At 39.2% G+C, this 72,089-nt stretch overlaps 4 protein-coding genes across 5 annotated transcripts; 3 read left to right on the top strand and 1 right to left on the bottom strand.

Moving 5' to 3' along the window:
- The first annotated feature begins 7,641 nt into the window (after positions 1-7,641).
- Positions 7,642-9,578, top strand: LOC129782505 (uncharacterized protein K02A2.6-like). Its single transcript, XM_055789654.1, has 3 exons — positions 7,642-7,986; positions 8,314-9,487; positions 9,550-9,578. The coding sequence occupies exons 1-3, from the start codon at positions 7,642-7,644 to the stop codon at positions 9,576-9,578; spliced, it is 1,548 nt and encodes a 515-aa protein (XP_055645629.1).
- A 12,226-nt stretch (positions 9,579-21,804) lies between these two features.
- Positions 21,805-57,821, top strand: LOC129775969 (uncharacterized). Of its 2 annotated transcripts, none has more exons than XM_055781284.1 (7): positions 21,805-22,334; positions 50,881-51,125; positions 51,197-51,395; positions 51,458-55,220; positions 55,281-55,398; positions 55,994-56,139; positions 56,377-57,821. In XM_055781284.1, exons 2-7 carry the CDS (start codon positions 51,043-51,045, stop codon positions 56,550-56,552), a joined length of 4,485 nt encoding a protein of 1,494 aa, XP_055637259.1. In that variant the 5' UTR covers positions 21,805-22,334; positions 50,881-51,042; the 3' UTR covers positions 56,553-57,821. The 2 variants fall into 2 exon arrangements, with proteins under 2 accessions (XP_055637259.1, XP_055637250.1); XM_055781275.1 differs by having other exon boundaries at positions 51,185-51,395.
- A 4,889-nt stretch (positions 57,822-62,710) lies between these two features.
- Positions 62,711-63,670, top strand: LOC129761944 (coiled-coil domain-containing protein 124). Its single transcript, XM_055759802.1, has 2 exons — positions 62,711-63,003; positions 63,065-63,670. The coding sequence occupies exons 1-2, from the start codon at positions 62,848-62,850 to the stop codon at positions 63,536-63,538; spliced, it is 630 nt and encodes a 209-aa protein (XP_055615777.1). The 5' UTR covers positions 62,711-62,847; the 3' UTR covers positions 63,539-63,670.
- A 5,172-nt stretch (positions 63,671-68,842) lies between these two features.
- LOC129782482 (uncharacterized) lies at positions 68,843-71,887 on the bottom strand. The gene has a single exon (XM_055789641.1). The coding sequence runs from the start codon at positions 71,885-71,887 to the stop codon at positions 68,843-68,845; it is 3,045 nt and encodes a 1,014-aa protein (XP_055645616.1).
- Positions 71,888-72,089: the final 202 nt, after the last annotated feature.

The raw sequence follows: 72,089 nt of genomic DNA, 5'->3' as shown, positions 1-72,089 counted from the left end.
TCAAGAATTGGCCTTTTTGCCTATTATAGGAGAGATTACGGAGGTCATCGTTCAAAACCGCTTAATGGTTGAATTTTCTTTTGAGAGCTTTTCTATTAGTCACCAATGACCTGGTGCTTTCCATTGAATCCCTGCAGTTCTGCTTATCACTTTAAGGACCGGGAAGAAATCTGTTAGACATACGCCTGAGACCGCACGTTTTGACTTGTGTGAAGTTGCTTGCTTTGCTTGCAAGTTTTGAAGAGGCTTTAAACTTTGCAGTTCATTCGCCTTTATGTGTGAAGTTAGCGGATGAAAGTTCATCGCATAAAATTTTTTTGTTGCGTGCAAGTTTCTGTTCAACGTCTTGCTGGATTTAAAGAATAATGAATTATTTCAGTTGAAATAAATTGATTGTTTATTAAGTAACAACCTTCAAAATCATGCTCATTAGATAGAGAATTGAATCATTCATCTTTCCACATAATTCATTTTTTTCTTGATCGAGACAGAGAAAAATTATAAACTAAAACGTGAGCATGGGTCAATATAGGAAAATAAACAGAACTTGAAAATCAAAAAAAGTCGTTCGAATAGAGTTATCGAAGCTATTCGATAGAGAAATATTTTACCTATCTTCCAGCCAAAATTTTATTAATCGGAAAAGGGTCTGAGAAAAGTTATAGGTCAAGTTGTATGGGAGAAATTGATTATTTTAAAGAAAATTCAAAAAAGTTATTTGAAAGGACCGAAAACACATTCTCGAGATACTACTCATTTGATAAAGAATATTTTTATTTATCTTTAACAAAATTTTCATTAATCGGAAAACGGTATAAGAAAAATTATAGGCCAAAAAAATGTGTTTTGGGTCCTTTCAAAAAACTTTTTTAAACTTTCTTTAAATTAATTAATTTCCCCCATACAAGTAGTATAGGTCTTGGGCTATAACTTTTCTAAGACCCTATTCCGACCAATGGAAATATTGCTAAAGATATACAAAAATATTCTATATCGAATGAGTACTATCCCGAGAATGTGTTTTGGGGCCTTTCAAATAACTTTTTTTCAATTTTCTTTAAAATAATTAATTTCTTCCATACAACTTGGCTTATAACTTTTCTCATACCCTTTTTCGATTAATAAAATTGTGGCTGGAAGACAGATAAAATATTTCTCTATAGAATAACTACGATAACTCTATTCGAACAAATTTTTTTTTTGTTTTCAAAATTTTGTATATTTTCCTATATTGATCCATGATCACGTTTCAGTGTATAACTTTTCTCTGTCACGATCAAGAAAAAAAATGAATTATGTGGAAATATGAATGATTCAATTCTCTATCTAATGAGCGTGAATTTGAAGGTTGTTACTTGATAAACAATCGATTTATTTCAATTGAAGTAATTCATTATTCATTAAACCCAGCAGTACGTTGAACAGAAACTTGCACGCAACAAAAACTTTTATCCGCTAACTTCACGCAAGCCCTAAAGAAGGAACACGAAATCGGGAAACCTCGTCAGCGGTCCGCGACGGATGGGACGCAAAACACGAGAAATCCCATGAGCGGTCCGTAAAGTGTTAACATAACAGATGTATCCGAATCCACAAAGCAGCTCATAAAGGGTGATTTTCTAAGTGTTTGATTTTCAACATTCCTGTACTCGCGCGATAGTAACTTGTGTACTCACAGACTGTGCGCGTCTCTGTAATATGACAACTGTGTATTTTTAGACGTTGTTGGTATTTATTTAGAGAAAAAGATATACTTGAATGAAAAAACTCCACAAAAGATTTTTGTTTGACTTCATTCAGTTTTAATAGTCATTTGATTCAGCCACCTAATTGAATCTCGGTCTGTCAGACCTATGCGCGAGTATAGGAATGTTATCCCTTTGCGGTCGTATTAATTTTCGGCATGGGTATCGTATTGGTCGAAATTATTTTCCCTTGAAAAAGCAGTGATATATGCAAGATTATGGAAAATTTACCTTTTTTTTATTTTTCGTGATGTCATTTTAATGTGATATTTTTTTTTAAACTATATTTTATAATTCGTCTTCGTGTGAAATCTTTCTAAACAGTCTCCAAGAGTAATTCATATGAAGCATAATCGATACATAACTTTATTTTTATTATCCGTTGAATATGAGACACTTATGCAAACATTTATTCTGCTATTTAAAAACAACTTCTTCAGTGGTGACTCAAATAATGATTCCTGCGAAATCATAAATTGATACTTGGTTGAGTAAAATATAAGATTAGCATGGTTTCTTGCTGTGGTGGCTGAGAGCAGACAAACTACCAGAACGGTAAAAAAGATATGGTGGCTGAGAGCAGACAAACGACCACAAAGAGTTAAATTCTACTGTATATGCCAGTTATATGTAGCATATAACATCCAAATGTGTCTTGGTTGTATGTACATCGCCTCCAATTATAGCTATTCATACGATTTAAGGTGAAGGTGGAAGAAAGTCACAAATGGCTGACACAATGGCGCTCATTTCTTTCATTTTCCTCCCTCACCCCTCGCCCAATATGCAAAAAAAATCAATAATTTTGGGAAACAGTGTGTAGAAAATGATCGGTTCCGCACACTTCCCATCAAGTAATATCAACCAAACTCTAATCGATTACTAACAAGATATTAATTTCTCATCTGCCGTCACAATGTATAATGAAACACGTCGGAAAATTCGGACAAGTGCTCTGAAAGTTAAATTTTCGTTTTTCAATTTTCCGCAATGGTTTTTGTTTGTATTGGTGAAAAAATCGTAATTTTTTCGACACTGATGCCAGACAACATAATCTAAACAGCTATAAAAACCACTCAATAAAATGTTATTCCTGAGTCATAGCGTTTTCTGTCATGAAAATCAATAAAATAAAATTGTGTTGATATCATTACAATCATTATTTTTACGTTTAACGGGTCTATAATGTTAGTTTTAGCAACTTTAACATTGATTTAGAAAATTGTATTGCAGAGCTCGGAACACTGCAACGGCTGGCTGTGCTGTCAAAAATAGTAAACGGTAAAGTATTACATTCAATCAAAATGCCTCGGCCAACAGTTAAAGCTCTTTAACGTTAATATGTGAAAAAATACGATCAACGAAGGAAAATATTAAGGAATTATCAACTATAATCAACCATTAGATGGTCTGCTTTGGTCTCCTCAAACACTTTGGCTTTATGAATTTACTGATTAAAATAAGTTTAAATTTGTGACTTCCCGTGGCGTTGCTACAAGGTAAGATCGCAATTCTTTCCTTGCTATTTTTATGCCCTGGAACACTCTTTTAGTCTTAATGGCTAAAGTATAAGTGGAAATACATTTCCAAATTCCATTTCCCCAATTCGCATTTGTTAAAAATTTGTTCATGTTACGCTCGCGTATAAGGCGTCGTGCACAAATTACGTAACGCGATAAGTGGGTGGGGGGAACAGCCATTATAAAACTGCGTATTTCATGATCTCGAAAATCCAAGATGGCGGACGCTACAAAATGGCGGATTACATATTCTCTCAAAGCCCCATCAATATGGGTATCAAATGAAGGGCTTGACTAGTAGAACACAGATATTCATGAGGGATGCAAAACCGAATTATGTCACGATCTCAGACGGTAAATTCCTATTACGATATGCTTGCCATCGAGTGTGTGTGCGTTGCCGGCTGAACAATAACCCCTACAACATTTGCACCGCGTTTGAATGTTTAGATGCAAATACAAAACAATTAAAAATTGTCGTGTGCTGAGGTTTTATTGTATCCTTTCAATTTTTTCTTTAATTTTGTGCATGAAAAGTTGGTGATTCTTGGATCTGTGCTCCATGATTTTCGAATAATGGACACCCCTTGGTGTAGTCCTACGTCTCTCCGGCTATGTCTCGGGCATAACCCACCCGTTTTTTTCAACAATTCATTACTTTTGAACCACTGAACTGATTTAGATGCCGATTGGCATATCGAATTATAGCCAATGAGCTAGCCTTTTATGAAAAAATATTGAACATTTCAGGTCGAATTAACCCAGATTCAGGACAGGTAACATTCTTGAAAATCAAATCAATTTATTTTAATCAATATTGGTACACATTGGACAGCCAAGCAATCCGTGCTCGTCTGCTGCTGGAGAATGTGAAAACATTTTTTCAATAATGAGGAATCTGGGTACTTCGAGACACAAAAGCGAGCCCCGCCAAGTCCTAATTCCACCGCTATGCTGTCGGATTTGATCGAGGACAACTTCATAAACGATTTACAGGCGATTGTGATCGGTGGTTCGATCAATTGGATGTTTTCCGGATTCGTCACAACTGCTCCAACTGACGAATTTACGCAAAGCTGCATCAGCTCATGTGACACCTTCATTAGAGCTCAGAACCACAAAAGTGATGATGGTTGTATTTCTACCCGCTTAAAAACGCAATTCGGTCGTGATTATTTTCATTAATTTCTATTTAAATTCATTTTAAACATAGATAATCTTCAATTTTTTTTAACTTTGATAATGCATATAGGATATGATTACTAACATTTTTCGGAAGCTCATTTTGTGGATAATGGTGATGAGAACGATATCACATTAAGTTGGCTGATATCATCGATTACGTAGGGGATTCCGTTTGGCTGATGCGAGAAAAATCTGCAGCATTAGGGGCACATGCTATCCATTTGTAAGTTAAGTGAAGTGCTCTCGTAGGATCCTTGGCAGGATCGATGGCACGAGTCGCCATGTAGGTTAGGTGATGTGATAACGCCAGCGAGAATGTAAAAACATGTGATCCAGAAAGACTATTCATAGCTCTTCGTATATTTTTCAACCATTCGCTTAAGTAATAGTTTACATCACTTTTCTTAACTCTACACAAAATAACTAATGTTTATTACTGGGCGGAGCATCGTATAAGGAAATGTTGATATTGGAAATTGAACAGAGGAAATATTTGTGATTAAGGGTGTTAAAAAGTGCTATGAGAAAGGACCTATGTGGAGGACGTAATGCGCGAACTGTTGCCAAAAACAACGTGCCACAACCCGCACCTGCATCAAGCGAGCAGAATTCATCGACATCCGTCACAAGTCAACGATAAGAAATCAGTCTGGTCATCAACGCAGTGCTCGTCCTCCTCCAGCTAACACCTGAATCACAATATCCAGCGCTTCAACCCCGTCGAGTGGTTCTGAACCTGAAGCCGCTTACTTTAGATAATCATCGAGCTTCTGCTCCGATCTCTTCAAACAAGCAAGCGGTTAATCTTGGTCACTCAGCTCAAAGTCGCCTCAGCATAGCAGCAACTCAGCCAAAACAAGGTTCGTCCCGTAACCAAGATTGTCGTACGCTGGTGCCGCTGCCAGTACGCTTAATGACGATTCACCGTTTACAGCAGAGGAACTGGTCGAATCATGTCTGAGGTAATGATTATCATGCGCACCTGTCGTACCAGAACACAACAGCTTCAAGCCGTTACATCCTTCATCACAAAAATCGATCACGATCCACGTGAAATTTATCAAAGTCACCAACTGGAACGCTTGTTCGATTAAGAACAAACAGATCGGGCTTCTCGATTTTCTCAACTCCAAAGAAATCGACATCGCTTTTATTACTGAGACCCACCTTAAGCCGGAGATCAACGTTTACTTTTCCGATTTTCGACTTCTGAGTCTAGATAGAACCAGTTCCGGAAAAGTGGCTATTGCTGTGAGGCGCAACGTCACCTGTCGTCTGCTGCCAAGCTTCCGAACGAAAATTATCGAATCCATTGGAGTAGAAGTAGAGTCATCTGTCGGTCCTAGCAACATAATCGCTGTCTACTGTCCTAAGTACGTCAATCAACGGGATGGTTCAGCAAATGACTATTGAAACGACATTATCAAGCTGACACGGCGGCAGACGAGGTACATTATCGGCTGTGACCTTAATGCTAAAGACGAACTTGGAGCAACAGCAGACGTAACCGGAACGGAATCATCTTGGGAAATGATCTTCAGGAGTGTCACTACAATATCTTGAGCCCTGACTCCCCAACTCGCCTGTCGCGATCCGGGGCCCATGCGACCATCGATTATTTCATCATCAACCTGGGAAGCAACGTCACTCAACCGGAGGTTTCCCAAGAGTTGAGCTCTGACTATTTTCCTGTGGTCCTAGAGATCGGTTCCGGCGTGTTCAGACATCAAAACATTCGAAGGGATTATCACCGAGTAAACTGGGATAGATTTTAACGGTGTGTGGATGAGAACATTGACTTCGATCGAGTCCCTGAGACGACTGAAAACATCGACCGATCGCTGGAAGAGGTTGAATCGGCGATTACACAGGCTCGTGAACAGCACGTACGGATCATTCCCCAGGTGAGCAACCCCTTAATCGTTGATTCTACTACCAAATATTATGTTAAAATTCGTAACATATACCGGAGGCAGTATCAGAGGACTAGCCTTCGGTTCTTCAGAACAATTTCAAACAATCTTTCCAAAATTATTTAAGCCAGACTCGTGGAGCTCTGTAATAGTAACTTCTTGAGCTTGCTTCAGTCTCTTCCAAATAGTGCTCGTCCATTTTGGAAACTAGCCAATGTTTTGAAAAGCAAACCTAGACCTGTTTCTCCGCTTACCCCTCTTATTTCGGTTAACAGCACAACAGATCGTTTGGTGACTCCTGTAGAGAAGGCTAATGAGATAGGACAGCACTTCGTCAACTCCCACAATCTTGGGTTGAACATCATTAGTCCCTTTGAGAGTTCCGTTTCAGATACAAATCTCCCCATTGATCAAATTCAAATTAATGTTTCAATCAATCAAGATATCACAACTGACGAACTGTTGGCCTCTCTGAAAACTTCGAAGAATATGAAGGCCCTAGGTTTCGACATTACTTTCCACCTGGAACTCAAAAAACTGAGTGACAAATTCTACCATCATTTGACATTGATATTGAAACAATGTCTCTGACTTGGTTACTGTTATGATATGTGCATATCTTAATTATATTACCTTGCTCTTACCACCTTCATATTACCTTCATTGTAACAACACCTTACTTTATTATACATGTCAAGAGAAATATATTAAACGTCATTCCTAGTTGTAAATTGTATAGAGAAACACGCGTTTCATTACTGCGTCCAATCCTACGATTACAATAGTTGGCGACGAGCGGATAAGTAACCCGCATTGAAGCAAATGAGGAGGAAGATTCGTTCGAATGGCGTTCCGCATTGGGGCTCATCGATAAACGCACATACTGACGAACATCGCTGCTGCTGCTGCTGGAATTTTCCAGAAGGAAATTTGACGAGTACGCTATTGTTACAGTGTACGGTTTGCTGCTTACTGCTATCGTGTGCAATTCAAACGAAAAATGGCAAATCAAGATGCTGCTGCTGCTCCGCCCACGTTTACTTTCGAGTCGTTCGATAGAACCAAATCGATGTGGTCTCGATGGGTGAAAAGGTTTGAAGGAGCGCTACTAATTTTCGGAATTCCGGAAATCAACCGGAAGAATATGCTGCTTCACTACATGGGGCCGAGACATACAACGTGCTGTGTGATCATTTGTCTCCGACCGAGCCCGAAAATAAAACCTACGCTGAAATAGTCACTCTACTTGGAGAGTACTTTGATCCGGAACCTCTAGAGATGGTGGAGCTTTGGAAGTTCCGTCAGCGGATGCAACGAGAAGGCGAATCCATTACGGAGTATATTACGGCTCTCCAGAGGGATGCGAAGTATTGTGGCTTTGGCGAATACCTGCAAAAAGGATTGCGTAACCAGCTGGTGTTCGGCCTGAGGAATCAGCGAATTCGAACTCGCCTGATCGAAGAGAGGGAGTTGACCTTTGACAAAGCAAAACAGATCGCACTTTCCATGGAGGCCTCTGGTGAGGGGGCAGAAGTGCTCAATCGGCGGTATGAGGTTAACCTGGCAGAACGGAAGAAGAGTCAACCGAGGCGAGATGCCACTGCGGCAACAACTACTAAAAGGGTAACTAATTCAACTAACAAATTTTTATGTTTCCGTTGTGGAAGTGAAAGCCATTTAGCAGACAGGTGTGAACATAAAAATAAAGTCTGCAGCCTATGTAAAAAGAAAGGTCATCTAAAGCGAGTGTGTCTCAGTTCGAATGTCGAAAGTAAGCAAAATTTCGGTAGTAAAAATAGAAACAAGAACTATTCAAAGAAACATTTGACAAACCTTGTAGAAAATAGTGATATTTCTGAATCGGAATGTTCAGACGAGGAACAGGTTTATGTTATTGATGTTTGTAAACTTGAAAATAACTGCGGAGATCTTTCAAAGATTTTTCTAAAGCTCAGAGTAAGCGGATCACTGGTCAAGTTTGAAGTAGACAGTGGATCCCCAGTATCTCTAATTAACAGTAGTGACAAGACTAAATACTTCACTGACTTACCATTAAAACCGACTAGCATTGAGCTGCGAAGTTATTGCGGAAGCAAAATTAAAGTGTTTGGTGTCGTTGAGACAGAAGTCATGTATAAGGGACAGAAAAACAAGCTGCATTTGCTTGTGGTTGATGCTAAGCGACATCCATTGTTGGGACGAGAATGGATACGAGCGTTACAATTGGATTGGAACGCCATCATGGATAGTTCTGTAACTTCCGTTGACAGAATTAATTTGCGAACTACCCTTCCTATAGCAATTAAAGAGCTGGTGGAAGAGTTTACGACCGTGTTCGATGATTCAATTGGTAAAATTGAAGGAGTTCAGGCTACTTTGCATCTCAAACCGGGTTCCAAGCCAGTTTTTCTCAAATCGCGTTCTATACCGTTTTCAATTCGTGATACAGTTGAACGTGAGATCCACAAGATGGTCGAAAGTGGAATCCTTGTAAAGGTGAATCGCAGCGAGTGGGCGACGCCGATCGTACCAGTGATGAAATCTGCCAACAAAATCCGATTGTGCGGAGATTTTAAGTTAACAGTCAACAAAAGTTTGCTGGTAGATGAACATCCATTACCTACTATTAACGAGATGTTTTCAAACATGGCTGGAGGAGAGAAGTTCACCAAGCTGGATCTTGCTCAAGCCTACCTACAAATGATGGTACGACCACAGGATCAGACGATGCTGACGTTGAATACACACCTAGGACTGTATCAACCAACGAGGCTAATGTACGGGGTGGCCTCAGCACCTGCGATCTTTCAGAGAGAGATTTCACAAATTCTGCACGGTATACCAGGAGTGTCAGTCTTCTTAGATGATGTGAAGATTACCGGCCCAAATGACGAAGTGCACTTAAATAGATTACGCGAGGTATTGAGGCGATTTCATGAGCACAACATGCGTGTAAATGTGGCGAAGTGTGAATTCCTTACTGACAGCATCGAATACTGCGGCTACATCATTGATCGTCGAGGAATACACAAGATGCCAAAGAAGGTGGACGCTATCCAAAAGATGCCGCGTCCAGAGAACCGTGAGCAGGTTCGTGCCTTTTTAGGACTCGTGAACTACTATGGTAGGTTTATGAAGAATCTTAGTACTAAACTTTACCCGATAAATAATCTTCTGAAAGACAAGACACCATTCGTCTGGACCAATGCTTGTGAGCAAGCGTTCTTATGGGTAAAAGAAGAGATGCAATCAGATCGAGTACTAGTGCATTACGACATCAGCTTACCAGTGATGTTAGCTACCGACGCCTCACCGTATGGAGTTGGAGCTGTTTTGAGTCATCTGTACCCGGATGGCAGCGAGAGACCTATACAGTACGCTTCGCAGACATTGAATAAAACTCAACAGAACTACACTCAGGTAGATAAGGAGGCGTACGCGATTATCTTCGGTGTGTAGAAATTCTACCAATTCCTGTATGGACGGAAGTTTATCCTAGTGACGGACAATAAGCCTGTGGTGCAGATCTTTTCGCCAAATAAGGGGCTACCTACTCTTGCTGCGCTACGTATGCAACATTATGCTGTGTTCCTTGAATCCTTCGACTTCGAAATCCGTTATCGTGCGTCAAAGGACCATGCCAATGCCGACGGGATGTCACGTTTGCCAGTTATAGATCGTAGTATTCGAGGTCAGATGGAAGAAGTTGATGTTGTGCAGATTAACCAAATCGAAACTCTTCCAGTCGATGTGAAAGAGCTCGAAGAATTTACTGCTAAAGATAGGGCTGTCAAGGAACTAATTCAAGGACTCAGAACAGGACGAGCAGTTGAAGGTCGTTTCAGATTCGGAATTGACCAGAATGAGTTCGGTATGCAAGGTACGTGCTTGATGCGAGGCATACGAGTGTACGTACCACCTCTACTGCGCAGCCGTGTTCTGAATGAGCTGCATTCTGGCCATTTTGGGGTCTCCCGGATGAAATCACTTGCAAGATCATACTGTTGGTGGGAGAATATCGATCGGGACATAGAAGAACTCGCACGCGGATGTTCTGATTGCGCTCGAACCAGAGCAAATCCTGCTAAGGTTCCAATACACTGTTGCGAACGGCCTTCCGAACCATTCCAAAGAATTCATGCAGACTTTGCTGGGCCTTTCATGGGGTTATACTTCTTAATCTTAGTCGACGCTCACAGTAAATGGCCTGAGGTGAAAATTATTCCAGATTTAACTACGGAGACAACTATTGAACGAATGAGGGAGTTTTTCGCCACATTCGGATTGCCGTCGGTACTAGTGACTGATCGAGGTACTCAGTTCACGTCGGAACAGTTCCAGAAGTTTCTTCGGAAGAATGGAATTACGCACAAGATGGGTGCACCATATCATCCTGCCACAAATGGCCAGGCAGAACGATATGTTCAAACGTTCAAGAACAAAATCAAGGCTTTGAAGTGTTCACGTTCCGAAATTCATAAAGAACTGCAAAATATACTCATGGCGTATCGAAGAACAGTACACCCTGTTACAGGGAAAAGTCCGTCAATGCTAGTTTTCGGACGGCAGATCAAGTCAAAGATCGATTTAATGATTCCTAAGACAAATAACGATAATTCTCTCCAACGGGAGGAGAAACCAATACGTTCGTTCATGGTAAACGACAGAGTTGCTGCTCGTGAATTCTTGTCTAGTTCGGAGAAATGGAGGTTTGGAGTGGTCGTAGAAAAGGTAGGAAAACTGCATTACATGATTGAGCTGGATGACGGTAGGATGTGGAAACGGCATATCGATCAGCTGAAGCCAGGGCCAGTAATTCAGCAGGACTATCCAGAGGTGCAGACTGCAAACGATACATTTAGAAGACGTGAAGTTATGGAACCCTCTCATAGGAACCAGTTCAAAGCCCAATCGAAAACTAATCTCGGCGATACTGACACGACATTAGACATTGCCCACGACCTTGACACGAGTATCACACTCCCTACTAGAAACGGCATACCTTTAAATACTGCGATTAGAGATGCTGAAACAGCTACAGGTTCAATCAGAGAACAACAAAATATAACCAATGACCAGTCAGAAACAGATCATGATACGATTCGTAGGTCTATGAGAAACAGAAGACCTCCACGTAAACTGAATCTCTAATAAGTTGTCACTAATCTACTAATCTTAAATTTGTGTGTTAGGTCGTAATGGAGTAGGAATGCTCTCACGAGGGAAGAGATGTTATGATATTTGCATATCTTAATTATATTACCTTGCTCTTACCACCTTCATATTACCTTCATTGTAACAACACCTTACTTTATTATACATGTCAAGAGAAATATATTAAACGTCATTCCTAGTTGTAAATTGTATAGAGAAACACGCGTTTCATTACTGCGTCCAATCCTACGATTACAATAGTTACTCTCCCTCGAGCTGGAAGATAGCTAAAAGCATACCAATCCTTAAAACTGGGAAGGATCCTTCTAGGCCTTCTAGCTATCGTCCCATAAGTATACTAAAGCTTTTTGAAAAAGCTATTTTTTCTAGACTGCCACTGGTCTCGACGAGTGCTTGGTTTAAGGGATTGAATGTAGGTCGTGATTCCATTCACGTGATATCTCGGCTTATGTCCAATCACTACAACCTAAACGCGCATCTCTATCGCATTGGGCTCGCAACAAACAATCTTTGTAATTGTGGCGATGGCTACCACGACATCGAGCATATTGTCGGGTCGTGTATCCGGTTCCATGCTGCTCGCTCTCAGCTTTCTAGAGCACTGAGAGCCAAAGACAGACAATCGGATATCCCCGTTCGGGATATCTTAGGTAGCCGTGATCCTGATCTTCTGCTTCATCTATAACTGTTCCTAAGAAACGCCGATGGCAACGTTTAATGATGTTTCCTTCGTTGTGTCCCTGTTTCATATCCCTCCTATCCGATCTATAAACTTTTACTTAGTCGCGGCAATGCATACATACACGGGCCGAAGGTTGTGCAGTCCACTGATCATTCAACAAAAGCCAAAGGTTGTACCGCTCATGACAACTCTACACGAGCTGATGATTGCGCCGGCTAGTGACCATTCTATCCTGGAATCGAGAAGACGCACCAAGCTAGGTATGGGGTACAGACTAGGGGGCGTTGCTGATTAATGGTCAGCTGCATCCCAATAGGAAGTATCCCGTGTCAGGCACACGTTCAGAGCATTGGAGACAGCAATATCACAATTACGAAAACACTTGTAATACTAACCTCGAGCCAACCGCGAGTAATCGGTTACATATTACTAACATAGTTGTAAGGCAAACATTGTCGAAATATTGAACTCAACCTTAACACCTGCTTCACCATAGCGTTAGTTCAATGCACTGATGCAATTTTAAAGACATCAACGAAGCCTTTATGATGACAGAAAACAAATAATGTCAACTGATTGGAAACATACTTTATATTTACGTTAAGAAACATGTGGCTAAACCCCCTAGCCAAAGGTTTTCAATTCGTGTACGAAGATATTGCAAGTGCTCTCATATGAAAACTTACCCTGAGTTTTTTTTTATTTGATTTTCACTGGGCTTATAATGATACCAAATATACCTTGTTCACTCCAAGTCAGATGTCGTGTAATTGGGATGCAAATCCGAAATAAAGCTGTTCCCAGTTGGCTTACGTCAATACAAACAGGACTCGCACAATTCTTTATGCGATTTCGCTAGTTCAGGTTAATGAGAATTAAGATATGAACCCGAACACCCGGCATGATAATGTGAGACGCAAACCACTCGGCCACGGGTGCAGCAATGGAGGTGCTGCATCAAATGAACAAATTCGTGGACGTATCAATAAAGTGAATACAGTAGAACCCCGATTAGCCGCGAAAGCGAGTGGTAATTCTATAGAGCTTCTCGAAATTTTTAATGAGAGACACATCTGACCACTGGTGTGTAAGACCTTACATATAGATAGTTGACTTACGGTGATTATGTAGAAAAATAGAAATTAAACGTAGATTACAAAAATCACCCTGTTTTTTGTCCTAACTTTATTTTTCTGCGATTTCTGAGGCACTCAAACTTATTTCTTGAACGACCCTCGTATGTCAGGTCCGGGCGGTTTTTTTTTTTTTTTTTTTTTTGATAGTCATAGTTATGTTTATTTCATGTTTTTTTTCATACAATAATTATTTCAGCTTTTTAAAAATAAAAGCTTATTCATTTATGATTAAATAGAAGTTTAACGCATTCACATCAACGTTATTGTCAGCCTTATTCACGAAATTAACATAATTTATTGTTGTTTTTAGGAACATTTTCCGTCTATTGTGTTCAATATTTTTTATTGTTGGACGCATCACTTCATCGAATGATGGTCTCTGCCAACCACCAAGTGCGGTAGATAACTTTCGTTGAATGAAGGTCCACGCGGTTTGCATTTGTTCTCCACAGTCGTAAACAAAAGAGCTTCCCCACAATGGATCCCGCGCCCGCACCGCATCGCGTTTACTATGTTCTCGGCCTCACCTTTTGACCCGGATACGTTCAACGGTGTTTAAACGTTATTTAAAAGCAAAAAGACGGGTGGGTAATGTCGGGGACATAACCGGAGTGACGTAGCACTATACAAAGGGGACAGCTTTTGCTAAATATATATTTTAAATATATTGTTTTATTTTCTTCTGCTACGTGAATACCTACCTATCTACCTGAAAAATGGATTAGTTTACTGTTTACTCTTCATGAACATGTTGGGGGTTCTGAAAAGAACCTTTGGTGTTGTGTTTTTGCGTTTTTTTTTACAAACTTTCTCAATTTTTTCTCGCTGTCTTATAGTTAATTCTTGATTTTTTTCCGAAGGCTTTGTACTTTTAACATTTAATTTAAACGCAGGGCATCTTTCGACGTATGCACATATCGTACAATCGAAATGATGGCTGTGATAGGGGATGCATAGGTGGTCATCAGCTCATTCACTATCATATATTTCACTATTGAGCACATTACCGTACCTTAAACTGTTTCCGTGTTTCGGAGACGAATGAATTGTAAGATTTGTAGTTTCCGCAAACAAAGTAAATAAAAATGAAAAAGAACTGAGGTTTTGGAGACGAACTCTACGATCTGTCGAGAAATAAACGAGCTATAAGCGTTCTGAAAAACCAACAGTAAATACATGGACGAATGACCTTCGGATTAAAGCCCTTTAAAATAAGAACAGAGCAGCAGGAAATACATAGAGGCGAATGAACTGCAAAGTTCCAAGCCTCTTAAAAACAAAGAAAGAAGAATAAGGAAATACATAGCACATCATGTTGCTCCTTAGTTATTTTTCTATACAATGCAGATGTAACGTCATTCATTTTTCAACATCAGTTATCAACCAAAGAAAACAGTTCTTGCTACCGAGAAAATTTGTTAATGCCATCCTGCATACAATGTGTTGTAATTTGAAGCCATTTTTAATTCGGAAACCATGCATGGGTTTGTGAAAACTGAATGATCAATTTAAAAGACCCCAACCACCAATAAGTTCAAGAACAAGATAAACAAAATAAATCAGTTTATATTATATGTCATATTATGTCTCTTTAGAATGCATTGGTATTGTGAAAAACTTTCAATAACTCTTCTTTGAAAGGTTTAATGGCCCTGAAAAGCGCCGTGTTTTACGGTGGCTGGTTTTGCCACCAAAGCAGTCTGTATAAACAAACTTTTTCCTTCTTCTATCTGCTTCCGTTTTGCGATTGCGTTTGCCACTCGCTGAAACTAGTTGTTGCCACCGAACCGAATGTGCTCTGTTCTGTTCGGTTTTGCGGGTTTTTTTATTGTTGTGAGCAGCCTTGCAAGCCAACTCGAGCACTCCGGCGGCCGAAATTCTATAACCGCTATTAGGTATACTGGTGCTCCGGCACCAATCCGTTGATGCGATGTGATGTGAAATGATGCCATAACCACACTGATTTACGGTTTGAAAGAGAATGATATATTTTTCAGTGGATCCGCGCGTTTTGTACTTTAGCGGTACACGCTCACAGGATAGAGACAAATCGGCAGACTCAGCCAAAGGGGCGAGTCCAACGAGACGAACGAAAGAGCGTTAAAAGGCAGCGATGGCAAAAAAATACATTCGATTGATTCTCCGTCTGCCACTCGTGTGAGCCAGACGTGTTTAAACTTGTTCGATTTTCAATCGCGTTTCGTTTGTTTTATAAGTTGTGCAAATTGCACTGTGTTTTTCCCCCGCGATTTCGGTTCCGTCTCATATTTCTCCGGCGCTAGGCCACCTACTTAAGGTGGCTAGCATCAAAACTGAGTTGAAGAGGCTAGCAGTAAAGCCACCATCAGTGACAACTGTTGCGATGACTCGTAACAAAAAGGCGAATGCATCTGCTGCAGACCGGCATGCAGAGACTAGTGCATCAAAACAACGGGCCAGCGGCTCAAAAAGACCGCGAAGTGATGATGCCGATTCACAGGATCCCAATTCTAGACTTCTAGCGAGTAACCATTTTGCTGAACTGTCGGTTCCAATTGCCAGCGAGTCGTCGATACCGAGAAAAGTGAAAGTTCCACCGCTCTTTACTACCACGAAGGAAATTGCAACGCTCCGGAATGAGCTTGCTGAGAAGCAAATTCATCCATTATTCAAACTGTGCAGTATAGGCACGAAAATCATTTGTTCTACTGTTCCAGACTTCGATACAACGGCAAAATATCTTCAAACTAAAAAGTATGAATATTTCACCTATGATGCTCCAGGGAACAAGCCACTGAAGGTGGTAATTCGTGGCCTTCCGGAATGTTCTTCAGAGGAAATCATCAGCGAGCTGAAAAAAGTTAAGCTCAATCCGTTAAAAGTTTTTCCCATGAAACGTGCTGAAGGCAAAAATTATAGAGATTTGCTCTACTTGGCACACTTAGAGAAAAGTTCTATTAACATGACTGGTCTCCGAAAAATTAAATCGCTTTTCAACGTTATTGTTGATTGGGAGCATTACCGTCCGAAAAAACGCGATGTGACACAATGTGAAAATTGTTTATCCTTCGGCCATGGCTCTAGGAACTGTCACATGAAATCACGTTGTGGAAAATGTGCTGGTTCTCACGAAACATCAAAATGTGATCGGATGGAAGCAAATGCTGAGCCAAAATGCGCTAATTGCGGTGCCGAACATGAAGGAAACAACCGTGCCTGCCCTAAGAGAGAAGAATTCATCAATATTCGCAAACAAGCGTCCACAAAAAACCATCACAGGCGTGCGAAACGACAGCCTCCCTCGATGACAATCGAGAATTATCCTCCTCTCCGACACAATGTACCAAATCTGATGCCACTCCCTCTGAATCATGGACAGGATATTCCTCAACGATCCACATCCGTTCAATCACGACTCGCAGCTGCTGTCCAGCCAGTGCAGTTAAATCCAACTTCATCCTGGGGTTCCCCAAGTACCAACGCCACCTCAGTCCTTCCGTCGAATGATGACTCCCTATTTACACCTGACCAAATGATGGTGTTCGTCCGGGATATGTACAGAGAGCTGCGCATTTGCCGTTCCAAGGAAGATCAAATTGATGCTGCAACTAGAGTGCTGCTAAATTTCATGAACAAATATGGACCCTGAAGACACTCTCAAGATCCTAAATTGGAATGCTTGTTCTGTAAGGAACAAAAATATTGAACTTACTGATTTCCTTAATGAGAAGAAAATTGACATTGCCATCATCACGGAGACGCATCTCAAGCCAGACCTGAATATTTACATCCCCGATTTTCGCCTCGTACGACTTGATCGGATCCATTCTGGAGGTGGTGGAGTGGCTATCGCCCTGCGAGGCAATATTGGATGTCGCCTGCTACCAAGCTTTCAGCTCAAGATGATCGAGGCCATCGGTGTCGAAGTGGATTCTACCGCCGGCCCAATCACCATCATAGCAGCCTACTGCTCCAAACATTCCACTCTTAGCGACGGGTCGGCTGAAGCTTTTCATCAAGACATCATCAAACTGACTAGGCGACGAGGTCAGTACATCGTTGCTGGCGATCTCAACGCAAAGCACCAGGCCTGGGGCAACTTCCGGCGTAACGTCAACGGTTCCATTATCCAGAAAGGACTTGAGGAAGGTCTCTATACGATCCTGAGCCCAGATACACCCACCAGGTTAAATACTAGGTCTGGTGTTCACGCTATCATCGATATTTTCATTACCAACATGATAAACATCTCTGATCCTGTCGTTTATCAGGAGCTCAGTTCTGACCACTATCCTGTGGTGGTCGAAGTGGGTTCTTCTGTTAATAGAACCCAGTTTTACCGACGCAACTACCACCGTGTCGACTGGGCAAGGTTTCAACAGTGTGTCGACTCCTTCGTTAATTATGCTGCCATGCCGGAGACAATAGATGACATCGATCAGTGTCTGCAACGGATTGATGATGCGATAACCCGGTCTCGTGACCAATATGTACCAACACCTCAACTGGTGAGTAATTCTCTGAACCTAGACAGTACAACCAAAGAGCTTATCAGGCTCCGTAATACAATTACGGTACCAGCGTACGGGCCACCCTCATTTGAAGACAAGTTGTAATCGTCTCAAAAAGATTATCCATGCCAGAATGATGGATCTCAGAAATAGAAGATTTTCAAATCATCTCCGCTCGCTTCCAGACTATGCAAAGCCTTTCTGGAAACTAGCAAAAATTTTAAAAAATAAGCCGAGACCCATCCCTCCACTTTCCTCTCCTAATCAGAATTCGAATTCTTTCCTACTCATTACTCCAGTTGAAAAGGCTAATGCCATAGGTCAGCACTCCGTGAACTCTCACAATCTTGGTCGCACCATGATCAGTCCACACGAGCCTGTAGTAGTAGAGGACATAGCTAGGATTGCAGAACAACCAATAGTTTTATCAGAGGATTCAAAAATATCAGCTGATGAGGTGATAGCGGCCATAAAATCCACCGAAAACATGAAGGCTGCTGGAATCGATGGAGTGGTCAATCTGGAGTTGAAAAACTTGAGTGTTGACTTCTTTAATCACCTGACAACAGTCTTCAATAAGTGCTTGGAGCTTGGCTACTTCCCTTCTCAATGGAAGTCAGCTAAAGTTATTCCAATTCTCAAGCATGGCAAAGATCCCACCAATGCCAAAAGCTATCGCCCAATCAGTCTGTTATCCTCCATCTCGAAAATATTCGAAAAGATGATTGTCAGTCGTTTACTGGAGTTCTCAAACCAAAATGATGTCATCCTTCAGGAACAATTTGGATTCAGAAAAGGTCACTCATCTGTACATCAGCTTGCACGGGTAACTAACATCATTAGGCGGAACAAGAGCATTTCAAAAACATCCGCGATGGCATTGTTGGACGTCGAGAAGGCGTTCGACAATGTCTGGCATGATGGCCTTGTGTCCAAGCTTCATAGATACAACTTTCCGATCTTCCTTGTGAAGATCGTCAGTAGCTATTTAGCGGGCAGATCTTTCAGGGTCTTTCTGGGGACTTCTTATTCTGATACGTTCAGAGTAGATGCGGGGGTTCCTCAGGGTAGCGTTCTAGGACCTATCCTGTATAACATCTTCACATCAGATGTTCCTCCCCTTCCAAGTGGTGGTATTCTGTCTTTATTCGCCGATGACACTGCCATCATCTATAAGGGTCGAGTGATCCGTGCTCTAACGAGAAGACTGCAGGAGGGCCTCGATGTTTTGTCCGGCTATTTCAGTAGCTGGAAAATTTGTATCAATGCGGCTAAGACACAGGCCATTCTGTTCCCACACTCTAGATCACATAAGCTTGTTCCGCCTAATGATGTGTATGTCAGCCTCAATAACACTCCCATTGAATGGTCGAGGGAAGTGGTTTACCTGGGTCTCACAATCGATGCCAATTTACTATTCCGTCCCCATGTGGACAAAATAATTAATAAATGTAATATCCTCAAGAAAGTTTTATATCCACTGATCAATAGGAGATCGTCATTGTCCATCAAAAACAAGCTTGCTATACACAAGCAAATAATACTTCCGTTGATAGAATACGCTTTGCCGGTTTGGGAGTCATGCGCAAAAATACATCATACTAAATTGCAAATTGTCCAGAATAAACTACTTAGGATGATACTTGACAGTCCTCCAAGAACTAGAAACACTGAGATCCATCGTCTGGCTGGTCTTCAAATGTTGGTTGAGAGAAAAATAATAATTCTGGCTAGGTTCAGAGAATCTTGCCAAAGATCTGATCATCGCATCATCAATGATCTGGCAACTTAGTTCAGTATAGTTTAGTTTAAGTTAGGATTAGTTAGGTAGGATATCAAATTTTCTTTTCATTAAATTAGCTCTATATCTCCTATTGAGAAGAGATGTATATATGGTTAGAATACCTTCCAAATGAAAAATCTATGTTGGTCATAGGAAAATAATTTATATATTAAAGCTGACGGGCCCTTCAGGCTTAACACTTAAACTGTAAATAATATGTAACCATAAACCAGTGTAAATAAAACATCATTTTTACTTTTACTTAAAAATACATTCATTACGATTTGTTCGCTCGTTGGATTCACATGCAGGCTAAAAAGGGTCCTTTTCAGGATCACAAAATTATCTTTAATCTAAAGAGTTTATTATTTTGTTATCACTCGATATCCCCATCTTGTTCGGCTAAACCTTCCTGTTTAGCGATTGCGTTTGCCACTCGCCACAGCTTTCACAGTTGGAAAATTTCTTCCCATCCAGCTTGTGACATGTTGTACAGTAAATTACATTTAATGCGACGTGCCGAAACACCACTCAGTGTCGCATTGGAGGCGATTTTAACCTGTAATTGAACATTTGCGATGACAGTGGTACAGTGTCGACTTTCGATGTGGGGTCATAATTTGGATCTCGAACTTTATGTTTACAAAAATGTCCAACTAAATATGTCGCATTACAGGTCCGTTCAATTAGCTGAATGTCGAGCTAAATGTAAATTACTGTACTTTCAATCTAGAAGCAATTTAAAAATTAATGAATATTGAATAATCGGGAAAGTCTCCAACCATAAATAAGCTCAGAACAACTGCCAAATTCACATACTCATCATATACTGGCAAACAAATTATGAAAAAATCAATTTGTGTTTTATTATTATTTTGGATATTATTTTAGAAAGCATTGAACTGTATTTCGTAAACTCTTTTTTGAAAGGTTTAATGGCCCTGATAAGCGCCGTGTTTTATGGAATTTTAGAAAACTTTGTACTCGTGGTTTTGAAAAAAAAAACCATTTCGAACGCCCTCGATGCCGCCTTATTCTGGATTTGCCACCAAAGAACAAACTTTTTTCTTCTGCTACCAGCTGCCGTTTTGCGATTGCGTTTGCCACTCGCTGCAACTGCCTGTTGTTTACTTGATGTCCACCGAACCGAATGTGTTCTGTTCTGAATGCGGGTTTTCTTATCGTCGCGAGCAGCTTTACCAGTCAACTCGATCACTTTGACGGCCGAAACTATATAACGCCGGCTAGGTGGACTGGTGCACTGGTACTAACGCGCTCGGCCTAGCTACCCTTGCGGGGAACTCCAGATCAACACGGTTCGAGCGGGATTTTGCCTTTCCCTTCACTTTTCCTCCTTTGCCATGTCCAGACATGGCTGCTTGGGTTGGTTTGTTGAAGTGTTTTGATGCGAACCGATGTGGTGTACGGTTTGAATGAGAATGATCGTTACGGCAGCGGAGCGGGGATTTTTAAGCTGACTGGCTAGCTCGAGAATTACGCATGTGTGAGACTGCGACCAATGTTTCGTTCATTTTTTTCTTTTTCCTTTCCAATGGTGCTTCATTCTATTTCGCTGCTGCTCTGGTTGCCCGTTTTGGTCGGTACGATTTGAGGAGCACAAAATGGACCAATCAAAAATAGGCACATAGTGCATTTGGACAATGCTTGATATTTCACAATTATTCAATTATTTATCTCAAGAAAAATGAAATGTTATTCATTATGATAGATGCGTAGATATATTTCCTATCAATTGATGCCAAAACCATTGCGATCTATTGAGAAATGCTCGAGTTATAAGCGTTCCAAATCTTGCATTTTTTCCTTGTTCAGTGCCTAGATTTCCATTTCACCCCCTATATCTTCCGGTTAGACGTAGTCCTACGTCAAAAAGAAATGTCATCCTTTCATTCAGAAACACACATTGAAAATTTCTATCAAACACGCAGAAGACACTCCGTTGGCACGGTGGAACGCAAGTGAATTAAAATATCGTGGCGAGAAGTAAACACGCCCCGCTCAAGCCTCGCTGATGCCCCGCTGCAATGAGAACATAGCCTAAAGGTAACCCATGCAGCAGAATTTCCCAAATGTCATTGCACTGTGTCAACCAGTTCTTAGTTCGACTCTGTTTTGCAACGACTCGAGCCGTAGCAGCAGCAAGCGATTCGGCAGTGTGCTTGCTGTCTCGCGCTGTCATTAGATAACTTTTCCATGTGATTATCGCGAATCGGTTTGCGGTGTTCAAACTCCGGCATGTGAGATTCTGGATTACTTCCATAATAACGCAACCAATTGCAAATATTTATCCCGGATTTTGCAATGAAACAGCGGTGATATGATTGGTGAAAAGTAAATTAATACCAGTGGACGTCTCACAGTGCTATGTTCGAAGTCGAAAATATTGAATTCAGACGTCTTGTTGGATTTTGCCTCACTGTTGATGTGTGTGAAATAGAAAGAATATCAAAAAGCGGAACGATCAGCTGCAGTTTGCATTGAATTTAGTGGAAATAACAAAGGCAATGTGGAAACAAAAATTTTCATGGTGATATAGAATAAATGCATTCGGTGGACAACCCGAAGCAAGCTGTGTTGTGAAGAAGCACTAAATAAACGGTTCAGAGAATGGTGTGTAGTGTCCGCATGATACATTCTCTTTTGCCAAAACGTGGCGTGGTGTTTTGAAGGAAAAGCATTTCCATGTGAGTTTGGTTTAGCGTGGTAAAATGTTATTTGTAATATAAATGCTAGTAGCTAGTGTATATATTTTTGCTGTAGTGTGGTTGGACAGGACTGACTGTAATGTAATGTTGGACAACGTGGGTGAGCTGCCAAATAAAGGGCAATAAACAAAACGATTTCTTTTTCCGTGTGTGTTATTTATAAAGATATTTAAATCAACATTGATGAATTTGTAGGTGATCAGTAGAGTGTTCTATAGGGATTCTGTTATGGACACTTCAGATGTCCATAACACCTCAAAACAATAATAGAAGATAGTATTCAACATAACCTCAATAACATCTTCTCATGTTTCTTATGTGCGGAAAAGGTGTAGACATAAAATCATTCTCAAAAGCATGTGTGCGACGCAATGACCTCGGATGCTAACCATTTTAATCTTTTCGTGAATGACAATACGACATGTAATGTTTATCCAGAATACAGTAGAGCTTGTGTTGCACAACAATTGATAATACTCGCATTGATGCAATCTGTTGTCCCTCAAGCCTCAGGGTAAATATGTTCCTGACCATATTTTGCCTATCACTATCTGCCCGCCTACCCGCCTTGCATGAAACTAGGATTAATATCAATTCGCGTTGACGACGGAATGGTGTCGACATCTGGATACGATATAGTTTGTATGAGTTTTAAACTGCTAACATTTGTATGATTTTTTTTTTCTTGGCGTTATTTACCTACTAGAAGTACGTTGTTCTGACCCTAATTTAAACTATTTTCTATGAATTTCCAGATATTCTCACCAAAACTTACCGTTATAATATTAAATTATCTTTAGACACAATTTTTTTCATATTTTTTCACTACTTTCAAGCAAAAATAATTTTAATTTACATGGAGTACTAATTTGATTTGGGAAAAATAACGCGAAATCGTCGCCACCATGCAGGTCTCCTCTCCCTTCTTGTAAAAGACGAAAACAAGGTTTCGAAAAATTCTATTCAGATAAAGTCATAGTGTCATATGAGAGTTAAAAAGCTTGCCATCTGTTTTCAGAATAATGGTTTTTATTCCTCTAAGAATGGCGAATGTATGAAAATTGACTCGAACTCATATTCGTACGCTTGTTGAATTCTCAACTCGATGTCTAAGGCGTTGATCAATTTCTGAATTTCGTCATGAGTATGGTATCCAACTATCTTTAGCTGTCTTTAGCCGTTATCTACAAGTTTTTTGGTATATTAGGAAGGAATATTCATCCACTTTTGATATAGGACAATGTCTTTGATTTGTATATAGGAGAGTCACTCTACGAAAAATGAAACGATTCATTAAGAGTTTTCAAGCGCATATTACTCAAAATCGTTATTGCGACATATGTTGGGTTACATACTATTAGACAAGAAAATTTATCTAGAATTTTTTTTGCTTAAGACAGGAACGTGAAAATATTTAAAAAAATGTAGGAGGTTGTGTTCAAGACACGTCCACATTGTTCACGTAGAACTACGCTGTAGTTTAATTCAAGTCGCTTATTTATAACTGCGGATATTATTTTATAATGCTACGAAAATTTTGAAATAACCATTCTACCAGTTTGGTCGCCCTCAAATGGTTCTTTTTATTGTAGAATCATTTCACGATAATTGTTTGATGATTCATTCTTGTGCTCGCAGAACAATACATGCTCGAGATAAGCGCAACTGTCATCCCTAGTGGAGACATTTTTGTCACTGGCAAGCGAAACCCAATCACATACAAAATTCCAGAACGACATTTACTTGGTGACTAAATAAGCGAAATAAAATTTATCTGTACGCGAACCCAAATAAATTAATGACTTATTATAACTCATTGGATAACTTGGTATTCCCCAAATAATGTTTTGGTGCATAACTTTCACACCTGCTTCACCATAGCGTTAGTTCAATGCATTGATGCAATGTCAAAGGCACCTACGAAGCCTTTATGATGGTTGGAAACAAACCATTTTAATTGCTTGGAAAAAGGCTGAACATTTGCCTCAGCAGAGATTCATTACTAATAAGATAAATGATTTTGTCCAGTCGAAAGTATGATCATGGTTTGCCCACTTTTTTGAATGCTCTAATTCAGCGCTCCTGTGTCGAATAAGGTATTCGAATGTTTTTTAAAACATATAAATAAAATTGTCTTTTTCATAATTTACAGTAGTTTTATACTATATTTTTACGGAATCACATATTTTAAAGGATCATAAAATACACCTTCTATTGGTGTCAATGCGCCCCTCATACGAGCTAACTTTTAATCGTTGACCAGATGATTATTTGGCACGTATTCAGACCTTTTCTGGATTATAACACTTACAAATATTGTAAACATCATACTTGCACACCATTTGTATCAGATTTACATGGCTAAACCATTAAATTAACGCATTTAGATTAACTCAATTCGAATCATGAGTTGTCCAATTCAATAATGTTATTTTGTCCACATGATTTGTATGGTAACCGCTTGGCGCGCTGCAGTTTGTTTATTGTGTCCTTCGCGCATAGCAGAAATAAAGTTTCTCTGTGTTGAGTGTGTTTGAGGGTAACACTTTTAACCCATTAACGACCAAGCTGTAAAAATTATTTTTTTAACGAGATCCATTGGTGGGATTTTGATTATTGACGTTACAGAAATCCCAATCTTCAAGAATTATTTTTTTCCGTTCTTCCGTTTCCCGGAAAATGACAAAAAATCAAAAAAGCGCCAAACAAAAACATTGGCCAAAACTCACGTTTTTGTTCCTGTATGAGGTTCAATCCAATGCTTTTATTCCTACATCACAATGTGTGATCTTTTATCAAAGTAATATTCTAGAAAAGTTTACATATTTTCATATTTGGTAAGGCTTTGTTTTTTGTTAGGTTATGTGAGGTTATGTACTTTCCGCACATAGTTGCTTTGAATCGATTTTTATGCCCAATAAAGTGATACAAATTTGAATGAAATTGGTAGTAAGTGGTAGCTAATAGATTAAGCTATCATTTGATGCCAAAGCCTTACCATAGAGTTGCTTTCCAAAGCCATGAAAAATTATCGAAGTAACTGTTCGTTTTTTCGAACACTTGGCATAAAACGGGTTAAAATGCCCAAGAAACGCAATTTTCTGAAGAAAGCCTAAATTATGAATGAATCAATATGATGACAGTAAACTCAAGCAATGATAAATGCAACATGTATTTGAGAATTCGAATGTTTTCATTCAAAAATGGTGATTTCTAAAAGCGGACAAACCATGATAATTTTTTGGACATGATCAGAGGTGGTCAAACCATGATCCTAATTCCTCTTTAAGAAAAATCGTTAAGAAACATAAAAATTTGATAATTTGGACACCAAGTAGAGACTTGGAATTTTTCAACAAACCCAAACTCGTATCGATTATGTGTGATTTTCATGAAGAAAAATCGATTTGCATTTACTAGTTGCGTAAAAACACCCCAAATCGAACAAACCAAGATCATTTAGCCTACCCTAGCGTAAAGAATTCCCTCCCGCTATCTTCCCTCCTTGTTTATATTTCTCATTACAAATGGGGTTTCAGCGTAGCGAAGATGCACTATTTTTACGTACGGGTTATGAAGCACGCACGTACGCACACAAATATCCATATATCGATGGCTTGAAGCAACTAAATATACACACTCTTATCTCTGTTTTGCGCTCTTCTCAACATAAGCCCGCTCTGTTAATATTGCCAGTCTAGATTAGCTTGTAATCTAATTTACATTTGAACCCGGAAGGAGGGAAATATAAAAATTTTAATTGGGCAAAAATTTATAGCCTACCTAACTACAAAAATAAATAAAACTATGGGACTAGCTTCCGGATGAATGCGTGCGGAGACCGCTGGCAAGACTCCTTGAATCTAGTCAGGATTTGATTTTTTCGCTCTTCTAGCACCTGAAGACCAGACAACCGGCGGATCTCGGAATTTCGTGTCCTAGGTGGACTGTCCAGGATTATTCGAAGGATCTTGTTTTGGATGACCTGAAGTTTACGGCGGTGGCTATTGGCACAACCCTCCCAGATTGGCAGAACATATTCAATCAACGGTGAAATGATCTGTTTGTATATCGCAAGTTTATTTTTCTGCGTTAAAGTAGACTTTCGATTGATGAGCGGGTATAGCGACTTAATAAGCTTGGAACACTTCGTGGATGTTTTGTTCACATGGGAAGCGAAGTTGAGATTCCTGTCCAGGGTGAGACCCAGGTAGACTACATCATTTGACCAATTTATGGAAGTACTGTTGATGTGGACTTTCACGTCATTAGGCGGAACAAGTAGTGGTGATTTGGAGTGTGGAATTATCATGGTTTGTGTTTTCGCCGCGTTGATGCATATCTTCCATGATTTTAAATAGTCAGAAAAAACATCCAGGCCTGTCCGCGAATTGTTAGTTAGCGGGCGTATCACTCGACACTCGTTGAACATATCGGAAAGCATGTTGTTTAGAGAGACCGGGAAGTCCTGTCCGAGAGATAGTTTCCGATGAACTTGATAAGGAAGATCGAGAAGTTGAAACGTCGTAGCTTGAATACAAGACCATTGTGCCAGACATTGTCGAACGCCTTTTCGACGTCCAACAATGCTATGGCAGATGTTTTGGACACGGACTTGTTCCGCCTGATGATGTTCGTGACACGCGCAAGCTGGCTGATAGTGGAGTGAGCTTTCCTGAACCCAAACTGCTGACGGAGGAAGATGTTATTGGACTCTCCATTGAGCGACCAAGATTGTGAGAATCCACGAAGTGTTGACCAAGCGCATTTGCTTTTTCGACAGATGTAATTAGCAGAGACGGGAACGAATCCGGTGATTTGAGTGGAGGAATGAGTCGCGGTTTATTTTTAAGGATCTTAGCAGTTTTCCAAAACGCTTTTGCGCAATCTGGGAGTGAGTGAAGATGATCTAAGAATTGTTTATTCCTGAGATCCACAATCCTGGCATTTATGATTTTCTTTAGACGATTGCAATTAGCCTTCAGGTGGAGAAGATCAGTACGTTGATACTGGCGACGGATAGTGTTGCGGAGTCTAATTAAATTTTTAGTTACCCTGTCTAGATTCAGGGAGTTACTAACCACTCTTGAAGCCGGAACGTGTCGGTTTCTGGCCCGGGAGATCGCCCCATCGATGGCCTGCAAGAAACGGTTGATGTCGGTGGTTGAATCGGGTACAATGTCATAGTCTATATCGGTGTTGACGCACTGCTGGAACTATGACCAGTCGTCGCGGTGGTAGTTGCGTCTCGAAGCATGGAATCTGTTGACGGAGGAGCTTACTTCAATCGCCACCTGATAGTGATCAGAGCTGAGCTCTTGGTCGACGACAAGCTCTGAGATATTTGTTGTGTTTGTGATAAATTTGTCGATGGTCGCGTGGATACCGGATCGGCTCAACCGGGTGGGACCATCTGGGCTTAGAATGGTGTACTCTGCTTCTTGGAATTCATCGTGCAGGATCATACCGTTTCGGTTACAGCGGGTGTTGCCCCACGCTTGATGCTTCGCATTTAGGTCGCCACCGATGAAGAAATGCTGCTGAGTCGTCCCATATATTTGTTTGTTTGGGGCAGTAAGCTGCGACTATAGTAATGGGACCGACTGACGTTGAAACTTCCACCCCACCGGCCTCGATGATCTTCAGCTCGAAGCTTGGAAGCAGCTGACAGCAAATATTTCTTCTGAGTGCGATGGCCACGCTACCATCCACAAAGCTGGTTCTATCGAGCCTCACGAGGCGGAAATCAGGAAGGAAGACATTTATATCGGGTTTGAAGTGAGTTTTCGTGATAATAACTACGTCTAATTCGTGCTCGTTGAGAAAGTCAACGAGCTCAACGGCTTTACTCTTGAGCGAGAGAGCGTTCCAGTTTTCTATGCGTAAGATGTTACGGTCCATAGTTGGTGACGAGGGCGAGAACAGCCTCAAGCTGTTCATTCAATGTCTTGCATGTGCGTTGAATCCTGATGACCTCGGAGACTAGCAGAGCGAGCTCCTTATCATTCAAAGGTACGCCCTCGGCGGTCGTGCCGGATGTTACACGTGAGTACGACAGACCCGGGAGGGGGGTTTGATTCTGCTGCGACGCTGCGTCCATGAGCCGATGTTGTTCTGAAGAACCGCTAAGGACCACTTGGTTGCTTGCGGTGAGGGCGGTGGGCTCACCACGGTTTCGTACATTGTTGAGTGGAAGAGGGGGCAGATTTGGAGCTGCACGGCGTTGTTGAAGCACTGAACATTGCACATCGTTGACTGCTGGTGGACGTGGGTTGCGCTTTCGTCCTGGTTGGTTATTGACGGAAGCACGCTTTCGGATCTCAATGTACTCTGCCCTCCTCGAACACGCACTGCTGGTAGGTTTGTGACCAGCTCCGCAGTTGGCGCAGACAGGGACACCGTCCTCCATATGTTCACATGCATCAGCGTCGTGTGTTTTGCCGCAATTAACGCAGCGGGATGCGATGTGGCAGTTTCGTGTGCCATGTCCAAACATGAAAACAATTCGAGCATTGAGTAACGTCTCTGTGGACCCGTCTGTAGCGATCCCACACAACCACGATATGGAACAGCTCCCGAATATTCTGGAGGTCCTTCAGGCATGTCGAGTTCTTGGCGAAATGGACGAGATAAAGTTGGTCACGGTACGTCCGGGTTTGGTCGTGCCGCTTCATTCTATAAATTTGAACTGGCTTGTTTCCGTTTTTCTCGAGTTCAGCCGATAATTCTTTAGAGTCCATATCGTGGAGACCGCGGAGCACCACCTTGAACGGTTGCTCGGCCTGGATATCGTGAGAGAAATACTCACAGTTCCGCTGTTTCAGTATCTCCAACACGGCCTTGTAGTGACTCATGGCAGAAACCATAAACTTGAAGCCCTCCGCACTACGGCGGATGGTGTACCTCAACACCTCGATGAAAAAGGCAATTCGAGCATGAAGCCTTTCACATAGATCGGCGGCAGTCTCTTCTTTTTTTCTAATTTTGGTTCGTCACTATTCTCAAGAACAGCATATCAATTGTTCGCCAGCCGCTTCTTGGCCGACGGATCAGGGGAGTATGTTTTACTTTTACTTAATTTTTTTTTGTGGCCGTCATGCTGAGGAACTAAACAAAATGCTTTTGATGTTTGTATAGAACTATTCGAAATATGTAATTCGTATTCCCTGTTTAAAGAATAGACGACATTTCTTCAGAATAAGCAGATAAATTGGAAAAAAGCTTTTGATTTTTAAAAGATCGATTCTTTGGTACCGATTCAATCCGTGGATTTAATGGATTCTGATGATTTGCATACCAATCGAATTGGAAATCCTCTAAGATTTGTTTGATATGTCATAAATTACGATTCCCTAATCCCTAAGCTTTTTTAATTAATGAAAACTAGAAGCATTTTCATTTTCCCATACATTTGATCTGCCGATTTGTGTGCTTCCCTCACCCGTACCGTCAATAACGAACAACTAATACATTCGTTTCTGCCCGTTTCCAACTTATTTGGTATAAATAAGCCATCCACGATTTGAACCCAAACCACTTCTCGTTTGGTGATCATCGGAGTAACATCGTTGCTAGGGATTGCATTACCGTGCCAAAATTTCAATAACCGGTTATTCGGTAATGAAAATTTCATTACCGGTAAAACCGGTAAATTATCGGTAAAAAACATACTTCAAAATAAACCATTTACTTGAAGAAACGGCTTTTATTTATAATGATTAGTTTACAAATAAACATTTTGCAAGTTTTTGCTGATTAACACTAGGTTTACGAACGTTCATTATATACCTATCTCTACGAACACGTGTCAATTTGAAGGAAGAAAAAAGAAAATGGACATTAATATATATTTACCTCGATTAATGCATAAAAGTAGAATATGTGGAGATGGAATATAAATGCAGCCGATTTTTGTTATTTTCCATATAAAATTAGAAATGCGTCAAAATGACGTGTAAACCTAGTGTTAAAGTGATACTTAAGGACGCAGAGAATGTTAATTTGGTTGTATTCTAATCTAGATCGGAACTCATTAACAAAATTTCCAAAAGAGGAAAATGCCCGTTCAGAGTCCAATTATGGTGGGCGTACAGTACGAAGAGTATCGAATACCATTGTCTTTCGTGTTGCCACATATACAGAATATTCTGTATTTTACAGATTTCGCGCCAAATTCCAGAATATATACAGAATTACAGATTTTCAGCAAGAATACAGAATTTGCAAAAAAAATTAAATTTAATTTTAAATATTGAATTTATTACAGCGCATACATTGATGCCTTGATTTACAAAAAAGTAGAACACAACGCAGAAATATGGCTTTCGTTGGAGGCAGTTGTTAAGCAAAATCTTGAACGATTCGAAGAGCATAAACTATTCTTTTCGTTCCAAGTTAAGTATGATCATAATCAATCCACCATATATTGATTCATTTAAACGACCCTATGACTAAATCGATTATGCTGTTGCTAAACATTGTTCTATCGCTCATCAATGAAGTCAATTGCCCTTTTCAATCAGAAAGCTCTCAATTTTGCGAGCTTTATAATGAGACAAATATGTTATTGTTGATCATGTCGGGTATCTTATGTTTTGAGAGCTACGTGCAACGATTCGCTAAAGCTGAACATGATGTGAAAGATTTTGAACACTTTCTGAAGAAGCCTGAGGATGTTTACGTTGGTATCGTGAAGAAGCTGAAAAAGTATTGGATGCAGCTAGGAAGCTGAACTTTAATTCGATTTGTTGTAATTTCTGTATTGAACTCGTGAAACAGATTTCAAAGAAATTTCAAATTTGATTTCAGCGATCCGGTTATCAAAACTGCGGCCTTGATAAACCCCTCCAATATTCGTCAAACTACCAAAACTTAATGATTTGATACGCCAAATTCCTCAATTTGTTGAAGTAATAGACAACGCTTGGGTAATGAACGAATTGGTCCCAGCTGTTGGATGTCAAAAGGCGCCTTTTTGATAACATTCATTAGCGTCTGTAGAGCGAGTATTTTCGCTTTACAATGCCAACGAAACAAAGACCGGAAATCGGTTTGCCCCCACAATTACAGACTCTATTTTGAAAGCGAAAAACTATGTATCGGCTCAAGGAGGAGCTTCAAGGATGAAATTGGCGAAAAGTTTTAAAGCAAAGTTCAACAGAACCATGTATAAACAACATAAAATTCAGAGGATTAGAAGGATAGAACCTTTTTATGATTTTTTTATGATGATATTGTTGCATTGATACGACTTCAACAACCCATAAAATAATAAAAATAAATTCAAAATGAAAATAAACCTCAATGTTATTTTTTTTCCTCAATTTTTCGATAAAGATTTTTTATACAGATTTCTTTTGCTAAGAATACAGGTATACAGAATTTTACAAAAAAAAAAAAAAAATACAGAATGAAATGTGGCAACCCTGATTGTCATGTATTTGCCTCTGATGCCCTCTACACCATAACTCTTGTCCGAGGGTTTTCATCAATCCGTTTATTGAGTTTGAACTTGGACTGGACGTTGAATCTTTTGATTGTTGCAATCGTCGTTCAAGTTGATGCTCAACTGTTCTGCAGGTTTCGCAGATTTTTTTCCTCCTGTTGTCCAGCTACTGAATCAATATCATCATCGTCAAATTTGATTTAGTCAGGAACAATTTCAAATGCCTGTTTGATCAATGCAGTCCGTGACATTTGTTAGAAGACGCAAAAATCATCATGAATTGTGTTACGACCACGAGCAGAATGATTATTCACATACGGGAACAAATCTGCATATACGAAACGTTTTTCTGCACTCCTTCCAATCAGGACTTCAAGCAGCTGCTTCGAAATTTCTGATGGTTGCTCCGATAGCTGCTCTAGTATAAATTGCAATCTGACATCAGTTTCATTAAGGGTTCAACAGCGACCAGAACTGGTTCGAGGGCATCAACCAATTCCTCCATCGCTGTCAGTTCTTCATCACTGAAGCTAATCTTGTGTTTCGTTTTCAGATCGAGTAGCGATTTTTGAACTGAAGTCCAGAGGACTTAGAATCGGTGTTTTTTTTTCGATTTTATTTGATTCCCGAGTAATATTTCAAAGCGACATAAAGGCAAATATTATTTATAGTGTAAAAATAAAAATTACCGAAATTATCGGTTATTGATTGTAAAATTACCGGTAATTCGATAATGGAAAATGGCCCGGTATTGTCGGTAAAACCGGTAACGGTAAAACCGGTTAACAATCCCTAATCGTTGCTGTCGAACATCGAGCGAGAATGGATCTTTCCCTGTCGGGAAAGACAAGGGAAGAAGAAGATGGAGTAGAGTTTCTTTCCACTTATGGAATGAAATGAAATCACAGTTGCGAGCGAGGAGTAAGTAAGTACAACACAACGAGCGGAAATCACTCATACCTAATGTTGATTTCACACACATAGTTGTCAGCAGCACACGAAAAATTTTGTGCTAGTGCGGATATGGAAGAGTATCCAGAATTTTGGAATACGGACATACACTGCATTCATTTAAATACAACGTATCTTTCATGGAAGTATGCTTTCAAATCTCGGTAGAGAAACCTTACACTTTTTCCACTCGAAAATTTGAAATAGACCCCTATATTGGAAGGTTAGACATAGTCCCACGTCGATACAAGCGAATTGAATAATATAATTCCGAGGTTCTACGTCGAAAATGCGGTCGTGTCCTAGATACAACCCCTTACAATTTTTCATCAAAGAAATTTTATCAGACTTGCACTGCGCTCACGGGTATTCTAGAGCTTGCCACTCAGTATGCATTCAAAACATGTTATTTGGCATACAAATCTCATCTAAGTACAGTAAAACTTGTTTTTGTGTGGTTTTCTTAATGCGATTTTTTTTGTGCGATCGCACAAAAAATGCATCAAAAATCTCGTGCGTTTTTTTTTGTACAGTATTTGGAGAAAAAAAAGTGAAATCATCGGTAATTTTTTTTTTCTATCTTTGATATGTATTTCATCGCTCAACACTGCGTTTCACAACAATAGAACCACTAATTTTTCCTGCACACTCATTTGAAGTATATAGTGAAGGATATAATAATTATCTTCATTTATAAGACTGGTCATTTGAACTTTATTGTTGTGTTCAGGCGCAAAATATTCAAAAAACTAAAATTTCATTGTTTCATAACAATAGAACCAGATGGAAAAACTCTCACTCCTTTACAACATTAATGACAATTTCACATGAATCACAATAAGTTTCTAATTCGTAGATCATCTTCAGTTTTCAATCAGTTCAAATAACCCGTTCGGGGTTGTTTTGACCAAGCTGTGCTATGTTATAGTATGTATCTCGTTCTACGCAGAGGATACTGCTCGTTTAAGCTCTTAAAATCACTCATACTGCTTGTAAACTGCATCTACTATTCGTACGAAAACTCCTCATAAGTTTTTGGTAGGTTTTTGATCTGGTAAACAAGCTGACCGGAATCTGAAGCCCCTATTCATTAAACTATGCCATGACCTACCGGATTTTATAAATTGATGCCAAATTACCAAATTATCACATTGTTTTAATGCAAAAACAACAGTAAATAATTCTGAAGTACTTCGTTGCACTTCTGACTGTTCATTCGTTTTGACGGTGAGTTATCTAAGCCATGCCTTTTTGAGAAAATTCTCCCCAAACGATAAAAATCCTATCTCCAAAGCCGCGAGTCCAAAAACTAATGTGGAAGCTTATCCCATGGGCTTTACTATTTCAGGCGAACTTCTCAGATGAAAAGAAATTCAACTTGAATAGAATTTTTTCATACTGGAAGGATTTCGTGTCATGTCATTTTTCAACTCGTAACTTTGCAGGCGGCAATTTGATGGTTTGAGGAGACTATTTCCAAAAAGGCCTGGTTCAGATAGCTTTTATTAACCAGAATGAACAGTCAGAAGTGCAACAAAGTACTTCAGAATCATTTACTGCTATTTTTGCATCAAAAACACCGTGGTAATTTGGCATCAATTCTTAAAATCCGGAAAGTCATGGCATGATTTCATGAATAGGGCTTAGTCAGTAGGAGCTTATTGGAAGGATCGAAGAGTTGATTTTATGATCTGCGCAAGTGAATAGGCCGCTTATTAAAGTGATAAAAGGATATCGAATGTTGATCACGAATGGAATCATTATGATTTGGGTTATACTCTTAAGGAAACTTTTTTTATGCGGTCCGTATCCACAGCCTGCTCCCTTGGCCGAGTGGTTAGCGTCATAACTAACATGCCGGGTGTTCGGGTTCGATTCCCGTTCTGGTCGGGGGAATTTTTCGTCAAAGAAATTTCCTCCGACTTGCACTGTGATCACGCGTATTCTAGAGCTTGCCACTCAGAATGCATTCAAGGCGTGTTATTTGGCATAGAAATCTCAACTAAGTACTAATAAAAATGAAGTAATACTACGTTGAGACGGCGAAGTTCCTCTAGGAACGTTAGTGCCATTGAAGAAGAAGAAGATCCACAGCATAAAAAAAGTTTTTTTTTCAAATTGTGTAGCTGTTCGGACGTTGCTTGGAACTAGATTTTTGAAGCAGCCTTTTCCTATTAGTAGCTCAAAACTACAATGAATTCTATCCAAAAAATATATGCTTCTAAGTAACAAATCTTTTACTCACATAAGTAGTTCACTGCTACTGGTGATGTTTAGTGCGATTTTTGCGATTTTTTTTTGTGCGGTCCCTTTCACCCACATGAGGGCAAGTTTGTCTGTACTAATAAAAGTGACGTAAGTAATACAACGTTGAGACGTCGAAGTTTCTCTATGAACGTTGGTGCCATTTAAAAAGAAGAAGTCGCTACTGAAGAGCATCTCACATGCTCCAAGTTCACCAGAAAAAATTGAGAACAGAGGAATCGAGGAATGTTTGAGGGCGAATGCGACGAGAGAAGCTTGATATCCCTCCAGGAACCAGCATCACGGCAGGAGACATCGTCGACGGAAGAATTAAGAATTTTCAAAAGGTTATCATTTCCATCGCACTTCTAGGCGGATTGATACTATTTTCGTAACTCAAATAATTATTCAAGACACTTACATGTTGTCAAATTATCTGGAACGTTGACCCATCGTCACCCCTTCTAAGGGGCGAGATTGGGTCAACCGCATTTCAGTGAAAAATTAATACTTTCCAACAATTTTCTGGGGGGCCTTCGTAGCCACATTGGTTGCGCGTTCGCATTGTAGGCGATCGATCGTTAGTTCAAAACTCAGGGCTCTCAATTGACCATCTTTGTGTTGTTACAGAGTAATAACGTCCACGCAACAATCATCAGCGATGAAGGCCGAGATAAGATCGATTCATCCATAAAACTGCTCTGCTCTGCAAGAAATATCAGCTTGTTCTATTAATAACACAACAATGATCATATCAACTGTCTCCGTTGTCCGGTGGTCTAAATAAACAATGGAAGAACAGAAGGAATACTCTTACGCCTAAGATGGCAACTTTGTAATGTACTATTTATAGATACGACAAAAACATGTGACATGCACACAATTAAAATTCGGCTCTGTTACAACTAAAATGCTAATGAGCATAAATAAATAAACAAATGGGATTAAAAAAACAATTTTCTGAACACTCAGAAGTTCATTATTAGATAACGTGTCTACATAATCAGACGTGCATTCCACTCTAATTTATAATTATTATTCAACAACAAAATTCGAAAACTTCATTGCGTAATATGCGTTTGGAATCGCGTGATGAATCGTTACATTCCTCATTTTCAATTTCGTAGAGTGACTACCCCCATATAAAAATCAAAGACGTAGTCAGTATAGCGCCCTCTAGTCCAAAGCCGATACAATAAAAAACAAATGCAACCAAAAATTACGAAAACGAAATCATAATTTTTTGCAGATAAAATAAAGAAAATGCTAGTTAATTGGCTTTAATTTGTTTTTGTGTCGATCATCTGAGTCGGTCCAGTAGTTCAAAAGTTATGAATTTTCGAAAAAAGTCATTTTTGGAAAAGAGGGTAAAAGTTGATTTCGGACCGCCCTAAAATGAAAATGGACACCCTAATGAAAAAATGAAAAAATACGGCTCTAATATTTTGCGAAAAGGAACAAAACTACCACTTTTCACGAAAATCTGAGAACCACTGTATCGGTTTGGCATGGAATGGCTGTATATTTCTCTTCCTCTATAAATATCGTGCGGTGATCAGGCAAAATGAGATCCAATTGAATTATTAGTAACTATCCGACATAATGTATCAGTTTTCAGAACAATGGAACAGTTATAGTTAAAGTACCCCTCAGTTGTTTCTGTTATTGCCAAAGAACAAATCAAATGTGTTTCCTTCAATACCCGCGACCTTTCTCTCGCAACATACGTAACTTACACACAGCGAATCTTTTTTTTATATCAACAGTTCATCAACAGCTGATACACATTTCACGAGGTTGGTGACGTCAAACCGGCTGCTTCTTCTGTTCCGAGTACAAACGAGTCGACATCTTCGAGATCGAAAAGATGTGAAAAAACAGTAGTATAAATATAATTTGCTTCTGTGTATAGACTACCGTAAACACTTGGATAGTCGTCTGGGGCGCTATCTTTAACCCTTTCGCGGCTACAACGTCGAGTTTCACTCGTGGTGCATACATGGGTGCAAGGACGCTCAGCAGAATACATAGTGAAATTACTCGATGCGTGGCCCATCGAAGCGTTTGCATTTGGACTGCTCCTTTAAAAATTGAACCGTAGACTAAGGGATTAATGAGTGAAGGGAGAATCCACCACGAAATTTAGCATAATTGAAAACTATATTTCAACATTTTGAAGCTACACATGAAAGTTTATTACGATGAATGATTTCGCTTTTTATTGTAAACTTTATGTCAGATTTTCAATACATTGAGTAGATTGAAAAATGCTTGGTATCCAACCCACATACGTTATGTCGAGTATATATAACTATATGTGACTTGTTTGATTATCTATTCTCGATAATGTGATATCATTATCGTATCGGATAAACGACGCAGTATATATACATAATATACAGTGAATTGTTCTAATTATGTTCACTACTTACATGTTGACACATTGTATGTCGAGCCATTTACAATCACAGAAGATTCGTCTATTTTCTGTTCTAGCATTCAGCAGCATTTATTTTAGAATTGTTATCTCACATAGTATTATGCAAATCTACCAGCGCGCAGTCTTCGGTATTTATATATCTGATGACAACTGTGCTGCAATGTGGATAGTATCAATAGAGGATTCGATATTGACCTTTCTTCGGTATTCGAATTGTCGATTTAGAGCAAGTTTTCTTAAACTGTTCCTTAGTCGAACTAACGTTCCCCGAGAAAATTCGTACTCTCAAAAGCTTTCAATAATACCTCCGTTATTTTTAATATCAGTACTTAACGCTTTGACGTCCGCAAGTTTCATAAAAAAATATTCGCTTGGCACCGGCAGCGCTTATTTGAATTACTTGGCTTGTCGGCGCCCGTTCTTAACACTATCGGGAAATTATAAATTGTTAACTTTTACAAATCTCATCGTAAATTTTCATAATTTCTCAACCCTGTTCCTCTACTTTCGTGAAATTTCGAAGATATACATACGTAAATATGACAAACCGGTTCATATACACCCCCCCTCCCCTACATGTCCATGCGGGTAATCGTCGAAAAAGTGCTTTTTAATTTTAATTTTAGTAAAAACATTGAAAAACATTTGGCCGATCAATTCGAAAAAAAAAGTATATTGAAATGCAAGAAACTGCATTTAAGTTTGGAGAAAAATGGGTTTCGGAAGATAGAATTGAAGTTCTTCTTAATATGTCCGTATTTCCCCACCTTCCCTGATTCTAAAAACATGAAACATGTTGGCGTTTGTTATTTTTTGTTACCTAAACAAAACCCCAACAGAATGCGCTAAACGATACTAAAGTGCTGTCGCCGGCCACTGAGATAACGTAATGGGAACGATGTCCTTATCTTACGAGGATAAGGAACCGATTCGCCCCAAGCCGCCGAGATGACGCAATCCGAGTCGGTCGTCGACCCGCCGTCGAACGCGGCGTCCTCTCGCAAGCAAACTTATGTTCCACCCGATTGCCCGGTTATTTTGAAACATAGGAGACGATCCATCAGTTATGACCGACCAAGCATTAGCGAACGTCGGCCGGCATTCGTTTACCTGGTGCATTATGTTTGCCAGGATAATTTTTGATCTGAAATATATCACTCGTATTGCGTTCATACGTAAATATAACAAATCCCAAATATAAATTTTCGTTGCATAAAAAAATGACGAAACACTGCAAATAACAATACAAAACATCACATAACAATACAAAAGATTACTGAGTGCCCAAGCGAACAATAAAATGGCTATTTATTGTATTTCGGCTTCGGTGGCGTTAAAACGTAAGTACCGTTTGCTTTGTAGAAATTAATTTGTAGGGTAATACATATAATAAATGTTCTGATATTGTTGAATTTTGTAATTAAGCAAAGAAAATCAACAAGAAAAAAATACTTTTGGCGAACAGAATGTCTTTCCAAAAAAAAAATTATAGGAGGTTGTGTCCAAGACACGACCGTATTATTGACGTAGAACTACGCTGTTATTTTATATAAGTCGCTTGTTTATACCTTCGGATATTATTCTATAATGCTGTGAAATTTTAGAAACAACTGCTTAGTAGAATAATCTCTGAAATGATTTTTTCATTGTAGAATCAGTTGACGATAATTGATTGATGATTCATTCTTGCCCTCGCAAAACAATCGTATGTCGCAATTTATTTCATGTCAATGAATTGAAAATTTACCTCGAAGGCTATTCCGGTGGCCTTTTTCGAAATTGACATAGACTCGGCTACAGTCGATTATATATACATGTTGCACCAGCACCATTATTCCATATCTCAAAACTACATCAATATATCTTTGGCACCGCATGTAAACAACAATGACAACACTTGCAAGCATCAAATATCATGCTACATGTTATTTAGTATTGCCTCAAAGGAATCGCACCTCTAGATATCGTCTAAGCGTAAACCAAGCGCCAAACAAGCGTTCACCATAGCATGCATACAGAGCCATACATTGGTGGCTTGAAACTACTAGCAATATAAACATTTCTCATCATTTTGCGCTATTCTCAAAAGAAACGCTTCTGTTAATATTACTGGCCTCGAAAAGAGTTGCATTACTTTCTCATGCTCGAGAGAAGCGCAGCTGTCACCCTTAGTGGAGGAAGTTTTGCTACTGGCAAGCAAAACCTAATGACATACAACATTCCAGAACATTTACTTTCTTGATGACTAAACAAGAGAAATAAACTCTTTTTGTTAATAACAACCTCAAAATAGTAGCAATTCTTCATTATGATCAATATTAGCGCAAATGCAATCCTAGTTGAAGGCAGTTTTGCGACTGGCACGCGAACCCAAATAACTTATAACATTCCAGTAAGACATTCAAGATTCCCAAATAATTTTTTGGTGCACAACCTTAAAGTCTGCTTCGCCATAACGTCAGTTTAATGCATTGATGCATTCTCAAGGGCACCAACGAAGCCCTTATGAAGACGGAAAATAAACAATGTTAACTGCTTGGAAAAAGACTGAATTATGCCACACAGCTTGTACTCTGCTGTAACACCCATCGATGCGAATTCGCTGATGAGTTTTTCAAGAGCGACCGCCTTCACCACCAGCGGGGGGAGCTTGATTTTGGTTGCTGCCTGGGCGTTTACATTTTCGACCGACGCGCCGAAATCGCCTACTTCGCTGTTGTTCGGTGCGGTGTCACATTTGCGAAGGCTTGGTTCAGTGCGAGCGCTTTTCACTGCACCAACACCGCGTGCATCATTAGATGACGCTTAAAGCCGTTTTATATTATCCAGCACGTAGCGTAAACGGCACGTACCGACACCGGCAGACAAATACATGATGTATTCATATCATCAGGCATAGCAACTTCTCTGTACGGACCGGCAGCGCAGACGGAGCGGAGAAATGCTACTGGTGATTGAACCGATGTCGTACCGAAGAGCGACGAACGCACCCATACCACGAACTTCGACGTTTGATTTGTATGTATGGTGCTACTCGCCCGTGTAGTTCGTGCCCGGCACCGGCAAAATATTCTTTTCGAGAATTCCTTCATGCATTTGTCTGAAACGTGCTGTGTATGTCCGGAGCCGTTCCGCTATATATACGCATACACATTTGAAACACACGTAATAATATTTGTCTTGCATGAAACGTGCCGTGCCGGTTACGCTACGTGCCTGATAATATAATATTACCTTTACCTCGAAATTTTATTGCCCCTGGCAATGCGTTCGTTTTTTGCAAGGCTCGAGTCTGCCTTCCTCTTCTTGCTCAACGCACACTACGCGAAGCGTCCAATTTATGATGCGGAAAGAAGAACATACGATACAAATAACGCGAAAAACGAACAGCAAAAACCAAACGACGATTTCCAAGTTGGATTACCAGTGGTGGGGTCCAATCTTAGATCGAGGCGCAGCGAAAGCAAAGTGAACTGGATTACTCAACAGTCCGATGCCGAATGAAAGTTTGCATCAGCGAGATCCACTGTTTATACTCTAGGCAAGTATTCCCCTTCATTCTTCTTCTTTTCCTTTGTTCACGGAGACTTTAAATCCTACGATTTCCCCTCCGTTGGTCGTCGATAAGTTGCTCGTTGTTGATATCTCTGTTCGGGAAAGCACTCAAATGGACAGAACAAATGTATGGGAAAATAGAAACACTTAAAGTTTTCATGAATTTTAACCATTTACTAACCAGGGGATTTCTTTTGTATGGCATATTAAACAAATCTTACGCAATTTCCGATTCGTTTAGTATGTAAATCGCCAAAATCCGTTCGCGGCGAAAATAGTTATTAACGTTAACTTTATTTCATAAAAACGTGACCTGTTTTCTGATTTGACACCCTTAATGAAAGACGTAGTTTTACGTCAAAAAAATATACCCCCACTACATTGGAATCGGAGAAGTCATAGACGCAAGGTAGCCAAAATCATCTGTGATATACGTATTTTTGCTCCTTTAATTTGAATTTGCCTGTGTATAAATGATACCACTTTCTCTACATGCAATGCAATGACCGCGCGAAAAAAGTATCTCGCCGCGCTTTTTCCCTTTGTTTTCAAATCGGCGCAAAATGACTATGCAGATCATCACAAAAATAGTCTTTGTTTTCGGCGTTCGTGTGTCTCATAGGAAAACGTATTCAAGGTGGGGAATGCTCGAGAAGAGAGAAAAACGTGACTATGAACAAGCTATTTTGTAGGTTCAAATTCAATGTGTTCTACAGGTCATAAGCTGGTAACAAAATATAAAATATGCAGGAAGAAAACAAGCAATGTCATTTCAAAAGATTCCTAAAAATTACGATGATGTGTCTCATTTGGACGATCGGTTAGTTCTGTTAGTGTTTTTAGTATGTGCGAGTTATCTTGCGGTTCTCTATCGGGTAGGGTTTTTTATCTAAATTAGTAGGGGAAATGCGGTTTAAATGAACAGGCTTGGTAAAATGAGTCGGTGCTAAAATTTGGATAATTTAACTAAAAATCAATTGATACTTCTCGAGTAACCTGTTCTTAGAACATATGAAGCTATATAAGACAACCTATTATGCATGAAACTGTCAAATGTAGAAAATAATAAATAAAACAGAATTTGGGATGCAATTTTGCGCGCATCGTATTTAAGGAATTTCTCGTGAAATTTAAATTATTCTACCTGATATCTTCGACAATTCACCAGTTTGGATGAGAGGTAAACAGATATTTTGTTTGACCGTATATCAGATATTTTGTTTAACCTAGCTTACACTGCCGGTTTGATATTTGTTTACCTTTTTCATTGCGTAATATGTACGAATATTTTGTCCGGCAGAAAATGACTAATAATTGGTCGTATTTACCGAAAAATTCGTCACATTTTTTCTCTCAGAGTGTATACACAAACTATCGACATTTCCCTGATGAAGTTGTATATTATTGTTCATTATGTTCACTAAAATTATGACGTTTCGTCACGTATGTCACGATTTTATGAAATAATTTGAACACTAATAACCCTTTTGACCGTGAACGGATTTCGATTATTTGTATATCAATCAAATATCCGGTACACTGTGATTGCCCAGTCCGTAAATATTTGAATTGTGGTGAAAAAATAATGAGTTTTCGCTCTCAGTAATCATCCCTGAAAACAGTTCTAAGTTTTTTAATCTTGAATGAAAGAAAAAAGTTTGATATTGCTAATTTAAATTCGTAGTACTTACTTTTACTCGACCAATATGAAAATTATTTAAATATATTCATGAAAATCTCATCATTGTAATAGAAAATTCTTATCGGAAAAAAATCTGTTCAAGATTACTTGCAGAATGCTTGATACTCTATATAAAGATATTCATTCTAAACCTAAAATTTTATCATCGTTTATTATTTTTACATATAAACATTTGGAAAAAACTAGAAGTGGGTTATATCTGTGATATAACCGCAAGGTAGACGTAGGACTACCACTGACTCAGTGATCATTTATTTGAAATCGCATCTGAATCAATTCTCAATTAATTAATGAATTGAATATTTTGAAAGACTGCTGAGTTTTTCTTGTTAGTGTGTGAGTGGATGAGTATAAGTATGGAATTGTTATGAACATAAAATTCAACCCTTTCGAGCGTATGGTCCTGAACAGAACCGATGGGTTTGAGTGGCTTTGTAAAAGCAACTGCAGATATTTGATACATGATTCATTTTCGTGAGAATGATACACGAGATTGTTCATGACCATTCCATGCGAAAGCAGGATAGAAGCTAATGCTTATGGATTGCATCACGGAACACCTAGTCGAATGCGCAAAGGTGTGCGAATATTCCTCCGCTCGGGCGCAATCTCAAGCAAATAATTTTTCATTACTTTTCCAGGCGAAAGAAGAATAGAAACTGATGCTCTTGGATTGCACCACGGAACACCTAGTCGAATGTGCAGATTTGTACGAATATTCCTCAGCTCGAGTGCATACACTGGCAATCAATTTTCTAAGACCACTTCATGTGAAAGCAAAATAGAAACTAAAAGAGTAGTCGAAATCATGCATTATGCCTCAACCGCAGTTCAATCGCAACTCAAATGACATTTCAAGTGATTGCTTCATTTATAGTGATTTCGATAGTATGTTTCAAAGCAGTTTTGCAGCTATTGAAACAATTTGTGGATCAATAAGTAACAATCATATAAATCTTGCACATTTTATATTTCGAATGAAGTGATTTTCATGCCACATTGTTCAGCCGCTCATCGTTCTTTTATTAACGTTCAAAATCATGCACTCCAAGCGTCACTCTCTCATTTCCGAAACTTTGAACTTTCATCCCGGTACAAACATGAAAGACTTAGTCTTACGTCAAAAGGATTTTTGGTACATGTGAGATATGTGGGAGTAGTATACACGCAAAATGGACGCTACGTACTAGGAAGTAATATGCGAGACAATAACATCAAACATACTATTTTAGATGCCTTCATATCAGAGTAGAGCCACTCAAAACGGCCACTAATGAGGTTGATGGGATCATTCAAGTATTTAACCCTTTAACGGGTACCGGCATCTATATTGCCACCAACGATTTAATTTTTTTCTCTTCTTTAACAATGAATTATCACTTCTAACCTTATGTGGTAACTTGTTCTAATGTCTAGCAACATGCCTGACTTTTTTGAGCGCGAAAAAATCAAAAACTATTCATTTTGGAGCCATTTTTGTGTTAACAACTCCCAATTTAGAGCAACAAGAGAAAATTTTCCGTAAAGTTATTGAAAAACAGTCATTTTGTTGAAGTTTTCAATACATATGAACTTTTTAGGATCTGTTGAGTCTGATCATGATTTTTTTCAGTTGTTTTTGTTGAAACTAATATCAAAATTTCAAATACAAAAACAACATTTTTACCATCAAGTGTTTTCCGCTAGCCGGGCAGGTGGCAGCTATATTGCCACCAACATTTTGCGCTAACCGGGCAGTGGCAACTATATTGCCACCAATTTTTTTTTAATATTTTTGATTGTTTTGTGTTTTGAAAAAAAAATATTTTGTTTATTTTAGCATCTAAACATGTCGTTGTATTGGAGTTTGCGTTGATTACATGCCTAGTTCCCACGGCCCGTTAAAGGGTTAAATATCACGGCACTCAGAAAGGGAGAAGGGAATGCCTTTTGGAAACTTGTTAAGAATTAAACCCAAATAAAGTCTAAACATGTTTATGCAAATAACCATTCGTTACATGTTTTGTAGGGAAGATAGAGAGTCTAGAACAGTAGAACAATTGCGTTGCATAATAATTGAACGACCCCTAGTTGCAAAAAAAAATGGGTGGGTTATATCTATGACATAACCGCAAGGTTGACGTGGGACTACCTTAGCTTAGTAATCATTTGTTTGTATTGATTTAATTTTTGATTGAATGAAACAATTTCCGAATTCAATTGAATTCAATATATTTTCTTTGTGAGTAAAAAGTTTGTATAATGCCATATGAGGTCAATTCATGCATTTGAATAGATTATGTTCTTCATTACAAGTAAATTCAATGACAGTCCTTTTACGTTTGGTATGATGACATCTTGGTTTTGAAGTCTGTGTTAGACAAGCACATTTCAGTCGGAACAAAAATGCCTCGATCTTCATGTATTTGCAATTCCGAATTCCCCAGACACCTTCGTTTAGAAGTCTGTAATAGGTAAACACATTTCAGCCAGAATAAAAATGCCCCCGAATTGCATGTATTTGTGATGCCAATTTCCCCACGCTCCTTGGATTAGGAGGCTGTGTTAGAGAAACACATTTCAGTCGGAAGAAAAATATACTCGACCTGCATGAATTTTCAATGGAAATTTCCCCAGAAACCTTGGTTCTTAAGTTTGTGTTAGGGAAACACATTTCAGGCCGGAACAAAAATGCGCCCGACTTGCATGTATTTGCAATATCAATTTCCCCACGCTCCATGGATTCGAAGTCTGTGTTAGGGAAATACATTTCAGTCGGAATAAAAATGCCCCCGACTTGCATGTATTTGCAAAGTGGATTCCAGGCACATTGATTTCGAAGACCGTGTTAGGGAAACACAGCTCGGTTGGAACAAAAATACCACCAACTTGCATGTATATTTGCTATGCGGATTCCCACAGGTACATTGATTTGGAAGTCTGTGTTCGGGAAACCGTAAATCGGGCCAATCAAAACTAGGCAGTTAGGGCGTTTAGATAACGCTTGACATTTCACAGTTATTCAATTGTTTATCTAATAAAAAATAACATTTTATTAATTGTCTTTCATTTTTTCCTGCATGTTCTGTGTTTAGGTTTTCATTTTACCCCCCATATACTCCGGTTAGACGTAGTCCCACGTCAAAATTAACAAATTTGACTTGTCTCATGTCTGCATATTCAAAAATTAGAACATACTGAGGAACACAATACAGGGCGGACTCGATTATATACAGTCTAGAATTTATTTTCACTGTATATAATCGAGTCAATTTTTTTTTTCCTTCAATCGTTTTTATGCATATATTTTTCATATGTTGAAAATAAAATAAGATTCTAATTTTTTATTCATCCCCTTAAAGTTATCACATACCTTTCTAATATGAAAAAACAAATTCATTCGGGAGGTGATAGAGGATCATATTTGACGAAAAAATCCTTCTACGCATATGTTCGAATTTCAACAATGGCCGAATTTTCTAACTCTTTCAACTTACCCCAGGGTTGAAAAAAACACGGGGTGAGTTGCAATACTCAGAGCTAATACGGGAAAAGATTTTTCAGTTTAGTTTTCAAAACCATTACACTTGATTATCACTATTTGATTACCTGACGTGCAATTCGGGTGATTGAAAAAAAACAGTATTTTCGGACCGATTGAGTCAGCGCGCAAAAATGTTTGATTTGATTTAGGTTTGAACGAAGAAATGTAAACAATGGCACGATGCGTTAAGGTATTACAATATTCTGGTAATGGCTGTAATAAGGTGGGTTGAAAGGTTTTGTTTACTGAAAAAAATATCACGTCATTCCGTCATTCTTAGTAAAAGTTATGTCTTCCGTTTTAACTTACCCCGTGATTCAGCTTGCCCCGGTGTACCTTACCCCAGATTTAAAAATGATAAAAAAAAGATTTACCTTCATGTTTTGGTGCTATCCGCAAAGTTATCAATACCGTGTACTAATCGTTGGAAGGGATGTGTATTGCAAGACGCTTAGAAGTATGTCCTAAGGTGGGCCAATATGTCAAAACCACTCTGTAGCCATCTCAGAAGTATATTATGTTTTGCTTGTCAACAAAACACAATACGCTTGTGCACAACCTCGCTTGTGGTCCGTCTGTCTCGCTAACGCTTCAAGCCAGGTGTATGGCACGATTATCGCTATCTCACTCTACCTACCGTCATCGCATATCTCACTATCCCTCTGCTGTAAAAGTTCATCATCGACATCACGATATGTCAGATGGTGGTAAATTGGTAATTCGCGATGGCCACAATTTGTGTCCCAAACTCGTTAGTGTGATCTCTTTCAGATTAGAAGACACGAAGTCGGTTTTTCAATTTTAAAATTTGAATGAAAATTTTCACATCATGTTATTTAATTACTTGAAACGCGTATATCTAACTTTCATTCAATTATATGGCTATACAATTCCAAAATTGTTGCTGAATTTTTTCATTATAATATAAATTTGTCTTCATAAACAATTTTCGTATGAGATTTTTTCAACACCTGCGAACAAAAATTTTCTTAATTCAAATAGAACACTAATTTGATATGGATAAGCTAATTCTCATTCATAATTTTAATTTTGAAAACGTTCATTCCGACTGAAAATCAGCTATTCGTTGACGCTCCCCTAAACTAGTAAACAAAGCACAATGCCGCCAACGCGGATCGCTCTTTTGAAGAAAACAAATACTTTTAACGTTTGAGATGTTGGCATCAAAAACATGGCGGGTGTCATACAGCTGCTTCAAGCAAATCATTCCTCTTCTGCTTTCTTCCATTATCTTTTCATATACCGCTCCCCTAACCAACTTAGTGAAGAAACGGCCTCACCTAGTACCATAGACCCGTCTTAGTGTATTGCATTCATTTTTCATACGGTTGATAATACTAGTAAACTTCGATATAACGTACATTTCACTTTCAAAATTGTACGTTGTATCGAATTGTACGTTATATCGAAGCATAATAAAGTACTCACAAACGTAGTCTATAATACATTATTGTGTTGCTGTTTTAGTAAAGTTAATGAACAACTTCAATCAGAAGACGAAGCCAGCCTTTCTCATGATGTTTCCCTTCGTACTGTTGATTGAAGCTTGATTCATTTAGAATCCAGATTCACAAAACCAGCTGTATTTCGGGATTGATTGAAGGTACAAAACTTGTTTTAGCATCACAATACAGATAATTCATTGTTCTATCAGGAAAAAAATATTGAAATGTTTTTTCCTTTACACTTTGGAAATGTGTACGTTATATCGAGGTAAAATGTACGTTATATCGAGTGACGTTATATCGAGGGTACGTTATATCGAAGTTTCCCTGTATGTGCAGAAAATATGTACATTCTAGTAATGTTTGCATTACCAAATGTATTGGAGTTTTTCACCAAGTATTTTTCTGGGTGTAGTAGACAGGTATGAATGAGTTTGACTCAAGTCAGATAAAATTGTTGAGAGTGAGGCAAGATAAAAAAATAAATTTATTTCGCTCACTTGCTGTCCATACAAAATTCATACAATAGATTCAGGTAACACTCCACAATCTAAAATAAGAGTTGAAATGAACGATTTCCAGCGTACTTTTAATCATTGAGAAAATTGTTGCGTTTTACCTGTACATTTACTTGTGTAAAAACCAGGTAACTATCTGTAGGTAGAATTGGCCATATTAAAGAAAAAGCAACTTTCGTTTGGCTGTATAGTTGTTAAAATTAGCCGAATGCACCTGGGTTGATGTTTGTAATCTAGTTTGCTAGAATTATGTTAAGTTTATTTTTGTTCGAATATAAGCACTATACGTTTGTAAATGCGTAGGGGTCCTATAGTACAGGAATGCTCAAACTAAAAAAGGTGTCCAGGTGAGTCATATTTAACCCGTTTTATGCCAAGCGTTCGAAAAATCGAACAGCAACTTCGATAATTTTTCATGGCTTTGGAAAGCAACCATATGGTAAGGTTTTAGCATCAAACGATAGCTTAGTCTATTAGTTACCACCTACTATCAATTTCATTCAAATTTGTATTACTTTATTGAGCATAAAAATTGGTTTAAAGCAACTATGTGCGAAAAGTACATAACCTCACATAACCTAACAAAAAACAAAACCTTACAAAATTTCAAAATGTGTAAACTTTTCTACAATATTACTTTGATATAAAATCACACATTGTGATGTAGGAAGAAAACCATTGGATTGAACCTCCTACAGGAACAAATATGTTGATTCCGGCCAATGTTTTTGTTTGGCGCCTTTTTGATTTTTTGTCATTTTCCGGAATACGGAATAACGGAAAAAAATAATTCTTGAAGATTGGGGTTTCTGAAACGCCAATAATCAACATAACACCAATGGCTATTGTTAGAAAAATATTTTTAACAGCTTGGTCGTTAATGGGTTAACAAAGACATATGTATATGGTTGTAAAGAAGTATGACGATTAAAAGAAAAATTCGAAATTTTTATTAACATATTCAAGTCGTCGTGTACTACTGATGGTTACCACTCAAATGTTCTATCGTCATCCTGGGTTCATATACAGTAATCGTTCGCTAACTGGTCTACTTTTTAACAGGGCGAACGTTTAACTGGTTCCTGGGCCAGTTAAAAAGCAGAATTTCGTAAACAATTGACGCATGTTCAAATAGAAGATTTGCTGTGAGTGGCATTCGAATATAATTTGAAATGTTATGAAAATTGACATTATTTTCGCATGACAAATTATTTAAATTAAATATTTATTTTAAATTGAACTAAAAATAATTTTAAATTAAATTACAGAAAAATAATTTCCTCAAATTATATTTCATACCAGTTGTCGCACTCAATGTGAAGCCTCCATTGGAATCATTTTGTTTATCCAATTTCATGATCAACGCGAATCAAGCAATTTATTGAAGTTCCCCTCGATTTTATTTGACGTTCAACATGCCGGACCAGTTAAAACGCGAATGTCGATAACTGTTCTTCCCTTTTCGCCCAGTCATTGAATGTTTACTGTATTTAATAATCACGCAGGTGCCGCTTTGCGATTATCGTTGATTCTATCTAAAGACCATCCATTGTTCACTCTAAGGCGTTACCAGAAAAAGTTACTGCAGGGACTCCAAATAAGAATGATAGATCAACCTTTGGACTTTGTCAAATATCATCTTATTTGAATTCCTCTCACACTATTTTACAGGGGATTTAACCAGGTTTATCACGAATGAGATCATCTACAGTTGCTAGAAGATTCCCTAGTAATTCTCTTCTGCCGATGCACGCGCAGTACCACTGTCCAAGAGCTAAGTAGACAGGAAAAGACATTCACGAATAGCTGCCCGTAAAAACCCCGTCCCGCTATACCGCCCGGCGAGCTCCCCGTTACCCAACACCTAAAATCCACGTAAGGGTGGGTTTAGACTAGTGATGTGAAGAAATATGATGAGATTTATAGAAATCACATAAACCGTTTACACTAGCGTGAACTTCTATAATGAATATATTCATATCTTAGGTGAATTTATTCACCTGAAGTAGAACTGCATCCAACTTTAGTGATTTCTCACCAGTGAGAAATTCACAAGCGTTTACATATGCTGAATTTATTCAAGTTATATATACCTCGAATAAGTGTATCATATTTATTCTCACCCGTTTACACCTATTTTCACGTGAAGAAATCCATCTATAGCTATAGATCTCCCTAATGTAAACCCGCCATAAGAATCGTGATAAGGTGCCACACTAAGCGCTAAACTCCGTTACAAGCACTAATTACCGTAATTTGCTCTGAGGGAACATGAGAGGAAAATGTGAGCTGAGGGGGAGATGTGATATTGCACTGGTCTTTTTTTACGCGGGTACCGCGTGAAAAAACCGCGTTAATTGGAAAATCCGCGTTAAAAAAACCGCCTTAATTGGAAAATTCGCGTAAAAAAACCGCGTTAATTAGAAAATCCGCATAAAAAACCGCGTTATTTGGAACATCCGCGTAAAAACCTGGGTGTAATATTGTATGGTTCGACTATTACTTTGAGAACATAAACTATCTAATCTTGAAATCAACCAACAATTTATTTCCCTTCATATATTTGTTTTCTTTATAATGGATTACGTATTATCATATTATCGTTAAAAACTTTTATTTTAATTTTAAACATCATGGTACAATGATAACCTGCAACTAGTTCCTTTATATCTATTTTACAGTGACATAAATTACACCCACCGATCTATAGAGAGTTCAAAAAGCTACGATCTCGGTTCTGGAGGAACTGCAGATCCACAAGCCAGAACCGGGATTTTTTTAGATGAATCGAGAACATTCTGTTCGACATTTCCATTTGACTTCGACACAAAAGAGTTTATACAATGGAATCGAGAATGCTCAAACTAGCAACTGCTAGAACAGCACTAGCTTCTGCACGTAGCTTGGAAAGATTTTCTGACGACAAGTGAGTTAGATTTATCCGACGATTGGTTATATCATTACCAGCATTCATTCTTGCATTAGATCAATTCGTAGTTTACAGTACAACATACCAGCTGTTGGTCATCACTATGGCAATGCATTCGTTCTGGACGACGACGACGATGATGATGATGATGATGAATTTCATAATTCTCCGTTCACTCCATTAGACGCATATGGTCAAAGCATGAATATGGCGAATGCAACTTATGGAGAATACTGCGACGACGATGATGAAGAAGAAGAGGCTGATGTAAGTATAATATGGTTTAAATTTTTATTTCACAATCGTAAAACAAATATACTTTTATACAGGAGGATGTCGCGATGTCTCCGGCTATAGAAGTTATATCAATCGACCCCAACTGTGATTATGATTCAGAAGAAGAATATGTAGAAACGGTGGACTCTATGATACCACAACATTGCATTGTTTCGAATCAGCAAGATATAGATGATCTTGTTGAAATGCCTGAAATTGATAAACCTGAGGTTCCTAAAAGTGATGTGGTAGGACAACAATGTAATGGGGGTACGTTAGTAAATTCTGTTATTACCCATTATAACAAAAACGTAGTCGCTGAGAACAAGCAACATAGTACGGATTTCAATGATATCGAACGGGAGTTGGCGCTTCTGCATCATGATTCGGGAGAGGAAGATATTGCCAATGACAATAGAAGTGGAAGTAGATGCAGTAATAGCAGTACTAGCAGCAGCAGCAGCAGCAGCAGCAGTAGTAGTAGTAGTAGCAGTAGCAGTAGCAAGAGCAGCTTCAGCAGTAGAAGAAGTTGCAGCAGCAGCAGCAGCAGGAGCAGTAGCGAGAATAGTCATAAGAGCAACAATAGCAATGCTTCCAAATCGAGAAAACGGTCAGCGTCCGCAACGTCTAGTCATCCAAGCGAATTTGTTCACTTATCTGATCGGGAAGACGCAGACATAAAAAAGGCTGAAAGTTTGACACGGATACGGGAACGTCGCAAACTAATAGCAATCGATCGTCGGAAACGTACTGCTAGTACCAATAGAAATTCATTTTCTTTACCACATTCACCGGTCAACGTGGAAAGTAGTAATCTGATGCATGAAATGACAAGTTTAAGTTTCGAAGACTTTGATATGTCCGCTTTAGTAACTGACCTGAGTCCTTTGAAAAGTACGGTACGTGTTAATGAGTCGGATGATAAATTAGTAGAAGAGTTTGCCAATAGTAACTTTGATTTGGCTGCCTATATCACAGAAGATGATTTCCTCACGACCGATTCAACTACGTCTTCTGGACACGCAGATGAACGCCAACATAAAAGAGACCAGCGACAGCAACCAAAACTTTCACCGATGAAAAAGCATCCTAGATCTCGTGGTAAGCAGCTGAAGCTGCTCAGAGAACTTATGCTATCGCCGAAACCCGACGCGCACAAATCAGAAGCCACAAGAAGAAGTTGCACAAATAAAACTCGCCGGATAGTGGAAAGTAGTGATGCTGAATCCGAAGAATCGTCATCAGAAATTGACAGTAGAGCATGTGTAAATATATTTGGAGTCGAGCGATCGATCGGAAAGCCCAAGCGGAAGGATGATGATGTAAAGACCGATCCCACATGGAACCCTAATGGAACTACTTCAAACTTGAAACCTACTCAGCGATCAAATCCTGTTCAAAAACACTCAATTTCTTCCCCAACCACTCACACCACCCAACCCGAAAATCCCCAATCAATGAATCATATTATTAACCCCGATACCAATGCAATGCAGATCAGTCACACAACCCCACTGATTTTTAGTGATACTTCTAAGCCTCCGATTTCGTCGAGCAACAAAAATAAGCTAACAAACAGCAATAGTTCACAGCACCGCGGTAAAGGGATATCGATGATGGCGAAAGGTAAACTAGCAGCACAGTCTAACAATCATACAGTGGTAAGCGAAACTCAGCAGAAATCCAAACATAAAGACCTAGGATTACACAAAAAGAAATCTCCAACTACCACTAATGTTAAACTCGATCATGATTACTGTTCACCGAAGAAAGGAATTCAAAGCTCAATGGCACCAGTACCACGGCGAAGAGCGATTGAAATTCCTTTCCTGCTTCCTAATATAGAACAGATGCGAATGAAGAAAAAAGGGAAACTCTCGAAAAAGAAAAAAGAAATTATGGATGATAAAACGGGTAACGACTGTGATAGGAGTAGTCAGAATGTAGAGATTAACAAAAAACCCGAAGAAATCCAGACCCGCACAGAAAGTGTAGATGCCAAAAGCACGATTGAGCCAGTTGCACAAGCGAGTACTGTTAAAGAAGCTAACGAAAAGGTAGTTATCGATGTTGCACATCAATCACCCGTTCAACCAACAAAGAAACAAGTTTCACTGTTGAAAGTGAATCAGAATAAACCTTGTGAGACTCAAACACCGGATGATCGTCCCATCAAAACGGAAATGTCTAGTGACAAGTTCAATTCCGAAATTATCGTCAGTGATGCCAATAGCAGAAACAATGATTGTATAGTTAAAGTGAAAAAGAAACTCAATCTCCAAGAATACAAAAAGCGGCGAGAATTCCCGGCAGATGATGCGAACATCGATCTTCTCAATGCGGAGAGCAAATGCAGCATTAGCAGTTTGTCCACAGTGTGCGAATCAAGTAGCAAGAAGGAAGTTAGCAGTGTAGCAGCAAATGAATCGGATGTGAAGACACAGGTTCCACTTGCAACCCTACTAGAAACGGGCAGTACCCAAAATAAACCTACGAATAAAATTCCTCTAGATCCCATCTCAGCAGCTAAACTCAAGGCATTACGTATGCAGCAACTTAAGAAAGAAGCGGCTATCAAATCAACCGAGGCTAAAATTATTCCAAAAACAGTACCGGAGATTTTGCCCCTGGCGGAGATTACATCGATTAAATTCGATGAGCATGGAAATCCTTTACCGTATGATAAAAACGCAGAGAAAGCCAATAGTATGAAGTTGCATGAGGATTACGAGGAAATTATAATTGTTTCAGTAGGATGCAACACGGAAATAGTCATCAATCCAGCTGAAGCAAATCTGGAAATTGAAAAATCTTGCACAGAACACCATGAAATGAGCATTCCTAAAAACAACCTTCTATCCACCATTGAAAAATGTCAATCTTCTGTTCCAGCGATTATTGGAAGTAGTTCGTTGATATCCAGTATTCATGAAGTGGTAATTCGTAAAAATACTTCACATAAGTTGGACGCAAAAGATCATTCAATAACGGCAACTTCTGAAAAGCAACCTGTTGGCGGCGGACAAGCTAGTCAGCAGGGTTCACCTAACATAGGGGTTTTGCCCACCAACGCTTATTCTCCTGGCAAGCCAGAGAAGGCAGGAGGTGCTTATGAGCAGTCTCCCCGTGTTGAGTGTGATGAAACCCAGGTACAACGATCGATAGCAGAAAACAAGCAGGTCGAACATGGTGAGGATAAAATTATTATGCATTTACACAAAGATCGCCAACGAGCTAAAGGCGTGACTATAGGAATCCAAACATTACCTTTGGATCGATTTCCTGCATTGAAACTAATATCTCCGATGAAGAAGGAAAGGCCGGTTTCTCGTAGCAGTTGCGGTTCTTCCCAACGTGATCGCAGTCAACAGAGCATTGAAAGAAATCGTGAACATTCACGTCAGCAGTACCGAAGGCGTCAAAGTAGAAGTAGCTCATCAGATTCGGATACCCAAACTGCATCGCACCGGAGTCGCGGCAAAAGATCATCATCAAGACGAAGTCCTAGTCGATGCAGTTCGAGACGTAGATCTAGATCACGATCGAGATCCTATCATCGTCGGAGTCGTAGTGACTCACGTCGTCGAAGATCAAGTATATCATCCGAACGACGTCATTACTATGATCGTGATTATAATAGACGCGACCGCAGGCGGCAAAGATCTAGGAGCAGATCTTCTAATTCTAGTAGTTACAGCTCTCGTTCACGATCAAGATCGCGCGCGAGTAGGTCGCGCTCACGATCTATGACGCGACCATTATCACGAATCAGAAATCCAATGCGTAATGATTATCGGAGGTATGGAGTATCGCCAGGTGAGTTTCACTAAATAGTAACATCAGACAGAGTTATAAACCCTTTTTTATTTAATCTAGAGCGAAAAATCGTTTATGTGGGTCGTTTAGAACCCGAATTGAGGAGGGAAGATCTGAAAAGAAAATTTATTCATTATGGACGCATCAAACAAGTGACACTTCACTACAAAGAATCTGGGTAAGTGTTCAGTGTAACTTTGTAAAGGTTAAACAATTGATGTCCATGCTACTACAATTCGTTGATATTTTTTGAATATTCCACTTCAAGCGCGATATAATCAGGGACTTTATTGAATACAAGGCCACTAAAACTAGTGCAACTCAGTTTTCAATGTTCGAAATGACATTAAATATATCACACTATTTTTCTTCAGGATGTTTGGTCACAAGTGTCTATTCTGGATCAGATTTCGAACAGCTTTCCTTAAATGTCAATTATTAATTACATACGAATGTTGCGTTAATGTTTTTTCACTTAAATTTTCTTTATTTTTTAATTTTGTTTACCTTATAATATAATACTACATTTCAAGTAATCAACGTATGGTTCTACATCTTCAAGTTGCAATATCAAGATCTGAATATGATTTTTCTCATGTACATTATTCGTTTGTTTCATATTCCTATTTTAAAATCATGCCTTTATCTTTCTAGTTTTGTTGCCTTTTTTATCTAATCCTAAATTTCAAAAACAATTGGGCGAATGGCAACTCACTATCTGTTGTAGGATAAACTTTGAGACATAAAATACTTATCATTCTTCACATTTGCAGTGCGAAATATGGCTTTGTGACTTTTGAAAAGCCGCAGGATGCGTACAAAGCTATTGATGCCAGTTCTCAGGACCCCAATTTGACTGAATACGATGTTAGTTTTGGAGGGCGTCGAGCTTTCTGTAGAACGGAATATGCCGATTTAGGTAAGCGATTGTTAGTCTCGTGGGATATCAGCAGCTTGTTTCCATTCTAATCGTATTCTGATCGTGAAGAATCAAACAATCAAGCAAAGTTCTCCCGTAAACCTGTTAATCTCCGGAAGCAAGTATTGAAGAAGATGTTCCTGAATGTTCAACCTACCATAGGTTTTCACAACTAGAAAATATATGAACTGGATCATTATATTGGTACGTTTTTCTCTTCTGTTTTTGTTTCTTTAGATGGCGATTTGTCTCATAATCAAGACGCGATCACTTATGTTGCTTCAGATGGATCTCTAGTAGTGCCTCCAAATCCTTTAGATGCTCTAAGACGTAAAGGCGGAGGGGAAACATTTGAGGATATGCTCAAAAAGCTGAAGAAAGAAATCAGTGACAAAAAGGCGCGCAAATCCTGACCTATTTGTCAATATTGGATAGTGGTTCTATTCCAACCTGGAAAACCCAGAAAAAAACACCGCCCTGCCACATTTGGATATACCTCTAGAGTTTTAGTATTGCTGCTTTTTTACATTTTTTGCTCTTCGTTTAGTTTGGTTTGATTTAGAAGAATCGCAACATTTCATTCTCTTCGTAAAGTTGGCAGTATACTCTGTTCTTAAAATCATAATCAATCAGTTGCTATAAATTTATTTAATTCATTGTGCAATTGAATAATTTTTTCGAATATTTATATTATCAGATTTCAATTGTGTTCCAAATTTTTCATAACAACTGAACTGGTGCCATTTGAAGTACACTTTAAAGTAAATCATAGCTCATGTAATCAATGTAGATTGTGTCGGATTCAATCAACTGAAAAATATTCAATACGAAATTGAAATGGAATTACAACTCATACACAATGATGACGTGATACATTTATAATGGTGCCTCTCCAGTTGTAGGTGCGTTAGTTTTATGTTTTCACTTGTATATGCGAGATTCTCGAAATAAGTTGCAAATGGCATAATGATGAAACAATATTTGGCACATTGTAACAAACTTGTTATTACCGTTTATGTACATAGAAATATATGATATTGTTATGAAAATTTAAAATAGACATGAACGTTCATCTTAATGTTCTAATACCAACCAATTCCTATCGAGGCTTTGTTGAAAAGGATAACCTCTCCGTCTGCTGATTATGTTGGAAATATAATCGATTGATGCGATAAACAAACAAACAGATACGCCGGGTAATCGCGTTTCTCTATGTTAATCAGAGAGGAAGACTGGCGACTATCCCGTATCGAGTAGTCTCAAAACTAACAAAAAAAAATAAGAATATCGTACGATCATGCTAAATCGATAAAAAAAATACTGACAAGCTGTTGAGATAGAATCATGAAAGCAGTTTTAAAATCTGTGATTTTTTAAACTAGGAAGACAATATGTTCGATTGTTTGAAACAGTTATTTTCAGTAATGCAGTAGACATATTTACCTCTACTAAGCCCAATTTGTAAATCAACTTATGGCGTTATTTACCCGTGTATGTAGGCTAAAATATCATTAACAAAAATATTGTTAAGTAGGAAGAAAATGAGAAACTTTAGCAATTCAACCCTCTTTATATATTTTTTTTTTGTCTTTTCTTCATATTATTTCGTGTAAGTTAGATATTGAGTTCGCAGTATAAACCGTGTCTGACATTTTTGTTGACAAATAAAAGTCTGAAATGTGTGAATTTGAACAAATTTGATTGATCCGAAACCACATGTATGCTACAGTGTAAAATCGTTGTGCTCGGCAATTTATCATTGACAACTAAAACCAAGAGTGTAAAATAGTCCATCAAATAAAACACAATTTAGAGGCGAATGAACTGCAAAGTTTAAAGCCTCTCAAATACAAACAAAGCAAATAAGGAAACAAAACTATATGAATCGCTGAAGTGATCGATTATCATACAAAAATTAAAATGCGTTCAACGCCCATTCATCAATGAATATACAGTCAATCGAAAAATTAAGTATACATCCCGTGTGGGTTTGTTATTTTTTAGTTTTTCAGGTAAATAATTAAAAGCGACTCGTATTCACCGTTAAATTGATCCTTTTTACTCTACGTAGTGATAAGAAAAAAATTAAACGGTCAAATTTCTACTTCATGTTTAAAAAACAAACAAAAAAAAATAATTTAGACGTTCCAGAATTGAGTGTTCAGTTCAGAAATGTTGACTGATAACAAAAATCAATCTCCTAGTATTTGGTATGGTCTCTTTTGGCGTCCAGCAGTTACAGAAGTCGCCATCGTACCATACATCTGGCAGCCGCCGCCGTGTTTTATTGTGGGAACAAAATGCTGAATCTGGAGCACCGATCCTAGTTTCCTTCACATCATCTGTCCTTCACCCGATTCAAAGAGATTGGTTCTCATTGGTCCTTACAACCAAGACGGGTCTATGGTACTAGGTGAGGCCGTTTCGTCACTAAGTTGGCTAGGGGAGCGGTATATGAAAACAGTACGGAAGAAAGCAGAAGGGGAATTTTTCCCTTGAAGTGTGAAAGAGACAGACTGATCACGAGCGAGCTTGGGCACAAGCGTATTGTGTTTTATTTACAAACAAAACACAGTAGACTTCCAAGATGGCTGAAGAGTGGTTTTAGCAAGTTGGCCCACCTTAGGATATACTTCTACGCGCCTTGCTTACAACGAAAACAAGTTGTACCAGATTGGTGGAACAAATTCATATTACTCACAATTGTGAGTTCAAGTATACCTCGAACTCGATACAATTCAATATTAGAAAATTCGGTAGAATATAAATAGAAATTCAGAAAATTATTTATTATCCTGTAGCAAGCTTGAGTATTACCTACATCGTTCCATTGATGTGAAATTGAGCGATTTTTTTTATATCTTGTTGCACCCATCTTGATTGTTTTGTTTCAACTTTCTGATGTGGGCAGTGGCAACTGTCAAACAACGTGAATTCGTATTTTTTCGCAGCAAAAACTTGGGAAGTTCTATCTTGTTTCGCTCTTCGGCAAGAGATCCCGCGCTTCGTACTGATTGGTTGACGAATTATGAAGAGTTGAAAAACAAGCTTTACAATGCTCATTTGTTCGGAGAAATTCAAGGTGTACACTCCATTTTGCGATACCTAGAATAGAAATTGTTTTCAAGTTTTGGGAATAAACAATTAGGCGTCATGCACAAATAACGTAACACTAAAAATGAGGTTTTTGGACCCGCTTTCTTCCTAACAAAAAGTAATATATAAGAAAAAATCTCTGAAATATTTTTTTCATTGTAGAATCAGTTGACGATAATTGATTGATGATTCATTCTTGTCCTCGCAAAACAATCTTATGTCGCAATTTATTTCATGTCAATGCATTGAAAATTTACCTCGAAGGCTATTCCGGTGGCCTTTTTCGAAATTGACATAGACTCGGCTACAGTCGTTTATATACATGTTGCACCAGCACCATTATTCCATATCTCATAACTACATCAATATATCTTTGGCACCGCATGTGAACAACAACAATGACAACACTTGCAAGTATCAAATAACATGCTACATGTTATTTAGTATTGCCTCAAAGAAATCGCACCTCTAGATATCGTTCGTACAAACTAAGCGTAAACCAAGCGCCAAACAAGCGTTCACCATAGCATGCATGCAGAGTCATAAATTGGTGGCTTGAAACTACTAGCAATATAAACATTTCTCATCTTTTTGCGCTATTCTCAAAAGAAACGCTTCTGTTAATATTACTGGCCTCGAAAAGAGTTGCATTACTTTCTCATGCTCGAGAGAAGCGCAGGTGTCACCCTTAGTGGAGGAAGTTTTGCTACTGGCAAGCAAAACCTAATCACATACAAAATTCTTGATGACTAAACAAGAGAAATAAACTCTTTTTTGTTAATAATAACCTCGAAAAAAGTAGCAATGCTTCATTATGATCAATATTAGCGCAAATGCAATCTTAGTTGAAGATTTGCGACAGTTTTGCGACTGGCACTCGAACCCAAATAACTTATAACATTCCAGTAAGACATTCAAGATGCTTGGTATTCCCAAATAATTTTTTGGTGCACAACCTTAACGTCTGCTTCGCCATAACGTCAGTTTAATGCATTGATGCATTCTCAAAGGCACCAACGAAGCCCTTATGAAGACGGAAAATAAACAATGTTTACTGCTTGAAAAAAAACTGAATTATGCTACACAGCTTGTACTCTGCTGTAACACCCATCGATGCGAATTCGCTAATGAGTTTGTCAAGAGCGATCGCCTTCGCCACCAGCGGGGGGAGCTTAATTTTGGTTACTGCCTGGGCGTTAACATTTTCGACCGACGCGCCGAAATCGCCTACTTCGCTGTTGTTCGGTGCGGTGTCACATTTGCGAAGGCTCGGTTCCTCTTCTTCTTGCTCATCGCACACTACGCGAAGCGTCCAATTTATGACGCGGAAAGAAGAACACACGATACGAATAACGCGAAAAACGAACAGAAAAATCAAACGACGATTTCCAAGTTGGATTACCACTGGTGGGGTCCAATCTTAGATCGAAGCGCAGCGAAAGCAAAGTGAACTGGATTACTCAACAGTCCGATGCCGAATGAAAGTTTGCCTCAGCGAGATCCACTGTTTATACTCTAGACAAGTATTCCCCTTCGTTCTTCTTCTTTTCCTTTGTTCACAGAGACTTTAAATCCTACTATTTCCCCTCCGTTGGTCGTCGATAAGTTGCTCGTTATGGATATCTCTGTTCGGGAAAGCACTCAAATGGACAGAACAAATGTATGGGGAAATAGAAACACTTAAAGTTTTCATGAATTTTAACCATTTACTAACCAGGGGATTCTATTGTATGGCATATTAAACAAATCTTACGGAATTTCCGATTCGTGTAGTATGTAAATCGCCAAAATCCTTTCGCGGCAAAAATAGTTATTAACGTTAACTTTATTTCATAGAAACGTGACCTGTTTTCTGATTTGACACCCTTAATGAAAGACGTAGTTCTACGTCAAAAAGTGACACACGTCCCCTTCGTACCAACACACGCGATACACTAAACGATGACGAACGATGAATGACGAAGCTAGAAGCTAAAGAGATTCGCAAAGTCGTAGTGTTAATGTTTTCTGAGAAATAAACGACTTAATTATTTCTGGGTCTGTGAGACCAGTCCGCGAGTATAGGAGAATTGATATTTTATTTCATTTTAATAACACACCAATACAAACAAGAGGCGAGCAGTGCTGGAATCAGCGCTGCAAGCAGGTCGATGCCTTCCAATGTTGGCAAGATAGTTGGCGTCAAGTTGTTCAATGAATGCATATAAAAGGTCGATAAATCGATTGCAAGGTGGCAGTATTTGAGGTCGATCGTTGATATTTTATCGACCTTACCTTGGCTGTCAAAACGGAATTTGGGTAGCGATTAGAGTTCCGAGTTTGGGACCCAAACTCTGGCCCGAACTTGAGAGTTGCCACCAGACGTCGACAGTGTACATCTGTGATCAACGTACTTAGACAGTTGCCAGGTATGCTGTAAGGAACCTCCAGCCGGGTGCTATGATTGATGCTAGGATCGTTAGCAAAATATCAAGCAGAACTGTCAGTGGGATACCCAATTCATAAGAAAACAAAGGTAAAATGTCAGTGGGATACCCGATATGTTGGCTCCTGTCAGTTCAATGGGGGTTCTCTAAAGACGTCACCCGGCTGGGAACCTCGCGTTAGTGTTAAGCCGGCGCTACAATGCATTCGGTCCAAACAATCGGTGAGTATTTGGATCGAATGTTTATTATTTTTATTTACCATCAAAAACGTTTTGAAATTGAATGATAATACGAGCATTGAAAATACTACCAATATTGGACTGTAAATTTAAAAATTGAGAAAAAAATGAATTTTAAGAATCAATTTTATAATTCCTTTAAGAAACCAATCTGTCAAAGATAGATTCGGACGAATTATGTAGCAGTGTATCGAATGCGAATGATAAAAATCCCTTGACTCGGTCCAAAAAAAAAACTCACAACGGCCGGATTACCATTCAACGTGAATATTCGTCGCTCTACATTAGAGGTTCGTACCTCGTTCATCAGCTATCGAGCGCCCAGCATTCGGGAGTATTCGAAGCATAATGAAGCGCCAGCTTTAGCAAATAGCGTGCAAAATTGTCTGAATTTGCATAGATCTTTTTTTTGTCAATTCATGGAAATCGGATATATATTCCTGTATTTCATGTATTTTATCTATGAAAATAAATATTTACAGTTTAATACAAACGTTGTGTCTGCTGCAGTGTGATACGGCTGACCTAAACCCATAATCGCGTACCCAGAAAACACGTCAATAATTATCGTTTTTAGTGAGTTTTTACTCCGAGTTCAAGTTTGTTATAAAAAACAGACGAATAGACGGATTTAGATTAACGAAATTTGTAAATTTATTATTTAATTTGTGAACAAAATACCGTGATTATGCACTCTATTTTATCTGTTGAGTAATTTTTGTGCACAATACAAAAAATCTAGCACACCTGTAGTATATGTCAAACCACGTTGATCGCGGATTACTTTGCTTGACCATATGATTTGTCATAATAAACCGAGACGTAAATAACAGTCGATGCGGCGATTTGTTTTTTTATCGCGTCTGGCGGATTCGAAATACTAATAAGATAATACAAGCCAAATTTGATAATAAGAGTAGACAAAAGATCTCGTATCAGTTGACGCGATGCCAAAAAAGATGGGAATCAATTCCAAAGCCGTGGAGGCCCGAGAACGTAAGGCTGAAGCCAAAAAAATAGCAAATGACAAGGCTGCAAAAGCAGCCGAAGACGCTCTCTGGGCCGACGAGGACAAACAGCTGGCAAAAAAGAAAAAACAAAAGGTGTGTTTTACTTTCAGTAAATGATATTAGAAAACAAAAATATCTAGGTAGACACTTGCAGGAAGACGAGGAACGCAAAAGATTGGAACAAGCCCGCAAGAAAGCAGAAAATAAAGCTATACTGGAGAAAGAGATTGATTCTATAAAGGTTGCTCCGAAAGTCTCTGTTCAAAAAGTGACCCGCTCTCAAATTGAGGCCGAAGTGGAAAAGCGCAATCGTGCTATTGAATCAGTGAACAATCCTCCAAAGGTAACAACTCCAAAGGTGGTTCCACTTGAGGAGAATCTCAATCGTGTGATGGCAGATACTGAAGTTGCGCAAACTATCGATCAAGCTCTGGCAGTACTTAGCGTTAAGGATGGTGAGGATCGGCACCCCGAAAAACGAATGAAGGCTGCGTTCAAGGCATACGAGGAGGAACAATTGCCTATTCTAAAACAGGAATACCCTTCGATGAAGCTTTCGCAACTGAAACAGATGATATTTAAAGACTGGCAAAAAGCACCGCAAAATCCAATGAACCAGAAAGCGTAGATTGATTAAATCCACGTTTACTAAGTCAATGTCGGATGATATGGATCGAAATTTCAGCAGTAATATTGTGTCCACAAGAGTACTAAAAATCATAATAAAACATGCTTGATTCATTGATTTGCATCATTTCAATTTCGATAGTTGATTATCTTTACTATTTATCAGTCCTCCAAAGATTTCATTTCTAGAAAACATTTGTTTTTTTTTCGATTAGTTTATGTGACACTCAGAAATACTTAAGTATGTGTAAAAAGTTAAAGTTTATTAACATTAACCCATTAACGACCAAGCTGTAAAAATATTTTTTAACGAAAGCCATCGGTATAATTTCAACTATTTTTATTATTTTCGAACTTTCATTTTCCAGAAAATTACGAAAAATCGAAAAGTGGTCAAGCAGAAACAATGGCAATTTTTTTTATATAATATTATTTATATTTATTTGTTTATTTTTATTATGCTCATTTAGCAATTCAGCTGTAACAGAGCCGCATTTATCGTGTACATTTTTTTCTCATGTTGTCTATTACACATCATCCATTTAGGCGTAAGAGTTTCATATTCTATCGATACACGACACATGTCGCCTTTTTTCGGCGTATGAATGTTTCTCTTGTTCGAATGTTCATGGTTGGACTATACATCAAGTTTTTTTTACGCAGGGGATACGTACCTCGTAAAAAAACCGCGTTAATTCGATAATCCGCAAAAAAAACCGCGCTAATTGGAAAATCCGCGTAAAAAAACCATGTCACCAGATGATAGATATCAAATGGGACTATCCTTACGTAGAACGGAAGTAAAAAGTTGAGTGTTCCGCTTCCGAAAACCCGTGGTTTTTTTCCTGCAATTTCGTTGGTTACTGGTAGCTATAGTTCGGTTTTCCTCCCGAATGAGATCATCTGCTGTTGCTAGGCGATTCCCTTGTGATTTGTACACTCTAATGCCGATGTACGTGCAGTACCACTGTTGAACCGTCCAGAGCTAAGTAGACAGGGAAATCCATTCACGAATAGCTGCCCGTAAAACCCCTTCCCGTTATACCGCCCGGTGAGCTACCCGTTACCCAACACCTAAAATCCTCGTAAGAATCGTGATATGGTGCGGCACTGACTTCCTTCGTAAGCGCTAAGCTCCGATACAAGCACTAATTACCGTAATATGCTCTGAGGGAACATAAGAGAAAATGTGAGCTGAGGAGAAGATGTGATATTGCACTGGTCTTTTTTACGCGTTAATTGGAAAATCCGTGTAAAAAACCGCGTTAATTGGAAAATCCGCGTAAAAAAACCGCGTTAATTGAAAAATCCGCGTTAATTGGAAAAACCGCGTAAAAAACCTGGGTGTATACACAGTGACTGTTGATATGAGGCTTCCATTGTTGTGTTATAAATAGCACCAATAACCGATGCAGCAGATCGTATTCGGAGTGAGAGTCTGGGATCACCATCCCATGATGATTGTTGCATGGACATAGTAGCTAGAATTTGCGTTGACGGCGGAATGATGTCGACATCTGGATACGACATTAGTTTGTATGAGGCCAACTCTTCTCTATCGGATTAGTTGGCCCTAAATTCTAAATTACTAAAGTTTGTATGATTTTTTTTCTTGGCGTTATTTACCTACTAGAAGTACTTTGTTCTGACCCTAATTTAAACTAATTTCTATTAATTTCCAGATATTCTCACCAAAATTTACCATTATAATATAAAATTATCTTTGGACACAATTTTTGTATGATATTTTTTCACTATTTGCAAGCAAAAGTGATTTTCACTTAAATAGAGTACTAATTTGGTTTGGGAAAACTAATTTTCATTCATAATTTTTATTTTTAAAGCGTGTTGATTTCTTCTGCAAATCCATGTTGTCATGCCTACTCCCCCATTTCGTAATACGAAGCTCAATGCCGTCAACGCGTATAACACACAAAGATGGTCAGTGAGAGCCCTGGGTTATGAGCTCATGATTATTCGCTTAGTGGCGGACACGCAACCAATTAGGCTACGAAGACTCCCCCTGTAGGGGGTTCAATATGATGTTTTTTTGGTACATCACGATGTGTGTTCTTCCATTAACGGGCCTTGAGAACTAGGCATTTAATCAACGCAAACTCCAAAACAACGACATGTTTTTTTGCTAAAATGCACAAAACATTTTTTTTCAATACGCGAAGCTGCCCTGCAACTATATTGCCACCAATTTGTTCAATGTTTTGCTAGCGTAAAAAGTTGGTGACAATATAGCTGCCGCCTGCTCGTCTAGCGGAAAACACTTGATGGTATAAATGGTTTTTTGGTATTTGAATTTTTGATGTTAGTTTCAACAAAAACAACTAATAAAACTCATGATCAGACTCAGCAGGTCCTGAACAGTTCATATGTATTGAAAACATCAACAAAATCACTCTTTCTCAATGACTTTACGAGAAATTCGTTCTTGCTGCTCTAAATTGGGAATTGTTAACACAAAAATGGCTCCACAATTAATAATTTTTGATTTTTTCGCGCTCTAAAAAATCAGGCATGTTGCTAGACATCAGAAGAAGTTACCACATAAGGTTAGAAGAAATCCTGAAAGAGTTTCAACTGAACACTATGAACACACTATGGGCGGAGCAACAACTTGAAAATGATTCGGATTTTCATCGAAAAATCATTTTTAGCGATGAGGCTCATGTCTTGTTGAATGGCTTCGTCAATAAGCAAAACATGCGTACTTGGTCAGACAGCAATCAACACTTACTCCATGAGTCACCATTGCATCTCGAAAAAATTACGGTTTGGAGCGGTTTATGGTCCGGCGGCGTAATTGGGCGTACTTCTTCCGTGATGATCAAGACCGGCACGTTACTGTAAATGGGAATCGCTACCGCTCAATGATAACCGAATATTTTTGGCCCGAATTGGATGATATGGACTTGGACAATATGTGGTTTCAACAGAACGACGCCACAAGCCATAAAGCGCATTTAACAATCGATTTATTGAAAACCAACTTTGGTGAGCGTGTTATCTCGCGAAATGGTCCAGTCAATTGACAGCTTCGGTCGTGCGATTTGACGCCGTTAGACTATTTCCTGTAGAGCTACGTCAAGTCTGTGGTCTATGCCAACAAGCCAGCGACGATTGATGAACTTCGGCCGAATATCGAACGTGAAATTGCAGCAGTATCGGCCAATTATTGCTTGATAACCGTCGAAAATTGGGTTCAGCGTCTGGACTTCTGCAAGCGTGCCCGTTGTGGCCATGCAAAAGAAATCGAGTTCCATACGAAATGGCATCAAAAGTACTTTCACATGAATAAAGAATTTTATTGATATCCAAAACCGTTTTTGTTCTATTTAAAAAACTTTTGTAGCGCTCTTATTGAAAACCCCTTGACAACGCTAGTACAGTTGTATGTCTGTCATAAGTATAATACTAAGCTTCTGCTATTGGGTAAACCGAACACGCATGCCATGTTATCCAAGTATTTTGAGGTCTGGTTCGACTCCAAATATACTTGAAGGGTGCATATTGAGTAGCTGAGTAAAAATGCCAACAAATAATAAACTTTCTCCTTACAATTACTGGTACATGGAGGGAGCCCATCCAGAAGATCTTATGATGTTGTATCGTACAACTATTCTCTCAGTGATGGAGTATGCCAGTTTCTGTTTTCAATCAGCTACCAAAACACACTCTTAAACTCGAAGGGTGTCATTTTGCAGCAGCCTTTCTTAAGGCTAAACATCGAGTCTCCCAAACAAGTCCGAACAAATATTCACGGTTGAGCGTATCCGCTGACTTTTGAATCGGTAGGCGCGGGTTTTAGAGGTTAAGTGCTAGTCATAAAACTGATTCTTCGAACCGGATGAGGACCTTCGGATAAGAAAGTGTCCTAGAAAAATTCAGTGGAAACGCCTAATTGAGGCACGATAAGCAAAAAACTCGCGGAACAAATAGTTTAAATGCGGCCGATAGCGCGCGGTGAATAGCGTCCCAGTGATTCGCCATTGTTTCTGGCACGTATTAAATCGCCATTGTTCCCCATTTTGTATTTTGCATATAATTCGCTTATAATTAGCAATATGTTAAAAATAAGGCTAAAAAAACCGGAAATATATTCGTTGGTGGAAGCAACATACGGATTCTTGGTGGTGGAAAGATGCATCCTTGAAAACTAAGGTGTGTGAAGCGGAGAGAGAATGGCGGAAGAAGCGAAGACTTATGAAGAGCAGCGGCAGAAGGACAACATACTGGATTCTGTGGCGTTCTTGGAGCACTACGTTTCCAATTACAACAAGGAGGAGCAACGAAAGGGACAAGTGGATGATCGTTGTAGGCAGCTCGCACACCGGAGCAATAAACAACTAGCAACTATCAACATGCAATATGCAATATTATCGCCATTGGATTTTTTCATTTGATTTTTGGTGATCTAGCTGTTGCTGCTTGCTAGTTGCTTGTTGCTCCGGTGTGCGAGCCGCCGTACAAACATTAACCCATATCATGTTCACTTCACGATGAAACCCAATGTTACCGCATGTTTTCATGCAATGTTTTCAGCTGTACTGAAGAAGTGAAAAAACATTGCCGGCTTCAAGAAGTCACTGAAAACGAATATATTTTTCGGCTAATCATAACTTGCCGAAAAATAAAAATCGGCATTGCGTTTCTCGTGAGAATCGAAGTGTGCGTATAACATTCTTTCGCCTCTCATAATCTCGACTATTTTTCCCTGTGGGTGAAAACGGATGTTTTTTCTCCCAAATCGGCGAGGATTTGCGCCTTTGGATCTCTGCTTAAAATAATTCAAAAGATGATGCTGTGTGAAACTTTGTTTGAAAATGGCGACATTTACACAATACGATGGAGACAACATTGACATTTAGTGCTATTCTTTCGAATAATAAATCGCGCTAATTCCTGACAGCAGTACCAAACAGCTTCAAGCTGTAATTTTATTTGAATGCATTATTTCATCATCAGTTCATTAATTTCTTATTTACTTACAAATTCAGTGCGAAAAAAGGATCAAACCAAATGGCAAAATGATCTTAACGAATATTATAAGTTACGATTATCCTCTTGTATATTCTGTTGTTTTCATCAGCATGACAAGTATTGCTAAGCATGACGAGGCATCTCTAAACTATTGTCGTCCTGCATGGCAGGGTTGCCGATCTGCTGGTGGTGGCAACATTCTCCCCCCGGTGGAACCCGTGGTGGCTGTGGTTTCATCTACGCCTGCAACCTCCAGCACAGCCAGTTTTGAAACTGGTCGCCGAAATACGCCACTGGAAGTTTGCACGATTGCTTATCTAACGGTGCCATCTTTTCCGGTTATCACCTCCAATATTCGACCTCGATTCCAATTGTTTTTTCTGGTATCATCCAACACCAGTACAAGGTCATCCACTTGCGCATTCCTCGTCTCACCAAACCATTTTGTACGTTTTGTGAGTACTGGCAAGTACTCTCTGATCCAACGCGACCAAAATCGATCCATGCATCCTTGAATCTTATTCCATGATTGTTTTAGCATCACACTATCGCTTGTGGTTACGCTGCATTCCTCTTTTGAACCAGATGAACTCCCTAGAAGGAAGTGGTTAGGAGTAAGAGCCTCTTGTTCCTCAGAGTCCAGAGGTAAGTACGTCAAGGGCCTACTATTCACTAGCGATTCCGCTTCCAATAGCAATGTATGCAGAGATTCATCATTCATTCGTTCATCGTTATACGCCGAGATAATAGCAGTTTCTATCGACCTTACCATCCGCTCCCACGCACCTCCCATGTGTGGGGCAGTAGGAGGGATGAATCGCCACTTAGTTGTTGTACTTGTGAAGGTTCTAGTTAGTCCAGCATTGATTTGCTCCCTCAAAACTCTTTCTGCACCTTGAAAATTTGTAGCATTGTCACTGTGTATTTCTAGGGGAGCTCCACGACGACAGACGAAACGGCGCACGCTTCGGATACAGGACTCAGTGGTTAAATTGTGGACCATCTCCACATGGACAGCACGAATTGTCATACATGTGAAAAGCGCCACCCAGCGCTTCACACTACTTCTTCCAACTTTCACGAATAAAGGCCCAAAGTAATCAACCCCTACATAACTGAAAGGGCGTACATACGGAGATAATCTGGCTAATGGTAAAGCTGCCATTTGAGGAACTCGTGGGACTGCTTTTTTTATCCTACAGTATTGACAGTTTTCAACTACTTTCTTCACCTGGGCTCGTAAATTCGGAACGTGGAAACGTTGGCGAACTTCATTGACCACTGTCTCATTGTTCGCGTGTAGCAGAATACGGTGCTGTCGATCGATGATTAGATGAGTTAGGTGATGTGATTTTGGCAATATGATGGGGAATTTGAGATCTCTTGAAGCGCAAGAAGCCGCTCCTATCCTACCATCTATTCGTAGGATGCCTACTTCATCCAAAGTCGGTGTAAGTTGATACATTTTGCTGGTCTTGTCCAGAGCACGACGTTCAGTATCAGCTACTTTTTGATTTCTAGATAATGTTGCCATCTCTTCTGCAAAACACTCCCACTGTACCGATCGAATCAAAATTTTTTCAGCCTCCTGTAACTCGTTCTGTGTTAGATCACCAGTTTGGTAATTGCGGTTTCGTTTCGAATTGACGATAAATCGGTAGACATAAGCAACGGAACGATGCAAACGATTCCAGGACGAAAATCGGCTGACATCGACGATCGGTTCCGGAATGAAAAACTCTTGATGTATGTATAGTGATCGCAGTTCGTCTTTGCATTGTTGCACTCGATGATGCGGTATCTCCCAGTCGATCCATTCATCCTCGGGCTTACAAAGGAATTCTGGTCCGCTAAACCAGATACTATTCGAACAGAAGTAGGGACCAACTCCCCATTTTGATGCTTCGTCAGCGGGATTCTTATCTGATGGCACCCATTGCCACTCCATTTGTTGCGTATACTCCTGGATTTCACTCACGCGATGTGCAACGAACGGTCGAAATCTACACGGATCCGAATTGATCCAGCTCAACGCCACTGTTGAATCTGTCCACAGGAACCTCTTGGTTATCCCAAAGTTGTGACCGTCTACGACGAACTTCATAAGGCGGGCCCCCTGCACACAGGCTTGTAACTCGAGCCTCGGGATTGTCATTAGTTTTAAAGGCGCAACTTTCGTTTTTGCTGCAACCAAAGCAACTTCTGCTTTCCCATCAGAATTCACGACGCGCAAATATGAAACGCACGCGTAAGCAGCCGGACTCGCGTCGACGAATGTGTGAATTTGAATATCATGCATGCATTCCCCAGAAATACTTCTAAAGTAGCTACGAGGGATACGCACTCCATTAATACTCCTGAGCATTGCGGTCCAGATTTGCCAACGCTCGAATGATGACTCAGCGATTGGCTCGTCCCAATCTGATCCTGCACGCCATATGTCCTGCAACAGGATTTTCCCGTGTACAACATACGGTGCCGCCAAACCAAGCGGATCAAATAGTGTCATTAGGCATCTAAGTACCTGCCGTTTGGTTGGTATCGCGCTACTAGCGATCAGATCCGTTATATCCGCTCTCATCTCGGTGGAATATTTAAGTTCATCTCTCTCCGTAAGCCACTGCATACCCAGAACTCGTTCTGTTTCTTCCCCATTCATTACCCCAAGGTTTTTTACGACAGTCTCCTTAGGCTCTCCAAGATAAAATGGAATCTCATCAAAGTTTGATCCCCATCCTCGAATCTCAAATCCGCCACTTTTGTGGATTGCTTTCACCTCCGACGCTACCTTTTTTGCTTCTTCAATAGTCAGAAAACTATCCAGATAGTCGTCCACATAGTGACATTGGATGATCCCTTCCACGGCTCTCGGGAAATCCTGAGAAAATCTCTTTGCATTCACGTTTTTAACGTATTGGGCCATAGCAGGTGAACATGTCGCTCCAAATACTGCTACGTCTGGTTGTTTGCCAGGATCGTCCCGCCATAGAAAAAGTTGTGCACATTTATCCATTCCTCTTATTTTTAATTGGTGGAACATTTCCTTGATGTCGGCGGTCACTGCCACAGGAAATTGTCGGAAACGGAACAACACGTGCAGCAGCGAAGTGAGCTCGTCGGGACCTTTGAGGAGTAGTGTGTTTAAGGAGATACCATCAACCTTTGAAGAAGCATCCCATATCAATCGGACCTTCCCGGGCTTCTTCGGGTTTACTACAGCTCCTAGCGGCAAGAACCAGATTCTACGGGGATCAAAGTTAGTCATCTCCTCAGGTGAAGCTCGGTGCGCGTAACCCTTCACCTGATACTCTCGAATTTGACGTAAAATGTTTTCTCGTAGGATATGATCTTTCTCCATTCTTTTTTCTAAGCATTCTAACCTTTTCAAAGCCTGTAGCTGTACGGGAACTCGACATTTTCATGTTTCCACAACAAACCCGTCTCATATCGATCTCCAATCCGTCGAGTAGTCTCTTGCATGATACGCCTAGCCCGCTTATCTTCTTCTGATATGTCTACAGCTTGTTTACTTTCGACGTCATCCAGTGCAAAATATGCTT

Source organism: Toxorhynchites rutilus, chromosome 1 (assembly GCF_029784135.1).
Source record: "Toxorhynchites rutilus septentrionalis strain SRP chromosome 1, ASM2978413v1, whole genome shotgun sequence".
NCBI lineage: Eukaryota > Metazoa > Arthropoda > Insecta > Diptera > Culicidae > Toxorhynchites > Toxorhynchites rutilus.
The sequence above is the reverse complement of the archived record's forward strand: the minus strand, read 5'-3'. Positions and strand labels throughout refer to the sequence as shown.

What these genes read in the sequence shown, in the direction of transcription:
- LOC129782482 (XM_055789641.1), bottom strand. Translation starts at nt 71,887, where the DNA reads ATGGAGAAAGATCATATCCTACGAGAAAACATTTTACGTCAAATTCGA.
- LOC129775969 (XM_055781275.1), top strand. Translation starts at nt 51,043, where the DNA reads ATGGAATCGAGAATGCTCAAACTAGCAACTGCTAGAACAGCACTAGCT. An exon ending in GAAAGATTTTCTGACGACAA is followed by an intron (nt 51,126 to 51,184) that starts GTGAGTTAGATT and finishes TTCTTGCATTAG; the next exon opens with ATCAATTCGTAGTTTACAGT. An exon ending in AACGGAATATGCCGATTTAG is followed by an intron (nt 56,140 to 56,376) that starts GTAAGCGATTGT and finishes TTGTTTCTTTAG; the next exon opens with ATGGCGATTTGTCTCATAAT.
- LOC129761944 (XM_055759802.1), top strand. Translation starts at nt 62,848, where the DNA reads ATGCCAAAAAAGATGGGAATCAATTCCAAAGCCGTGGAGGCCCGAGAA. An exon ending in CAAAAAAGAAAAAACAAAAG is followed by an intron (nt 63,004 to 63,064) that starts GTGTGTTTTACT and finishes AGACACTTGCAG; the next exon opens with GAAGACGAGGAACGCAAAAG.
- LOC129782505 (XM_055789654.1), top strand. Translation starts at nt 7,642, where the DNA reads ATGGTGGAGCTTTGGAAGTTCCGTCAGCGGATGCAACGAGAAGGCGAA. An exon ending in CGGCAACAACTACTAAAAGG is followed by an intron (nt 7,987 to 8,313) that starts GTAACTAATTCA and finishes ATTTTTCTAAAG; the next exon opens with CTCAGAGTAAGCGGATCACT. An exon ending in AGGACTCGTGAACTACTATG is followed by an intron (nt 9,488 to 9,549) that starts GTAGGTTTATGA and finishes CTGAAAGACAAG; the next exon opens with ACACCATTCGTCTGGACCAA.